General features: G+C 40.0%; 2 protein-coding genes and 1 pseudogene across 2 annotated transcripts; all 3 read left to right on the top strand.

Moving 5' to 3' along the window:
• Positions 1–4044: 4044 nt before the first annotated feature.
• Positions 4045–16135, top strand: PHAX (phosphorylated adaptor for RNA export). Its single transcript, XM_070793238.1, has 5 exons — positions 4045–4197; positions 5872–6485; positions 8333–8453; positions 9712–9795; positions 14889–16135. The coding sequence occupies exons 1-5, from the start codon at positions 4102–4104 to the stop codon at positions 15156–15158; spliced, it is 1185 nt and encodes a 394-aa protein (XP_070649339.1). The 5' UTR covers positions 4045–4101; the 3' UTR covers positions 15159–16135.
• A 1172-nt stretch (positions 16136–17307) lies between these two features.
• On the top strand, positions 17308–22976 carry SPMIP10 (sperm microtubule inner protein 10). The gene is made up of 3 exons (XM_070793241.1): positions 17308–17473; positions 18021–18126; positions 22720–22976. Exons 1-3 carry the CDS (start codon positions 17388–17390, stop codon positions 22927–22929), a joined length of 402 nt encoding a protein of 133 aa, XP_070649342.1. The 5' UTR covers positions 17308–17387; the 3' UTR covers positions 22930–22976.
• A 2068-nt stretch (positions 22977–25044) lies between these two features.
• Positions 25045–25492, top strand: LOC109560976 (large ribosomal subunit protein uL24-like; annotated as a pseudogene).
• Positions 25493–52402: the final 26910 nt, after the last annotated feature.

The following is a 52402-nucleotide window of genomic DNA, read 5'->3' as shown; positions in this document are numbered from 1 at the left end:
AATATTGGCTCTAAAATACAGTGAGTTAGAGCCAGGCCTCTCAGGCTGGAATGTGCATGTGATCTCTCCTAGCTATCGTGTTAAATGCACATTGTGATTCTGTAGGTCTGGACTGGGGTCTGAGAGTCGGTATTTTAACCAGTTCTGGTGGAAAGGAGAGGATTGTTTCCGCCCCTTTGTTACATTACAAATTAGAGTTTTCTAATTAATGAAAAATGGTAAATTGTGGTAGTTCCCTCCAAATATTCTGAGTGGGTATATTCTTGCTTTTCAAGAAACAAAGACAGTTTTGATCAATCTCCTTTTTTCTCCATTGCTTTTCTCTTCCTGCAATATTCTTGCCATCCCCACCATCCCATCTGCCACCTTTAATTCCACAGTAACTAGGCCTATCCTATTTAAGGGAAATGGCAACATCTCAATCAGCATGATTTGGGCAGGAGTTTAAAATATACACACACTCTCAAATCCTTGCATAAATAAGGTGATTCCAAACCTACTTTCCCAAAATATTACTTCTCCGTACTTGCCTTGTGGCCTTCCACATGGCAACCAGACAGTTGAGAGTCACACATTTCTTTCCAAAGCCTGTGTTTTCCTCTCATGGTGCCTTTGCCCTACTGTTCCCTCCACCTGTAAAACCTTTCCTTCCATCTCTGCATTCAAGCTTTATCTGTTCGACCCTTAGAACATAAATGATTTCAACAAATCATGTTGAAATAGGCAGGTATCAAGCATCTACCAGAAACTGTGGTAAGTGCTGGCGATATCTGAATAGTGTTTCCACTTGAAAATGTTATACTTTTCCCCCATTAAGGCAAGGACCGCCTCTGACTCATCCTTGCATGACTCCACAACTCCCAGCATCCCACCAGGCTCACATTCATTTACATCATTGGGAAAAAAATGAACCTATGAACACACCTCAACAGTAATAAGCAAGGATACCCTGTTCAGCATTGGTAATCCATATCAACAACCCAACTACTTCTGTCCATCCACTCCTAGGACTGATGCACTAATTTCCTTCATTTCAATTCTCAGGCATTTTAAAGAATTTAAGTCTCCTCGCTTTCTGGCTGCCAGTAAGATTCTTTGTACATCTATCCCGACATCACATCCTTCCATTCTCTTCCCCTCCATTTGATTCAAAAAATGAAAAGTGCATTTACAGATGCACTAAATTTTAGAAGCAACACATGATGCTCTCAAGGAATGTTAACTTTCATCTCTTCACTAAGTTGAAAAGAGAGGTTCATGGTGGTCTCCCTCTAAACAAGTTTTGGGACGACAGACACTAGCAACTGCCTATATGGAAAATAGGCATTACATCTCTCTTCCACCTTCTTTTTTCAAAACTTATTTAGCCTGTCAATAGGAGGTCAGGAAAAATCACCAACAATGAATTTTGATGGGGCAAAGCGGGAAAATATAGAAGTAAATGAATCCTATGAAGGCACATTTCACATTTGAAAAAGAATTAAATGGATTGTACATGAAAGCATATATAAAAACCGCAAAGCCCTACAGAAATTCAAATGTCAGGATACCTTGAACTAATTTTGTATTAAAAGTGGAGGAGTTAGTAGATGGCAAATTCTACTTTCCAAATGACTTATCAAAGGCCTCAGAGAGTGGTTAAAGCAAAGACTCTGGAGTCACAGCATAAGTACAAATGACCAGTGCTTGGGAAGTCCTCTGTGAATACTAGCTGTCTTTATTCTTCAAAGATAGTTGGCCAGAAGGCAAAGTGATACGAACATGCATGCTTGCCCCAAGGCAGCAGTAAATTGGAGAAATCACCACCACCCAGAATATAATTTTAGCATCTGATTTTTCAGAGCATGAGTGAGTGACACTAACTATTGCTCTGGGCATACTCAGATTAATCAAGCTCACCAAAATATCAAAATATGATTTGCAACTAACATGCTGGCTTATTATTTAATGGGGAAAATTATCCTCAGAAAGGACCAACCATTCACATCCTCTAAATACTGTGTTCTCTCCCAGGATACATTCTACCTATCTAGTGGTTTAATGAGCCCAGTGTCAGAAGAAGAGTTATTGATTAATAATATTTGATTCCAGCATTCAATGGTATCAGGCTACTACAGTCTCTCAAATGTCCAAATTAACCTATAGATTCAATGCAATCCCAATCAAAATACCAGAATTGGCAAGCATATTTTAAAGTTTAAATGGAAAGGCAAATGATCTAGAATAGTCAAAACAGTTTTAAGGGAAAAAAAGAACAAATCTACATTACCTGACTTTAACAATTATTTTAACAATTTTACAATTGTTACAAAGCTACAATAATCAAGAAAATGTCACACTGGTATAAAGACAGAAGTAAAGATCAATGGATCAGAATAGGGTACTCAAAAATAGACTTTCACATGTATAGTCAATTTTTAATGAAGGTGTCAAAGAAATCAAAAGAGAAAGAATAGTCTTTTCAACAAAGAGTGCTATATTATTTGGATATTCAGGTGCAAAAAAAAAGAACCTTGATTTCTACTTCATGCTATATACAAGAATTAAGTTAATATGAACCATAGACTTACAAGTAAGAACTAAAACATCTAGTGGAAAACATTGGAGAAAATCTTTAGTGTGCGGGGCTGTTCTATGCATTATATGATATTTAGCTGCATCCCATACCACACAGTATAATGTTAATAACAGCATGAAAACGTACTCCTACCTCACACTACACACAAGAACCCATTCAGGGGACCTGTAATTCTATGCAAAAGAAGTAAAATATCCGTTGTCTAAGAGAAGACCTTAGACAACCTAATAGACTTGTCTGTTAGGAGACCTGGAGTCAAGACAGAGGTCTGCAATAGCTTAGCTATGTAATCTCCCTTCGGTTACAAAAATAAAATGGCCCAAGTGACTTCTAAGTTCCTTTATAGGTACTAAATTCATATTTCAAAAATATAAATTTATTTTTTCCCATACAGTCTATACTAAGGAAATAATAAAACAAGTTTGTAAAAAGACATGTTCATTGCAAAACTGGCTACACTTTAAATGTACACCATCAGAAACTAAATAAATGATGCTACCTCCATGCAATGGAAAAACTGGGAAGTCATTAAAAAGGAGCTAGACCTTTATATTTTGGTATAGAAAAGCGTCCTGGATAAACAGCTATATTGTTTCTTTTTGAAAGGAGAGTACAGAATAGTAAAAAGGTACAAACAATAAGATCCCCTTTATGCCGAAAAAAATTCAATTAGTATTTCTTCACCATGTTTACATACAAGAAATCACTGGACTGGGCACAGGTAGAAAAAAGTGAATTAAACAGACATTTTGGTGGGGAATTCAGACAAAAAAAAAATAAAACAAAATAGGCATATGACTATTGAAGCCATGAAGGAATAAAAAGGGTGCGAGAGTGACTGTAAAGAAAGGACCCTGTTTTAGTGAGAGTGCTTGCAGACCTCTGTGGGAAGGGCGCATTTAATCAGAATTCTGAATCATGGGAGAGCATAATCTCTGGAAGAATGGGGTGTGGGGTACTGGAGGGTCTGCAGGCCGAGGGAACAGTAACTGCAGCGCCCTTGGGCCGGGAAAGGACCACGGATGCCTGAGGAACAACGTGAGAGGCGCCAGCGTGGCTGGAGAGCAGGAGAGGGACCCCAGCCTGAAGCACACACCTCCAACTCTGTCGGCTGTGCTGAGGTCTGAGCCGGGCGGCGACCTCACCTTCCGTCTGGAAGGCTCCCCAGGAAGCTACTTGCAGAGTGGATCACAGAGGAGCAAGACTGGAAGCAGAAAAGCCTGCCTGGAGCATCCAGGCGAGGACTGTGAGACCGAGGGAGGAATCCCTCACGGCTGCCATGCGTGCATATCTTTAGGTTTGAAGAGAGCAGGTCAGAAGAAAAGGCGCCAGGGTGTTGAGGCAGCTCAAGTGAGCAGTTTGCAATGATGATGCAACATCAGCGAGTCTTGACTCAGGCGTCCGGGCCAGGCCCCGGCGGCTGCCTGGGCGAGAGCGGCCCCCTCGCGGGGGCGCCCGAGCACCCACCGTCCGCCGCCCCGCCGGAAGTGCTCTCCCGGCCCGCCGCGCCGCGCCGGGGGAAGATGGCGCAGGAGGCCGGCGACATGGACGATGGGCAGGTTTCCGACTCGGATTCCGACATGACGGTGGCACCCAGCGACAGGCCGCTGCCGGTGCCGGTGAGTGCGGAGGGCAGGCGGGTGACTCGGAGCCGGCAGCGCGGGGCCCAGGCGTCCTCCTGTCGGGCGCGCGGAGCCCGGCAGGCGGCGGGGAGGACAGCGGGCCCTACGAACCTGGCCTGGCATTTAGCTGCGAGGCGGGGTGCGCGAGGCGTGCGGCTCCCAGAGGCGGGCGTGCGGTTGTCTCTTTCCCGCCTCGCGTGCTCCTCTCCTTGTTTTCTAAACCTACGGAATTCCCCACTGGGCGTCGCTGGGTTCTCCTCGAAGGGCAAATTTTCCCGAACATGTAGAACGTGGGGACGTCGGCCCACAACCAGCCTGTGGCGCTCATTTGCGCCCCGAGGAGAAAGGGAGTGAGGATCGGGAATGAAGTTCATCTCTTGCTCAGGGGCCTGTTCTTCCATATTCCCATGGAACCTAGCTTCGTCGTGCCATAATGTGCCACTGGGTTTTATGTTAGCTCCCCAGGTTTCTAAACAGGCGTTTGTCTTGGCCGCCCTACTAAGTAGCAAGCTGTTTTGAGAAGGCTTTAGTGCCAGGCTGCCCGCGTTGGAATTCCAGAGCCGCCACTTTGTGATCGGTGACAAGGTATTCAGCCTAGCGCCCCATCTTTAGAGTGGGAATAACAGTACCACAGTGACAGAGTGACTGTAAGGATTCGGTGGAGCCCAAATGATGGCTGACAAGTGTTAGTGCAGTTATTGTTTACAGGTACGAAGACTTATCTTCTAGCTTTAAAATACCCCTCCCCCATTTCTAGCACGGATTAGGAGCTCAACAGATACTTTGATGTTTAGTTGAAAAAGCAAAGGTGATTCCTTTTGCATAGAAGCATCTTGGGAAATCGGTACCAATATATTTTGTTTTTCAATCTTTTTCAGTTTTCCGTAAATTGACTCTTGACTTAGTAAACTTAATGCCATGGACTCTGCAGTTTTACAAGTAATTTGTCAGTGATGTTTACACATAGGATTTTACTCTCTAGTCTAAAAGGAACATAGTCCCAAAACCTTATAAAGGCAGTTGATACATCCACATGCATGACAGGCGCCTTTGGAAAAGAGGAAAACAAGTTCTAACTGCCTGTAACAGTTGTTCAACATGTGATTTTCAAACGTTCTGACAACTGAAAAGATTGAAAATCTTCTGAAGGTGAGAATTAAGAGCTTTGGCAATTTTTTGGAAAGCTGTTTTAGCACTAAGTGCTGCATTAGCTATATAGAAATAAGAATTTGTGGCTTTAAAAATGGAAATTCCAGGGAGTTCCCTGGTGGTCAAGTGGTTAGTATGGCCACATTCACCGTGGGGGGCCCAGATTCAATTCCTGGTTAGGAAGTAATCTTCGGAAGATCTCTGAAACCAATTCAGTCCCTTACATGGATTTTTCTCTCTCTCTCCTTTTTTTTGGGGGGGGGGGGCGGGGGGCGCTTGCAGGATCCTCGAGTGACGCAGGCTAACACTCTCAGGGATCCTGCAAGTGGCCAAAAAAAAAAAAGGAAGTTCCATGTAAACCTTTAGAAATTCAGGCACTGAATTGGTTTCAGAGATCTTCAAAGATCACTGCTGCTTTAAAATGGTTCAGCTGAATCCCTAAATAATTTTTTTTTACATAGCACAGGGTGTGTGGGGGTAATGTCTTTTGTGGAATTGATTGTAATTTTCCTTCATGTGCAGAAAGCACTAGGTGGGGACTGTGGGCTGCGGCCCTTCCAGAGTACTGCAACAGCGTGTGCCCCGGCATCCCATTATCGGACTGTAAAAAGTGTGGATTCAAGTGAAGAGAGCTTTTCAGATTCAGATGATGATAGCTCCGTCTGGAAACGCAAGCGACAGAAATGTTTTAACACCCCTCCCAAACCAGAGCCTTTTCAGTTTGACCAGAGCAGCCAGAAACCACCTATAGCTGGAAGGAAGAAGGTTAACAACATATGGAGTGCTGTGCTGCAAGAACAGAACCAAGATGCAGTGGCCACTGAACTTGGTATCTTGGGAATGGAGGGCACTATTGACAGAAGCCGACAGTCTGAGACCTACAATTATTTACTTGCCAAGAAACTTAAAAGAGAATCTCAAGAACATACAAAAGAATTAGACAAAGAGCTAGAAGAATATATGCATGGTGGCAAAAAAACGGGACCAAAGGAGGAGGAGAATGGGCAAGGCCATCCCAAAAGGAAACGACCTGTCAAAGACAGAGTAGGAGACAGACTAGAAATGAACTATAAAGGCCGCTACGAGATCACAGAGGACGATTCTCAAGAGAGGGTGGCTGATGAAATTTCTTTCAGGTGAGCATTTAAATATTTCTACAAGTGAACACTTGACCAATTATCTTCCATTTATAAGATACACTATAGAGTCCAGATACGTTGATGGTGGTGTTCCTTTCTGAGATTTTTAAATCCAAGGGAAGAACTGGGCTTATGTGGTTATATGAATATGAATATGGTTGGCTGTTCTTACATTTGGGCAGACCTGATAGAATACTTTTGTAGATTTTTGTGAACTTTTGAGCAACTGTTTCTATTGAGGCCTATAGAACTCTTCAGATAAAAACAGATCCTTTTAAATCATGTGGGTTTCTTGGAGTGTTTTTTTGTTTTTACAACTTTTATTGAGGCTTATTATACATGTAATAAAATTTGTCCTCTTTAAGTGTTGACTTTTTTTTGGTAAATTTATTGGTTGTACAACCATAAAGCACTTTTAAAACATTTCCATCAGCCAGTAAGATCCCTCATGCCATATGCCCATTTAAAGTTAGTTCCTATTCCCATTCCCAGGTAACTGCTAATCATTCCATTGCTGTCAAATTGCATTTTTTGAAAATTTCATGTAAGTAGAATCACAATATGTAGTCTCTTGTGCCTGGCTATTTTCACGTAGTGCAGTGTTTTTGCTATTCATCCATGTCGTAGCAGTCATCAACAGCTTATATATTTACACACACACACATTTGTATTGGCTATTACACTTTTTGGCAATTATGAATAATTCTGTTATGAACTTCCATGTACACATCTTTGGACACATGTTTTAATTTATTTTGGATAGGAGTAGAGTTATTTGATGTATGGTGAATTTACATTTCATGTATTTTTAACATGAAATTTTTAAAGTTGAAATTTTGTTTACATTTTATTAGCTCTAAATCACTAGTGAACAGTGTCACAAGTTTGAAAACATCTTTGGTTCAAAGGTAATATAACTAGTAGGAAAACAAGTATTTACTTTCCAGGCAAGCCTGTCAATAGTAGTACTGGATTTTTTAAGTACTGAGGTTTGGAATTTGAGTGCTGGAAAGAAACCTAGAGATTTTGTAAACCAGTACTTTCACTTTACAAATAGGAAATTGAGGCCTAGTAGTTGTGTGGTTTGCTCAAAGTCGCTAATGTGTCAGACCTGGAACTGAAGTCTAATCCCTTTATTCCTAGTCTAGTGCTCTTTCCACAATAGAGAGAAAAAAGAAGCCAGAGCTTGGTAGGGAACTGAAAAGACTTCTGTAATATTAATCCTCCTTCATCTCTGCAGAGTATGGTCTCATGTTAGGTTTGCTGCTTACTTAGGCTTCCTGTATTTTTACCTGTCAGTGGTAAAAATAATTATATCTGCTTTGTAAGATTGTTGAGAGAATTAACTGAAATATAGTGCATATATAGTTCTTAGGATTGTGCTTATCTCATAATAAGCCTTTGGTAAATATTAGCCATATCTTCTGTTCTGAGACAGGGAGCCCATGAGGGAAAAGTCCAATCCATTTTAAAGCTCCTAGACATCTCCAGTTAGGAGAGCTAAATTTTAGAAATCGTGATACATGTTTGTTTTTAGACTTGCATTCGTCATGCTGTGTGTGCGTATTTCTTTTGAAATTTGCTGTAATCCCATAAGGCAAAGTGAAGAGGCCAGTATGTAACTTGAGATGGAATCTTGACATTAGTGTCTGCTTGGATGACCCAAGATAAGAATGTTTCCATGTCAGTGATTCCAAGGTTAAATATTGAAGATTTCGGAAAGCAAATGTTACTAGAATGGGATGTTAATTCTGTCTGGGAACTAAATTGGAGACTAAGGTAGATTTCCTCAACTTTATGCAACAAATAAAGAGGTTGATATTACTTCATTTGTTCCTTATCAGGTTGCAGGAACCAAAGAAAGATTTGATAGCCCGAGTAGTGAGAATAATTGGGAACAAAAAGGCAATTGAACTTCTGATGGAAACTGCTGAAGTTGAACAAAACGGTGGCCTTTTTATAATGGTAAGGCTAATAAAATGCCCTTGTCTCTGATTGTTGGTTCTCTTATTTATGGATTATAACCAGTGTGTTTCAGACTTTTAAAAACCTTCATTAATAATGAAAATTGAATTTAAACATTCAGTATGGTCAGTTTTTACAATTAGTACTTTTCTTATTAAAAATATATCTAAATTGTAGCTTGTTAGTGTGTAGTCCACAACAAATCTCTAACAGGCTTCATTAAGGGTAGGGGCTGAATTAAGAAAAAAGTCAGGGCAAAAGGACCTGGAAGCTCAAATTTAGTGAGTATGGGTTTTGGAGTTTGGGGTTTCTTGTTTTGAATTTTGGATGTGCACCATACTAGATGTGACATTTGGCTAAATTATTTGACTTTGGAGACCTGTCTCAGCTATAAAATGGGATTAATCCTCTAATGTAAGGATTAAATAAGATAATGCGTATATAATGCTGATCATAGTGCCCAGAATTCAGTAGTGGTGAAGAGAAGTGTTATTTTTGGTTAATTTAATTCATACATTCTTGGAACCTGGATTTCATGGGTGGTAGGGGTGAATAGGAAACAAAATGTCTATAAAGAGGCTTCTGGGGTTGAGGAAGGGAAAAAAACAAATAATGGTTAAAAAGTACTTTATTGTCCCAGAATGACTGATGGAGCAGTTCTCTTGCTGGGGCCAGATCACAAGCAGTAACAGTTTATGCCGCAGAGTGAGTGGTCTTGCAGATCTCATTTAATTGAGCTTTCGCCACAGGGTGAGCATGAAAGTGGAATGGTTTCCTTCTTATTTGTTCCTCATGAATTTGAGTAATAACATCACAAGAGACTCCATCAATGTTATACTGTGGAAATGGAGAGAAAAGTAACCAATTAGAAGTGATAGCACTGGGTGAGGAAGCAGCCCATGAACATAGATTATAGAAGTTAACAACAGACTGTAATGATCATGAGTGTAGTGGTGCCCCCTGTCTGTGTTGTGGTTTAAGGCGCTGTTTTAGACACAGGAAGCTTATGTTATAATAGGGGGTGGGAAGGAAGCGGTCTAAAGAATAAATGTAGTATCTTCCAAGTATGCTAGAAAGTGATACCTGCTATGAGAAAAGAAAAAGAGCAAATGGGAAGTCTGGAGAGGCGAGAAGGACACTGCAGTTTAACGGAATGGCATAGTAAATCTTAATAGCTCCTTAGGAATGTCTCTGAAAGTTGCTCTGACCATTCATGGTAAGAGTCTACACAGGATAATTTTTCTGTTCCTTTTTGTAGAATGGTAGTCGAAGAAGAACACCAGGTGGAGTTTTCCTGAATCTCCTGAAAAACACTCCTAGTATCAGTGAGGAACAAATTAAGGTAAAAATGATATGTCCTTGACTTTTAAGATCAATCATGATTTGACTGCCACTCAGCCTCTAGCTTCATTTTCTATTGATCTCTGTTACCTGCTCTGCCTTACGTTGACTGATTTTTTTAGTTGCTCTTTTTAAGTAAAACTTGAACCTCTTATAAAGCTCTGCCTCCTCTTTTTCTCCCCTTTCAGAGCCAAGGTCATGATTTCCTTTTATGGAAATTTTTCCTGGTGTCTTAGCATGTAATTATTTTTTTCTACTCTCCTATAACTTGGCTTTCAGAATCTTAAGGCTTCCCTGGTGGCCTAGACAGTAAAGAATCTGCCCTGCAATGCGGGAAACTTGGGTTCAATCCCTGGGTCGGGAAGATCCCCTGGAGAAGGGAATGGCAGTATTCTTGCCTGGAGAATCCCGTGGACAGAGGAGCCTGGCGGGCTGTAGTCCATGCAGTCACAAAGAGTCAGACATGACTGAGCAACTAACACACACATAACTTGGCTTTCGGGATCTTAGTTCCTTGACCAGGGATCTAGGCCCTCTGCACTGGAAGCATGGAGTCCTAACCACTGGACCACCAGGGAATTCCCTCTATAACTTTTTATTAATGAAAAATTTCAAATGTGCAGAATAGATGAAAAAAATAACAGCATGTATACCAATATATCCTTTACCTAGTTTTAGAGGTAGTTAATATTTTGACTTTTTTTTTTCTTCTGTACCATTGAGAAATAAGAAGCAAACATTATGACATTCAGCCCTAATTCAACAAGAATCTCACAATCAGATCAGATCAGTCGTTCAGTCGTGTCTGACTCTTTGTGACCCCGTGAATCGCAGCACGCCAGGCCTCCCTGTCCATCACCAACTCCTGGAGTTCACTCAGACGCACGTCCATCGAGTCAGTGATGCCATCCAGCCATCTCATCCTCTGTCGTCCCCTTCTCCTCCTGCCCCCAATCCCTCCCAGCATCAGAGTCTTTTCCAATGAGTCAACTCTTCGCATGAGGTGGCCAAAGTACTGGAGTTTCAGTTTCAGCATCAGTCCTTCCAAAGAAATCCCAGGGCTGATCTCCTTTAGAATGGACTGGTTGGATCTCCTTGCAGTCCAAGGGACTCTCAAGAGTCTTCTCCAACACCACAGTTCAAAAGCATCAATTCTTTGGCGCTTAGCCTTCTTCACAGTCCAACTCTCACATCCATACATGACCACAGGAAAAACCATAGCCTTGACTAGACGAACCTTTGTTGGCAAAGTAATGTCTCTGCTTTTGAATATGCTGTCTAGGTTGGTCATAACTTTCCTTCCAAGGAGTAAGCGTCTTTTAATTTCATGGCTGTAGTCACCATCTGTAGTGATTTTGGAGCCCAGAAAAATAAAGTCTGACACTGTTTCCCCATCTATTTCCCATGAAGTGATGGGACTGGATGCCATGATCTTTGTTTTCTGAATGTTGAGCTTTAAGCCAACTTTTTCACTCTCCACTTTCACCTTCATCAAGAGGCTTTTGAGTTCCTCTTCACTTTCTGCCGTAATGGTGGTGTCATCTGCATATCTGAGGTTATTGATATTTCTTCCGGCAATCTTGATTCCAGCTTGTGTTTCTTCCAGTCCAGCGTTTCTCATGATATACTCTGCATATAAGTTAAATAAACAGGATGACAATATACAGCCTTGACGTACTCCTTTTCCTATTTGGAACCAGTCTGTTGTTCCATGTCCAGTTCTAACTGTTGCTTCCTGACCTGCATACACATTTCTCAAGAGGCAGATCAGGTTGTCTGGTATTCCCATCTCTTTCAGAATTTTCCACAGTTTATTGTGATCCACACAGTCAAAGGCTTTGGCATAGTCAATAAAGCAGAAATAGATGTTTTTCTGGAACTCTCTTGCTTTTTCCATGATCCAGCGGATGTTGGCAATTTGATCTCTGGTTCCTCTGCCTTTTCTAAAACCAGCTTGAACATCAGGAAGTTCACGGTTCACATATTGCTGAAGCCTGGCTTGGAGAATTTTAAGCATTACTTTACTAGCGTGTGAGATGAGTGCAATTGTGCAGTAGTTTGAGCATTCTTTGGCATTGCCTTTCTTTGGGATTGGAATGAAAACTGACCTTTTCCAGTCCTGTGGCCACTGCTGAGTTTTCCAAATTTGCTGGCATATTGAGTGCAGCACTTTCACAGCATCATCTTTCAGGATTTGAAATAGCTCAACTGGAATTCTATCACCTCCACTAGCTTTGTTCGTAGTGATGCTTTCTAAGGCCCACTTGACTTCACATTCCAGGATGTCTGGCTCTAGATCAGTGATCACACCATCGTGATTATCTGGGTCGTGAAGATCTTTTTTGTACAGTTCTTCTGTGTATTCTTGGCATCTCTTCCTAATATCTTCTGCTTCTGTTAGGTCCATACCATTTCTGTCCTTTATCGAGCCCATCTTTGCAGGAAATGTTCCTTTGGTATCTCTGATTTTACAGTATCCTCCATAACCACACCTAAGAGAAATAAAAATGATAATTTCATAGCATCATCCCATTATCTATGTAGAACTTATTCTGGTTTAATGAATTGTCCCAAGAATGTATTTTCTAGCTTTTTTCCCCCCAAACCAGGATCCTATCTAACAGATTTCCACATCCTTTTTGTTATATATCTCTTTTGATCTTTTTAATCCTACATTTTCCTCTATGATGTAGGCCTTTTGATGAGTCCAGGATTGCTCTTACAGAGTGTACCACATTCTGGTGATTGTCTGCTCGTGCATATTTGTTTTGTTTGTTTCTCTATCTCCTGTATTTCTGATAAACAGGAAGCTGGGCACTTTAGTATTCTTAATCATTTTTGTATTACTAGAACGTCATATGGAAAAAACTAAACAGTGTGGGTTTTTCATAGCTCAGAATTTGGTATCTTTTAATTTGTTAATTAAAGAACATGACTTGGCGTTTAGCACATCTAATCAAAATAAAATACTGGCTTCTTACATAGGAAGGAGGTGGTACTTGTGCAACACAGCTACAGTATTTGAGAAATTTTGTATTCTCTTTATTATACCAGTGGGTGATAAAGGTCATAGAAATGTGCTTTAACTGTTTTAATGTAAGGCTAATAGTGACACAAAATTAAAAGCCTTTTCTCTTTAGCTGATGCTCCATGTGGGCATATTTTGCATCTGCTCAGTTTTTTTTCCCCTCACTATTCACTTTTGGTCATTTTTTAAAAAATATGTTATTGAAATTCCTACAAGAAATGTTCCCATTGTTGCACATTTGGAATCTGTATTCTTTAAGTGCTTTTTTCCCTCATTGGACGGTTATTTTGATAACATGAATTTGTAACGAAGTGGATTTCCTTGGGAACACAACTTTTGAGTGATAGAACAGAGCTTATATTAATACCTTAATGTTCTCCCTCCTCCCCTAATATTACCCCTGGCCAGAAGTGTGTACTTAGAAGGAACATTCTTCTCAAGTTTTGTTTGATAGCAAAATGTCACTCTTCTGAAAGATAAAGTATGATGTGATGAAAAGGATTGTCTAAGATTCAAAGTCTAGGTTTTAATCTTAATTTTGCCATTTAGCACTTGTACACTGTGAGAAGATTGCTTACTGTCTCCCCCAGCCTTGATTTTTTCATCTATAAAGTGAGGATTTTAATATGCGCCCTGCCTGTTTAATATTACTATAAAAGAGTTAAATAAAATGATATCTAAAAAAGCTTTTTCTTGGTAACTAAATCTGGACAGAGAGTTTCCAGAAGGAGAGAAGAAAAGAACATTTATTTACCGTGAGCCTGGCACTAAGGCCAATATTTACAGGACTTACTCTTGACAGCCTGCAATTGGGTGTCACCCTGCTCTGCAGATGAAGGCAGGAAAAGGACAGGTCTGGGATCACACAGGACTCTGCGTTCAGACCCATGTTGTTTCCACTGAATCACCGGTCTTTGAAATTCAGTTCTTCTAACTTGCCGTGGAGAAGGGAATTTAATCTTTGTAGATTTTTATCGTAAACTGTCAGAAACATTGCATTATAATAAACACTGGAAACATTTTTAATAGTATCCAATAATAGAGAAATGTTGACTTAAAACAACTATTGTGTAGCCTCTATTTTTGTGAAGCAATTCTAAGAAAATTAGAAAATAAAATAATAGCTGAAAGGCAGAGTACAGATTTTTAAAGAAAAAGTTAAAACACCAAAATGTTACCAGTGCTTTGGTCTATTGTGAGGGGTTAGAAATGTTTTGGCTTTTAAGATTTTTTTCTGTTTTTTCCAAATTTTCTGTTGTATATGGATTGACTACCTTTGTTACTAGAAAGAAAAATCTGAAGGTAGATATAATTTTATTGCAGGTAATTTCATATTTCATTCAAATAATGGTGTTATAATTTTTCTTTTAGTCACTTTTATCATCACTCTTTAGTCACTCTTATTAACAATCACAGTCTGTAGAATTTGGAAGCCAGAACTGAACTGAGTGGGCTTGTTTTCAACTTTTTCTCATTTGATTTTATTTTAGTTTGTGGCCTTATAATTTTTTTTCTAGAGAATACAAAGTTTGTGAAGATAAAAAGAGTAAGAATAGTTAGAGGTTAATTTGCTATATTTTTTTAAAGTCCATCTGCAGCGATCTCCCTCTTAAAGTAGTATGCACTAGGTTCTTAACTTGTGGATGGGAGAAGAAAAACTTCTCTCAAATTATCTATTGTCTGCATTTGTTGTAATACATTAACAATGTGATAAAAAGACATTTCTTTAGGCCATTCCCTGGTTTGTTTTATTTAAGTATATAACCCATGGGAATGACATTTCCTCTTTAATAAGGTTTGCTGTATTTGGAGGGAAAGGGGAGACTTCATAATTTAATTTAGTATTGCCAGGCATTGTACTAGTTAGAATTGTTTTTATCAAGATGTTTGGATGTGTTTTCATATAAAATGAAAATACTGCTACTATGCTCCACTTAAAGGTAAGTAGACACTTGAAAAAATTGTGAATTTTCACACTGTTGTGAAGGCAACATAACAGGGTTTAAGGATATGGTAGTTTTAATAAATAGTAGTTCTTGTTTACTAAAGTTGTTCCTTTATTGTAGGACATTTTCTACCTTGAAAATCAAAAGGAATATGAAAATAAAAAAGCTGCTAGAAAGAGAAGAATTCAAGTGATGGGGAAAAAGATGAAACAAGCCATTAAAAACCTAAATTTTCAAGAAGATGATGATACATCACGAGAGACGTTTGCAAGTGACACTAATGAGGCCCTGGCCTCTCTCGATGAATCACAGGAAGGACATGGAGAAACAAAGTTGGATGCAGAGGAAGCCATTGAGGTTGATCATTCTCACGATTTGGACATGTTTTAGTACATTTTGAGGAATAGACCTTTCTAAGATAACATTGTAATAAACCATTTCTACTGAGATTATTTTACTTTGCACTGATAAACACAAAAATCTGGAGAGAACTGTTACCTTGTTTTAAATAAAATTGAATATGTGGGAGATGAATGTGATAAGAACATTTAAAACTTTCTCATGTCTGACAAAATATTTAAAAGTATATAGTGGAAGATTTAATTTCTTAATCTATTGCATGTGCTAATTATTACTAGTTGATAATCAATTTTGTCCAGATCATTATAACATGCCGTTCAAAAGTTTTTCTGATTTGTCTTTGCAATGAACTACGATTGGTTTCAAAACATTCCATTAAAAGATCCTATTAAGACATAAATTGTTAAGCTATTACAAATGCATTCAAGTTTAGTTTTTCTGTGTTTTAAGAACTCTTAGGCTTTTAATGATAGAAACTAAAAATAGGTTTATACTAGTGGCTCTTCCCACTTATGTGTTTGTTCCGAAGTAAATAAACATCAGAAGCTTTTCAAAGAAGTATCAGTTCGTAACTTTAGCTTTGTTTTTGACTTATTAGTTACTTTGATCATATTTAAATGCTGAATATAATCCATACGTGCATAATTACAGTGACATTTAAGAAATTCCCAGTGGTGGCCTGCCTAAGACAGTTTTACCTTATGTTAAGGAAGTTAGGTATTAAAAATGTTTCTTCTGCATGATGTTTAAAATTATTCATTTTTATTTAAGAAAATAAAGGTAGTTTACTTAAGGTGTCCCAAGAGTTGACTACAGTTTACAGAGTAAGCAAAAATATGTAGGAAGCAGTTATTATCTATTCTTTGCAATAATGTACTTGAAGTCTTTCAGTAATTTTTGAAACACATAATCATTGAATTTGGATCTAAGCAGGGAAGGAAGAGGAAAATGGTTATTGGTTACATTTTATTCATAAAGAATGCAGAAATAAAATTGGAATTCTGGAAGTCAATGAGTTTTGAGTGATTTTATTTTTTAATCTCAAATTTTCTTTCATAAAATTGCCATAACCAAGGAAAGAAGCATTTTAAATAGGTAAGTATTTAAATATTGTCCCTAAAGGTTTTTTTTAACCTTTATTTATTTATTTGAAGAATTTTTTTTCTAATTGAAGTATAGTTGACTTACAGTATTAAATTAGTTTCGGGTATACAGGATAGTGGTTCAGTATTTTTATATATTGTAAAATGATCACCGCAGTTCCTGATATTACTTTGTGTGAGGTGATTTTAAAGGTCTGATATATTAGGTAAGATAACACTCAGAAATCTAAATGTCATGTATCCTTGTAAATATTACCAAGTTTTCTAGTGAAAGTTACAGTTTTTGAAGGATATTAATGTCTCAGGCTACTTCATCTTTAGTGGCTGGCTCATTTCTCCCCCACCCTGCTTCCTAGCTTGTTTTCCTTATTATCTTAACATTTGCAAACTACACAGATATCTGGATTGTATTACATCCTAATGGTATAGAAACCAGTGCTTCAGTTTTTAAGGTTTAAAGTTTTATTTATTAACATTACTCTTCTCTAAACCTTTTTGATTATCCAGATCTAGGAATGTTACAAACTCTTGCTAGAAATGCATTCCCTTAATACTGTCACCATACCAGCGTACATTACAGTCATTCTTCCTGCTCAGCCAAACATTGTTCTGCTTGCTGGCTAGTAGGATTAACAGTAATAGCCCTCTGTGTCTCTGGCTTAGTTATTTAGGTGCTCATCCTCACTCATAACCTTTATTAGAATGAGTTTTTTTTACCTAAAATACTCTGTGACTCAACTCAAAACCTAGAAGATAAAATGGGTTAGATTGGTTTGGGTTAAGGCAAGTTTGATTTACACTCACAGGTATCTAAATAAAATCAGCTATGTGCAATATATAAAGAGGAAAATACGAAGTGATTATTTGTGAGTAATAATTGCTTAGTCCACTATATTTCCTAGTATCTTTGTCAAAGTTGTAGTAAGTCTGCAAACATACTTATTTTTTAAGTGCTCATGATAAGGATGATGATATACTCAAGGAGTATTTAAAAAACACTGAAAATGGCTCTAAGCCCCACATTCTTAACTGCTGAAGCAATTGCTCTGGGTTGCTATGAAGTTAGCAAAACATTGTTACATCTGAGGCAGCACTGTCGTCATAATTAGTAGGCTAGTGAAGTTCTAGATGAGAATTCCTGTCACTACTGGCAGTGATGGCTTCAGGCAAAGACACTTGTCCGATCCTACCTAAACTCACCAACAACTGTTCTGATGAGAATTCAGATAAGCTTGCTAATAAGTGAGGACTTAACGGTTTGGGGTTTTCCCGTGGTTTTGTTTGTTTTCAGTCTGGGAGTTACATTCATGGGGACGCCAATTCTGTGCTTCCCCTTGGTATCTATATAGAAAACTGTTCCAGAACAAAACTGTGTGTGCTAGAGAAAGCAAGACTGTCCTGAGTGTAGAGCATGTACTAAATTCAGAAGCTAAATTAGTGATTTTTGTGACTGGCCAGAGATTCCTTTAGCCAGAGCATAGGCCTGAGCTAAATCATGGTGTGCTGTTTTTTCCCCTTAAAATAAGGCCAAAATGAACATGAGCAAATTGTAAAGGACAGCATGCAGTTAGAGTAATGATATCCAGAGTGGACTCTTGATGACACTTGGGGATTTAATGGGTCGGTTATCTACTATTAATAGGTGAGTCTCAAGGCAGTGACAGCTCTGTCCTGCAGACGCAGGGGTCCAAACCTCACAGACACAACTGCTTCCATTCCCTCAAATGATGCTAAAGCAATTGTATTTAGTTCACAAGATACCCTTTCTTCTTGCTTTCTTAATCTTCAGGTGTGAGATTCATTTGCCACGATTTTCCTTAAAGCAAGGGATGATCCCAAGACATTATGTAATGCCTTGGAAACAGAACATGAAATTCAGGAATGTGAATCTGAAGGTATTTTCCTATAAATATTCATAATTTTTAGAAAAACTATAGTATGTAATATATCTGTGAATAAGCATACAGCTCTACAGTGTTTTGAAATTTATTTTTCATTTGTTCAGCTTTATTGAGGAACAATAGACAAATATGATTGTGTATATTTAAAGTATACAACATAGGACTTCCCTGGTAGTCTAGTGGTTAAGACTCGTGCTTCCACCGCAAGAGGCACAGGTTTGATCCCTGGTTGGGGAAGTTCCTCATGCCGTGTGGTGTGGCTAAAAAAACTGGAAAATTGTGAATCACTATGTTGTACAGCAGAAACTTACGTAATATTGTACATCAACTATACCTCAACAACAACAACAAAATTTGAGGGCAACTCGGGGAAATATTTATAGCATATACAGCAAAGGGCTGCTGCTGCTGCTGCCAAGTCGCTTCGTGTCCAACTCTGTGTGACCCCATAGATGGCAGCCCACAGGCTCCCCCGTCCCTGGGATTCTCCAGGCAAGAACACTGGAGTGGGTTGCCATTTCCTTCTCCAATGCATGAAAGTGAAAAGTGAAAGTGAAGTCGCTCAGTCGTGTCCGACTCTTTTCGACCCCATGGACTGCAGCCCACCAGGCTCCTCCGTCCATGAGATTCTCCAGGCAACAGTACTGGAGTGGGGTGCCATTGCAAAGCGCTAGTTTATTTTAAAAAATCTAAAAATAGGAGCTTCCCTCTAGTGGTTAGGAATCTGCCTGCCTGTGAATGGGACACAGGTTGGATCACCGGTCCAAGATGATTCCATATGCCATGGGGCAGCTCAGCCCCCGCACCTAGAGCTGGTACCTGCAACAAGAGAAGCCACCACAGTAAGTCCACACACTGCAACTGGAGAAAGTCCACATGAGCAAGGAAGACCCAGTGCTGCCCAAAATAAATAAAATTGTTAAGTGTACAGCCTGATGCTTCTAGTGAGGTGATGGAATTCCAGTTGAGCTATTCTAAATCCTGAAAGATGATGCTATGAAAGTGTTGCACTCAATATGCCAGCAAATTTGGAAAACTCAGCAGTGGCCACAGGACTGGAAAAGGTCAGTTTTCATTCCAATCCCAAAGAAAGGCAATGCCAAAGAATGCTCAAACTACTGCACAATTGCACTCATCTCACACGCTAGTAAAGTAATGCTCAAAATTCTCCAAGCCAGGCTTCAGCAATATGTAAACCGTGAACTTCCTGATGTTCAAGCTGGTTTTAGAAAAGGCAGAGGAACCAGAGATCAAATTGCCAACATCCGCTGGATCATGGAAAAAGCAAGAGAGTTCCAGAAAAACATCTATTTCTACTTTATTGACTATGCCAAAGCCTTTGACTGTGTGGATCACAATAAACTGTGGAAAATTCTGAAAGAGATGGGAATACCAGACCACCTGATCTGCCTCTTGAGAAATGTGTATGCAGGTCAGGAAGCAACAGTTAGAACTGGACATGGAACAACAGACTGGTTCCAAATAGGAAAAGGAATACATCAAGGCTGTATATTGTCACCCTGCTTATTTAACCTATATGCAGAGTACATCATGAGAAACGCTGGACTGGAAGAAACACAAGCTGGAATCCAGATTGCCGGGAGAAATATCAATAACCTCAGATATGCAGATGACACCACCATTATGGCAGAAAGTGAAGAGGAACTAAAAAGCCTCTTGATGAAAGTGAAAGTGGAGAGTGAAAAAGTTGGCTTAAAGCTCAACATTCAGAAAACAAAGATCATGGCATCCAGTCCCACTACTTCATGGGAAATAGATGGGGAAACAGTGGAAACAGTGTCAGACTTTATTTTTCTGGGCTCCAAAATCACTACAGATGGTGACTACAGCCATGAAATTAAAAGACGCTTACTCCTTGGAAGGAAAGTTATGACCAACCTAGATAGCATATTGAAAAGCAGAGATATTACTTTGCCAACAAAGGTTCGTCTAGTCAAGGCTATGGTTTTTCCTGTGGTCATGTATGGATGTGAGAGTTGGACTGTGAAGAAGGCTGAGCACCAAAGAATTGATGCTTTTGAACTGTGGTGTTGGAGAAGACTCTTGAGAGTCCCTTGGACTGCAAGGAGATCCAAGCAGTCCACTCTGAAGGAGATCAGCCCTGGGATTTCTTTGGAAAGAATGATGCTAAAGCTGAAACTCCAGTACATTGGCCACCTCATGCGAAGAGTTGACTCATTGGAAAAGACTCTGATGCTGGGAGGGATTGGGGGCAGGAGGAGAAGGGGACGACAGAGGATGAGATGGCTGGATGGCATCACTGACTCGATGGACATGAGTCTGGGTGAACTCCGGGAGGTGGTGATGGACAGGGAGGCCTGGCGTGCTGTGATTCATGGAGTCCCAAAGAGTCGGACACGACTGAGTGACTGATATGATCTGATTACCAAGATCAAGAGAATTAACACATTCATCATCTCCCCTAGCTAACTTTTTTCCTTGTAGTAAGAATGCCTCAGATGTACTCTCAGCAGCTCTCAAGTACACAGTACCATTTTATTAACTATAGTCACTATGTTGAACATTAGACCCTTAGAACTTACTCTTCCTAAAACTGAAAGTTTTACCCTTTGTCTCATTTCTTCCTCTTCCCAGGCCTTGACAACCACCATTCTAACAAAAGTTGTTTGGTGCACCTGCCACATAAACTTGTAAACAAAAGTTAAATAGCAATATCTTACTCAAATACCCCAATTATAAACTTAAAATAGATAAACCAAAAGATATCAGAAATATATGTTTACACTTGTTCTACATAATGCCAACTCACAGTTGTTAAGTTCATCAGTCGTAGGCACCATTAATTTCAAGGCTGTAGTACAGAGTGTGTATTTTTTTATTGAAGTATATTTCATTTTCAATGTGTTAAATTCTGCTGTACAACAAAGTGATTCAGTTATTTATATATATATACACATATATATATACACACACACACACATATATATATATATATACCCACATTCTTTTTTATATTCTTTTCCATTAATGGTTTATTATAGGAGATTGAATATATTTCTCTGTGCCATACTGTAGGACCTTGTTTATCCATTCTATATATTCTAATAGTTTGCATCTGATAATCAAAAACTCCTAATCCAACTCTCCCCTACCTCTCTTCCCCCTTGGCAACCACAAGTCTGTTCTTTGCAGAGAGTGTTTTTACAGCTGTACTGCATACTCAGGTTGAAAGCTATGTGAACAGTTTGGCTAGATTTATAGATAAGACTCCTTGTTCACTCAGTGCTTCTATTCAGTACTCAGCAATTTCAAAACATTTTCCAAATTCAGATTGACCATTCACTTGTGAAAAGGTAAGTTGTTTCTTTAAAAGAGAATATAATATTCTGTAATAATCAGACAACAAGAAGTTTCAAGTTACGATTCCTAGGAAGAAATGTGTGTATGTAACTAATTTCCACATTTCTAATCAATAAGCAATTAATGTTGAATAAGAATATACTTTACCAAAACAGATGATATTATAAAATGTGAATATTATATATGAAACATTTCTATTATTCTTGACCTTACTCTTTAGAACTATAATTTAGCATAAATTTTTCATTGTTATTTCACTTCTGCAATTTAGTTGACAGTGTTCCTAACAGTTTTAAAGTGTAATTAACAACTGGTGTATGGAGCATCTATCTTACAGAGTAAAAGTGAAAACTAAACGAGAATTATAATGAAGTGAATGTGCACTGAGTAAATGGTAGCTTTGCTTTACTTCCATTGTATGATTTTTCCTATAGGAGATGAAATAGCTATTTAACAACATAAAAACAAGAGCACAGCATAGGAGAGAGGGGGCTGCACCCCAAGACCAGGCCAGACTTTATTCAGCAATATCAGAGAATCAGAAATAGATGTACAATTCAGATAATAACCTCTTACTACAGATAATAAGTAACTGTTACCTATCCAACCGCAGTTGCAGCAGCCTCCGCATACTCTGCAGCTTATTTTACTTTGTGTTGTTGTTTCGTTTCTCAGTGGTGTACGACTCTTTGCAATCCCATGGACAGTAGCCCACCAGGCTCCTCTGTGCATGGGATTTCCCAGGCAAGAATACCTGAGTGAGTTGCCATTTCCTTCTCAGGGATCTTCCTGACATAGGGATGGAACCCAAGTCTCCTGCACTGGCAGGCGGATTCTTTACCATTGAGCCACCAGGGAAGCCCTAAAAAGAGCTTTGAAAGTCAGCAAAAGATTTTTCATTCATATATAATGTTTTATTCAACACTCAAAGAATTGTTTAATAATTCCCATTTTATATTTGAGAAAACTGAGTCCCACAGTGCATAAATGACTTGTACAAGGACACATAAGTGGTGAAGCTAAAGGTCAGTGACCTGACTCCAAGTTTAGAGTCTGCAGCCCACACCACTGGCTCTTCCTGTTGGTTGGAAGACACCGGTTAGCACTGCTTTTTTTAAAAAAAGGGTTATTGCTCTGCCCACTAGAGATTCCTTCTTGACAGTAACAGAAAAACTACTGGGCAACTTCCATCTTAATAAAGTAATTTTTGGTGTGATATACAGCAGATTTTTTTCTTCCTCCTAGCACGCAGAAGCATGTGGGATCCATGCTGGCCCTTTGGAAGACTCTCTGTTTTTGGATCACAGTGAAAGGCTTTGCCATGGGGAAGATCGTAAAGTTGTCTTGAAGAAAGGCCCACCAGAAATAAAAATTGCAGATATGCCTCTGCATTCCCCTCTCTCCAGGTACCAAAGCACTGTGATTTCCCATGGCTTCAGGAGGCGACTGATCTGATCGAAGAATAAAATAATCAAGTAGTTCAGTCTCTCCCTCTCTCTCTTCCATAAATATTTCACCTACAGGTTTAATTTATTCAAAGGCTATAAGGCAACTGCATATTTTTTTACATTATTATAGCCTAGAAAGAAAATAGTCTCTGAGAACACCTGAGATGAAGTAGAGGAGCAAGGAAAACTGTTTCACTGAAATTAATTTCAGAGAAAGTGGTTAAGAAACAGCAGACTGATCCAGAACCACCATCTATCTTCACCACACTCCTCTACCTTTTTTTCCTCCTCATTCCATCCTTAATATTCATCTCTTCCAAAACTCAATGTCAGGTAAACCAAACTGAGATAGACTTGGAGGATGTGGGATTATTTTTGCTACTTTTCTGATCGCCCCAACACCTTTCTCTCTGCCTCCCTCACCAACACACATACCCCTAAGGCTAAAAGAGACTGGTAACTAACCAATATGGTTATTAGAAGTGTTTGGTAGACAACTTTATGATGCATCATATAATTTTAGCTGAGATATACTTTCCATATTGGTTCAGTGTATTCAAGTATCAATATCCTACAGCAAAGAATTGATTCACATAACTTAAGAAATAAGAATGACTATGTGTAAAAATGATGCACTGCTGTGGAAGACAGTATAGTGGTTTCTCAAATAATTACACACAGAATTACCTTATGATCCAGCAATTTCAGTTCTAGGCATATGCCCCAAAGAATTAAAAGCAGTGACTTCAACAAATATTTGTACACCAATGTTCACAGCAGCATTATTTATTATAGCCCAAAGGTAGAAACAAATGTCCATCAACATTTGCTGGGGAGGAAAAAATTTTCCTCTGTTCTTCTAGGTTCTTCTGATGGGTTTAAGAATTGAATTGACATGAGACAGATTAACAGGAGAAAATCAAACAAACGTTAAATAACATGTATTCATGGGAGAGACCCGGGAAAACTGAGTAACTCACCAAAATGACTGAAACCCTCACTTTATATATCATCTTCAGCTAAAGACAGAAGAGGACTGGAGAATAGTGGTCTGGGCTTCAAAGAGGAGGAAGGTAATTGACATGGAGACAGAAAAGCAAACGTTCTGTAAATGTTTGTTGGGCCATGCAGAAACAATACGACATAGAGTGGATAGAGATCTCGAGCGTTTCCCCCACCATACCTTGCTCATGTTTTTGCAGACATCTCTGGCGAAAGCTCTATTCTTATAATAAACCTTCTATCTAAATTCCTTTAGGCACTTTAGGGTACCTGGCTCAGTGACAGTCTCCTCACCCAACAGTATCAATTATTCTGTTCTACTTAATTTTCTCTAATTTTGTGTGACCCTCTAAATTACATCCTAGTAAGTGATTCTCTTTCAGATTATTCCTCATCTAATTTCACTCTCTTAAATGTAAACTGTAATTTGTGCCTATGGCTTCCTTCTTTAAAAATTCCAGGGACTTCCCTGGTGGCCCAGTGGCTAAGACTCTGAGCTCCTAATGAAGAGGGCCCCCTGGTTCAATCCCTGGTCAAGGAACTAGATCCCACATGCTGCAACTAAGAGCCCACATGCCTCAATAAAAAACGTGGCTCAGCCAAATAAAAAAATATGCTTTAAAAGATTCCCTATTCCACTGTGGTTTAATTTAAAACTCTGAATTTCTCCCCAAGAGAGCAGATTATCATGCTGCATCTTGGCCCAGGTGGGTTCATCCCCATGAGTGGTAAATCTCTGAGATTTCCAGGGTCAGAAATGCCAGAGGATATATTTTACACATATTGAAAATATTGAGATCATATTTAACCATTGCTAATTAGCTTCCAGCAGGCTAAGGGGCCGCCAGGAGCAGGTGAATAGGTGTGTCCCACACAGGGGTGTCTGGCAGAGAAGGTGAGCAGTGGCTGGAATGGAGCCAGCACTACACTCCCCGAGCTCTGTGCACTTCAGTGCACAACTGGGGCCCTGGCAATACAGGGGCCAGTTCCAAAGTCTTCACTACGACTTCTCTGGCTTTTCACGTGATTTACCACTAGAAGCCTGCCTGTCAGAAAGCGTCTTTCTTCTTTTAAGAATGTGCCCAAAACAATGACCACTGCTGAAGCACCAGCAGCCAAAATGAAGTTCAATTCTTTTGTGGCTTCTCATCAAAGCAAGAACCAGAAAAGTCACATCAGTGCACTTCCCCACGTTCACAGGAAGAGTATGTCTTCCCCTCTTTCCAAAAGAGCTGAGACAGAAGAGCAGTATTCGATCCGTGCTTATCTGAAAGGATGAAAAAGTTCAGATTTTGCGAGGGCCCTGCAAAGAGCAGCAAACTGGCAACACAGCCCGAGCTTATGGGAAGAAGTATGTCACCGACACTGAGTGCAGCAAGAGGAAGCTAATGGCACAGCTGTCCACGTAGGCATTCATCCCGGCAAGGTGCTTGTCACTAGACAAAAGCCCGACAAAGACCGAAAACGATCCCAAATCTCGCCAAGTAGGAAAAGCAAGGGATAGACATAAGGAAGAAACAGTTGAGAAAATGCAAGAATCATTAGCAACTTTCATTAAAAACTGTTAAAATGGGACTGCCCTGGTAGTCCAGCGATGAGGAATCTGCACCTCCACTGTAGGGGGTGCCGGTTTGATCCCTGGTTGCACGTGCTGCCCAAAAACAGAAAAACTGTTAAAATGAAAAAAAAGGAGAATGTGGCAAAATATGTGGGATAGAAGGCTGGATTAAAAAGTCAGGATGTATCAACTTGTGTGGATAAGAAGAATGCCTATGACCAGATAACAGTGCTGGAAGCCAGAACATCAGAATGTTTACAATATGAGTTCTGAAAGGTGGAGTTATGTTTCTTATTTACATCCTCATATCTTTATAAGTTATCTGCAGCAAACACTGCTGTATTTTACCTTTGCAGACACTGCTCCCCACATGTGGAAGGCTCTCCTTTCTATTCTGCTGCCAAGAGTTTCATATTCAACACAACTGCCAACTCTTCTATGAAACCTATTTCATATTCTTTTTTCTCCAATATCAATTCTCTCCACCTTAACCTTTTCCAAGTTGGTTCTCTGCCTAAGCCTTCTGCTTCTTGACCAGAAGAGGTCTCTCCTGTGTTGCTCAAAAATAAAAAAATAAAAAAAGCTTTTTTTTTTTAATGTTTTGTTGGTTTGCGCTTTTTAAATAAAGGAAATCTTTGTCATTGCCTATTAGAGATATTGTGATACTATAGAAATCAGAGGTAGAAATTCTTCAATGCTTCTGTAACTAACAAATTTACAGATAGAGCATTTTATTCACAAAAGGGAGCTTAAACCCTTTGGGTCTACCCCTCAGTGCTTTGCACTGAAATTACACCTGATATGTAAAAATTTGAAAACTGAAAAAAAAAGAAACTAAGGGATAACACATTTAGACAGAAAACCATGTCTTTTTTTAGGGACAAATTAAAAACCATCGGTAAAGTGCTTCTTTGGAATTCAAGGAAGGCCTCAGAGGCTACATTTTTTTCTACAGACAAGAGGCAGGCAGAGGACATGTTGTGAGGAGTCTGTTCCAGGAAGGCCCATAGAGTTCTGCTCAGTTACAGATACAGAGCAAAATCAGCAAAGCAAAAAAGCACATAGGGTGAAGTCCAAGGGACAATGAGCACTAATTTCCAAAAGTTCTCTTTCAGTGAAGTCACACAAGATATATTTACTTACCCCTAGCAATGAGCTGTGACAACTCTGTTCTTTCTTTGATCAGGAAAATTAACTTGTGCATTCTTTGGTCTTTTCTGGGGATTTAAGAGAATATCTTGCAAGTATAGCAAGGTTCATTTTCTTCCAGGTATTAGGAGACAAAGGTCATGGGGGTTCTCAAGCAATCACAGGTGCATTTTATCCTAAGTGATGACTAGATGATCAGGCCTCAGCTGGTGCTACCCTCCAGAGAAGAGTTAAGCTTTAGAGTGTCAGAGAAATCAGAGCAGGCTCCAGCAGGATGCTGGATTTGAGCAATGGGTCAGATGTGAGCCAGTGAGAACTAGAAAGGACTTTCCACACATGGGAAAAGCAGAAACAGAGGCAATGAGGAAAAATCACTATGTTTACAGAATATGTGAGGATATCCTAGGCAGAGAAAAGTTTCCTGCTGGGAAATAAAGGTAATCTTAGGAAAAAGGATCCAGCTTATTGAGGACTTTAAATTCCAAACCAGTAGTTGAAATAGATTACTATTAATGATCATGACAGAGTTTGAGAAAAACTAACCTGGCAATAGTTCAAAGGATGAATTGAAGATTAAGAGATAAATAAACCGGTTTGAACATAAATCCAGGTAAGAAGCCCCAGTTAGGATCAAAGCTATGCAGATGGGGAATAGGGACCTCTATCGAGATGGTTTATATTGGAGTGAATGAAGCACACAAGCAAGGCTTGAACACGTGGTCAACCTATCCTGGAAATGAGTTTAGCTGCACTTGGTAAGTTACCTTTATAAATCAGGTCAGTAAGACACTATTGGAACTTTTTTTTTTCCATGCACAGCTTGTGGGATAATTCCTCAACCAGGGATCAAATCCCAGCCCTTGTGAGTGAAAGGACTGAGTCCTAACCACTGGACCACCAGGGAAGTCCCTATTAGAGCCATTTTAACCTCCAAGAAAAGCTATAAAACACTTTTACTAGAAAGACAGGTGGTAACGCAGAAAGGAAATCAGTGTGTGGTGTAGGAGTACCAGGAGGTGCAGTTGTTTTTTATTTTTTATGGTGAAGTGTTTTAAGAAAACCATTTAGTGTGACTAATCTGCTTTCCCTTTCAAAGGTAGTTCATTTAAGTATAGCCTGATTAGAAGGAATAAATAAGCCACGCAAAGTCAAGATTGGATCTGCTGTGTTGACTTATAAAAATTCATGAAAGCGATGATATTTAAGAGCTCATACATTCATATCTAAGATCTGATACATTTGAAATGAGCTATGAGCTGATGTGGGGGTGTGTATTTTTAATAAAAGCAGGAATGACATTTCTTTAAAAAAAATTTCATTGAAGTATTAGCTGATTTACAATGTGTTAATTTCTGCTGTATAGCAAAATAATTCAGCTACATATATATATGTATATATATATCCCCATATATGTACATTCCTTTTCATATTCTTTTCCATTATGGTTTATCACAGAATATTGAATATAGGCCCCTGTGCTGTACAGTAGCACCTTGTTTATCCATTCTCTACACAACAGTTTGCACTGCTAACCCCAAGCTCCTAATCCATCCCTCCCCCAGGCCCCCTCCTCCTCTGGCAACCAGAAGTCTGCTCCTTATGTCTGTGACTCTGTTTCGTAAATAAGTTCATTGGTGTCATTTTTAGATTCCTCATATAAGTGATAGCCTATGGTATTTGACTTTCTTTTTCTGACTTTGCTTAGTGCGATAATCTCTAGGTCCATCCATATCGCTGCAAATAGCATTATTTATTTTTTATGGCTGAGTAGTAAGGAATAATGTTTCTAATCACACCGCTCAGATTTTCTCAGTACAAAAACAAATAACATTATTAACACGCCTTAAAGATGTAAAGTGTCTTGAGGAAGCGGTAGTCAGAATAAAGCCCAGCTGCTGCCCGTGTCGTGCTGCTCTGTCAGATTCACAAGCTCAGTCTCTCCAGCCTCGCCTCCGTCACCCCATCCCACTGGCAATGGCCTTTCTGCGCTGCAAACATGCCAAGTTAGTTCTCATCTCAGAAATACCTGGAATGATCTTCCCAAGATTTTCCGTGGCTGCCTCCTTCTCATCACTCAGCTTTAAACCTGTATCATCTTCTCAGGGAGGGACAGAAGATGCTGTTGGAGGCCCTGCCTGTATGCCCCTTCACAGGGTGTGCATCCATCCCCCAGGTGCTGGGGGTGTTGGTTGCTTCTGGCTCAGGCCTTCGTCCTTTCGTGTGGAATTGCCCTTGGCTTTCAGGAGCCTCCTCACCTGGCACTGGTCCAGGAGATAATGGCAGTAACTTACACCTCCCCACCCAGGGGAAGGCCTTGGACAAAGGCTGAGTGATGAAAGGATTAGCAGCCTTCACCTCTGATGGCTCAGATGGCAAAAATTTCGCCTGCGATGAAGGAAACCCCAGTTCGCTCCCTGGGTTGGGAAGATCCCCTGGATGAAGGGAATGGCAACCCACTCCAGTATTCTTACCTGGAGAATCCCATGGACAGAGGACCAGGCTCCTCTGTCCTCTGTCCGCAGGGTCACAAAGAGATGGACACAACTGAGCGACTAACACATGACATGACGCCTCTGAGTGGAGCAATTCATGATTCAGGGCTTCCCATGGGATCAAGCTGAGACTAACTTCTCCTAAAGCCATATCTTTACTGAACTTCATCCCCTGCTGTCTCCTACTTTTTCCATTCCCTAAAAGGTTTCTCCTTAAGATCTTTTAAGTAAGGAGTCCCACCTCAGATTCCGTTCACAGAGAAAATGATTCAAGACAGCTAGTGAGAGGAATGGTCCTAGGAAGCCAACTGGATGTAGGTTTGGCGTTGGAGTGCTTATCCACTAGATGGCAATGAGAACCCCGTCATCGGTAGTGAGTGAACTGTCGTTACTGCTTGGCTTGCTGTCGTGGTGCCATTGCTAAGGTTTTCACCTGCAGAGAACCAGGACAAAATAAAGGAAGAAGGAGCTGTATTGAATTCTGCAATGGCTCTGGGTATTTAATATGCATGAGGAAAACAGGGGGAAGCTTGGTACACAGGAATGCTTGCTTGTACTGTCTTTGCCACTTCTTGGGAGTCTGTAGTTATTTCAAAATCAAAAGTTGTAAATGAAAACAGATAGCTATTTAGTGGGTGATGAGGAAGTTTACTGGGCTTCCCAGATGGCTCAGTGGTAAAGAATCCGCTTGCCAATGCAGGAGACGGGTTTGATCCCTGGGTCAGAAAGATAGATCCCCTAAAGGAGGAAATGGCAACCCATTCTACTATCCTTGCCTGGAAAATCCTTTGGGCAGAGGAGCAGGGTGGGCTACAGTCCATGAGGTTGCAAAGAGTTGGACTTGACTGAGCAACTGAGCTTGCAACATGAGGAAGTCTACCAGTTTAGGTGGGACTTAGAATGCAAAAGGGCTCTGTAGTGGATCTAGGTTATGGTATAAGAAACACTGCCTTTTGGGCCACATGACCCCCAAAATTCTAGGGTATTTGATGTATCTGTGGTAGATAAAGATGCTGTGTGAAATACTTGAGAACCCTAAATGTGAGAATTGCAGTGCAGATCTCTAGGGTCCTTGGGCAAGGCTGTGTTACCTGTAGCAGAGAACTATACACCATTCACAAAACAGCGTCTGACACATTACCGCGACCTGGAAGTACCTATCTGATTATGAGACATCAAATCACTATGAAACAAGAGCTTCCCACCACAAGCTGAGTTTGGTCAGACCTACCAAATCGTAAGATGGGGTACACCAGCAGCATCCATCAGAAGATGGAAACAGTGCATCTGAAACTAGGCTCGAGCAGTTCCCCAAAGCATAACAAACCTGTGCAAACAAGTAGATCAGAACAACTACTACTTTTAAACTGAGGACAGCCTGCAACGTCAAAGTTGTAATTTGTTCCAACAATTCTCCTCTTATAAGTACCAGAAATTGCACCAACCAGAATGCCGGAGGACCTGCAACCAGATGGAATGACAATAACATGAGAAACAACTGGCTCTGAGTGGTACGAAGGGTAGATTGTAGCAGATGCTATTGGTGCCTTCCAGGTGGCTCAGGGGTAAAGAATCCGCCTGCCAATTCAGGAGACACAAGAGACGTGGGTTTGATCCCTGGGAGGGGAAGATCCCCTGGAGGAAATGGCAACCCACTCCAATATTCTTGCCTGTGAAATTCCATGGACAGAGGAGCTGGGAGGGCTACAGTCCATGGGGTGGCAAAGAGTTACATAACTAAGCAACTGAGCATGCATGAAATCCCCTTTACAAACTGGAGTACCAGTGTTGGGTGCTAATTACACCTGCACTTTTCCCCAGGAGGTTGCATTTGGCTGATTGGAGCTGCCCAAGTCAGAGATGAAGCCTCCTTCCACAGTCTACAGAGGCAGCTGTCCAGCCATGGACTACACTTGCCAGCCTCTCTTGCAACTCGATAGGGCCATGTGAATATTTCTCCCTGAGAACAATTGAGATGTGTTCTCTCAAGACCAAGATTAAGAATCTTTCTCCATTTGTTTTTTCCCTATGCTCCTCCTGCATGTAAAGGGTGAAAACCCTGGGAAGAGGAGGCCACAGATAAAAGGAGGCTGAGTTCCTGAGTCACCATGTGGAAGCTGCCGCCAGTCAGGATTGTTAAATGACTGGGGTCACAGTCGCAACAGCTGCATTACTCTAATATCCTCTCTCTGTGAACTCTAATGGGATTCCTGACATACTGGGAAGTGGGGCTGAATGCTTCTGAAAGCTCCTTCTGATACACATTCTCTGGCACATTTCTTCTGAAATTTATAAACTATTGTACTTGAAAGTTATGTTGTCAAATAGGATCATTTAATTATCCTGTAGTAAATATTGCAGAGCTTAAAACCACTGCGTCAGAAGAACTGGTTTCTAGCTCTGGCTCTTCTACAAGCCTGTTATAGAGTCTGGAAAATATAACTTTACTTCTCTGAGCCTCAGTTTCATCAACTGTAAAATACAAATAAAATGCAGTGTGAACGAGGAGAGACAATATGACCTCTAAATTCCTTTCAAATAAAATCTCTTCGAGGAATGTACAGCAACAGCTCTTTACAGGCAGAGAGAAGTGGGAGCACAGAACTTTAGTGCATTAATGAATATTGCACTAAACTTAACCTATAATAAACTCTTTAATCACAGAGTATCTTTTATTATTGGACTTAAAAAATTGGAGATGAGTCATTAGGCTCTTCGCTTTTGACTCTAGATATAGTCAAATTGTCTTGACCAACTCAGATACTCCATTCAGTTGAGGCAGTAATTGGGGATGATTTGTTTCAGGAGTAGGAAATGGGGCCAGGTGAGTCCAGTGGGAAATGACTGGCATTGCCAAGAAACACTCCAGGGCACCAGGCCATGACCGTCAGTGACACACAAGCCCGCACTGACCATGAATCCCACAGTAAACCACAGGCTGATTGAAGTTCTGTTTTCCTTTACAAACAAATAGGCATGGCGGTGTTCCAATAAAACTTTGTTTACTGGTTTCAGTTATCATTTTTAAAAAATTAACCAACCTAAGGAAGTCATTTAGAAGGCACAAAATTATTACAGAAAAAATCCTGCAAGCTATTAGATAAATCTGTTTCCCTGGTAAACATGAAGCCTTCTGACACTCTGCATCTCTAAATCACATCATATCATTTTGTTTGTGTTGGACAGGGCATTTAACTACTCTCCTGGTGTTTGTGTAAGGAACTTGGGCTGGCCGTAGATAAGGGAGGGATTGGGCTGCCTTGTGTCTTATCCATTGTAGAAGATGCATGTTTTCATTGGGTTGATTTTCCTTTAGATGAGCAATTCTCAGAGGTTAGAAGAGTTGTTGGGTTCAATCTAGGCTGTTGGATTATATCTTCCTGAATGGCCACACATGCAAATGTTTGTCAAATTCTAAGGTTAAGATGCAGCTCCAACAATGATATCTGGTAAAGTATCTTGAGGGATGGAAAAAGGAGATAATTTCCTCAGCCTCTTTACCAAGCATCAGTTCAGTCCAACTTCCCACAGACCTGTCTCCTAGTGTTGGGCTGTGTATTCCTTGTGCTCCTAAAAGTAATATAAAGAGAAAGCACTGACTTTCTCTGCTGAGGTCCTGTGGACAAATCTGGTGTCTCCTTGCATACAAATACATCACACCAGGAAAGGACATACTGAAAAATCCATAGGTATCTGGGACATGCTTTAAGGATTACCCAAACTTAAAATCTTAGCTCTGTCTGCCCCCACCCTGGACTGCCTTTTACTTTCTATAGCCAATCACTTGCCAATTTATGTTTATTCAACATACACAGGGGTTTTCATTTCTTTCTAGGGCTACTCTCACTTCAGAGCCTCTCACTGACACTATAGTATTAGATTCTACACTGCCTTTCGAGACCCAATGCATCTTAGACATGCTAGTAGGCTAAGCGTTTGAAACCTGGTTCCCATCATGTTAATTTCTGCTCGTCCTTCTCAGTGGTTTCCTGTTGCATATATAATTATGTGTAACCTCCTCCTGGCAGCTCTTAAAATTAAGCTCAAATTTGCATTTTCCAGTATTAATCACCTACTTCACACATCCAACTCTAATATAACTACCTGGAAAAGCTGAAACTTTCTTATGTATGTGCTGTTTTTCATATTATGCCTCAATTCTCCTTTGAAACTTTTCCCATATAAGTTGGCTCTGGTTTAGTTTTCCTTCACTACTCCAAGTGCAGAACCATTTACATAGCTGGTTTTCAGTACATTTTTGTGGATCTGAGTTTGAAGGTGAAGTCCTTCAGGTACACTCCAAGATCTATTCTTTCATGGTTATGTGTCAGGCATTGTTCTAGGACTTGGGATAAAAAATCTGAACACACCAACAGGACTAGAAGTATGCCCTCACGAAGCTCAAATGGGGGGAGCTTGGGTAGGAGATGAGATATTAAACAAGTAAGCAAGCAACATACTTAGAATGTCGTAGGAGATGTGAGCTATAAAGAAAAGCAAAGTGGCGAGGGGAAGGGTGAGTACCAGAAGTGGCTGGGATAGGGGGAGAAATTTTAAATAATAGTGATCACAGAGGGTCCTTCTGAGAAAGTGATATTTGAACAAAATCCTTATTGGGGAGGAACTTGCGGCCACTGAGGAAAAAAGCCTTCTAAATAAAGGCATGAGATATGCGGAGGCCCTGAGGCAGGAACTTTTGGTGTCCCATTAATAAGTAGCAAAGAAAGCAGAGTGACCCAGGCAACAGATGAGAGGGGAAGGTCTCAGTGGACCATCAGCTGTTGTAAAGACATTGACATTTACCCTAAGTCAAATGCAGAGACTTGGCGGGGCACTGAGCAGAGAAGCTCCATGATCTGTATTATATCTTAAAAAGACCTCTGGCTCCTTGAGAGTGAACTGATAGGCCAGGTGGTAAAAGCAGAGAAACCACTTAGGAGCATCTATGATAAGCTAAGATGGTGACCTGGACTAGGGTGGTGGTGAAGGGTTTGAAAGGAGGTCAGATTGTAGAAATATTTTTAAAATAGAGCTGATAAGAGTTGCTGATGGTTTGAATGTGGCATGTGAGAGAAAAAGAGAACCAACAATGAGACTTTCTGCCTGGTCCACTGGTTAAGAATCTGCCTTCCAGTGCAGGGGACATGGGTTCAGTCCCTGGTCAGGGAACGAAGATTCTACATGCCACAGGGAAACTAAGCCTGAGCACCCCAACTAGAGAAGCCTGCCCACCGCAGCAAAAGAGGCCCACAGGCAGCAACTAGACAAAGCCCAAACACTGAAATGAAGAGCCTGTGTGCTACAAGAAAGACCAGTGAGGCCAAAATTTTTTTTTTTTTTTTTTTTTTTTATACATGTGTTCCCCATCCTGAACCCTCCTCCCTCCTCCCTCCCCATACCATCCCTCTGGGTCGACCCAGTGCACCAGCCCCAAGCATCCAGCATCGTGCATTGAACCTGGACTGGCATCTCATTTCATACATGACATTTCACATGTTTCAATGCCATTCTCCCAAATCTTCCCACCCTCTCCCTCTCCCACAGAGTCCATAAACCTGTTCTATACATCAGTGTCTCTTTTGCTGTCTCGTATACAGGGTTATCGTTACCATCTTTCTAAATTCCATATATATGCGTTAGTATACTGTATTGGTGTTTGTCCTTCTGGCTTACTTCACTCTGTATAATAGGCTCCAGTTTCATCCACCTCATTAGAACTGATTCAAATGTATTCTTCTTAATGGCTGAGTAATAGTCCATTGTGTATATGTACCACAGCTTTCTTATCCATTCATCTGCTGATGGACATCTAGGTTGCTTCCATGTCCTGGCTATTATAAACAGTGCTGCGATGAACATTGGGGTACACGTGTCTCTTTCCCTTCTGGTTTCCTCAGAGTGTATGCCCAGCAGTGGGATTGCTGGATCATAAGGCAGTTCTATTTCCAGTTTTTTAAGGAATCTCCACACTGTTCTCCATAGTGGCTGTACTAGTTTGCATTCCCACCAACAGTGTAAGAGGGTTCCCTTTTCTCCACACCCTCTCCAGCATTTATTACTTGTAGACTTTTGGATCGCAGCCATTCTGACTGGTGTGAAATGGTATCTCATAGTGGTTTTTATTTGATTAAATAAAATTTTTAAATTGAAAAAGAGAGAGAGAGAACCAAGGATAAGTCCAAGGTTATCCTTGAGTAAGTAGAAGTAAGTTGGCCTCATTAAGATGGGATAAACTATTAGAGGAACACATTTTAGAGTTTGGATGGCAGGATGATCAAGATTTTTATTAGGTTATCAGTGATAATTTAAGGTAATTCTGATCTCATCCTAAGTTTTAATTAGAATGTTCCTTTCTAGCAGACCATGAATTTTATCTCAAAGCCTTTTTCTTTTAGTACTCTTATAACACAAATCTGAAACACTGTAGACAACTAAAAATTAAATGATGATTTAAAAGTTAGCACAGCAAAAACTACCAAAAGCAAAGACTAAATACAAATGACAAACCATGAAACAGTATCTGTAGCTCATATTATAATCCTAGCTTTCTTAATATATAAAAAACTCTTATAAGTAAATAAGAAATAACAATAAAAACCCAGAAGGAAAAATGGACAATGGATGTGAACAGACAATTCATGGAAAAAGAAAACCCCACTATGAATGCCTCTTAAACATAAGACACTCAATGTCACTCATTTAAAGCTATAATTAGATAGCTTCTTCCCTATCAAATTGATAAAGATCAAAAAGCTTAATAACTCAGGATATTGGTTAGAGTATAAGGAAATAAGCGTTCTCATATATCAACATCTATAGAGGACAATTTAGCAACATCTGTCAATATTTTAAATGTATACATTCCAACAAAGTAATTTAACTTCTGGCGAGGTATGCTAGAGATGTAGTAACATATTTCAGAGAAGATACACACACAAGGTTAGGTTTTATACCATGGTATGTAATTTTAAAGATTCAGAACAATGTTCAGTTCAGTTCAGTCTCTCAGTCATGTCTAACTCTTTGCAACTCCATGAACTGCAGCTCGCCAGGCTTCCCTATTCATCATCAACTCCCAGAGCTTACTCAAACTCATGTCTATCAAGTCAGTGATGCCATCCAACCATCTCATCCTCTGTTGTCCCCTTTTTCTCCTGCCTTTAATCTTTCCCAGTATCAGGGTCTTTTCAAATGAGTCAGTTCCTCACATAAGGTGGCCAGAGTATTGGAGTTTCAGCTTAAGCATCACTCCTTCCAATGAATATTCAGGACTGATTTCCTTTAAGATGGACTGGTTTGATCTCCTTGATGTCCAAGGGACTCTCAAGAGTCTTCTTCAACACCACAGTTCAAAAGCATCAATTCTTTGGCTCTCAGCTTTCTTTATAGTGCAACTCTCACAACCATACATGACTACTGGAAAAACCATAGCTTTGAATAGATGGACCTTTGTTGACAAAGTAATGTCTCTGGTTTTGAATATGCTGTCTAGGTTGGTCATAACTTTTTTTCCAAGGAGCAAGTGTCTTTTAATTTCACGACTGCAATCACCATCTGTGGTGATTTTGGAGCCCCAAGAAATAAAGTCTCTCACTGTTTCCACTGTTTCCCCATCTATTTGCCAGGAAATGATAGGACTGGAGGCCATGATCATAGTTTTTTGAATGTTGAGTTTTAGGCCAACTTTTTCACTCTCCTCTTTCACTTTCATCAAGAGGCTCTTTAGTTCTTCTTCACTTTCTGCCATAAGGGTGGTGTCATCTGAATATCTGAGGTTATTGAGATTTCTCCTGGCAATCTTGATTTCAGCTTGAGCTTCCTCCAGCCCAACGTTTCTTATGATGTACTCTGCATATAAGTTAAATAAGCAGGGTGACAATACACAGCCTTGATGTACTCCTTTTCCTATTTGGAACCAGTCTGTTGTTCCATGTCCAGTTCTAACTGTTGCTTCCTGACCTGCATACAGATTTCTCAGGAGGCAGGTCAGGTGGTCTGGTATTCCCATCTCTTTCAGAATTTTCCACAGTTTATTGTGATCCACACAGTCAAAGGCTTCGGCATAGTCAATAAAGCAGAAGTGGATGTTTTTCTGGCACTCTCTTGCTTTTTCGATGATCTAACGGATGTTGACAATTTGATCTCTGGTTCCTCTGCCTTTTCTAAATCCAGCTTGAACATCTGGAAGTTCACAGTTCACATACTGTTGAAGCCTGGCTTGGAGAATTTTGAGCATTACTTTACTAGCATGTGAGATGAGTGAATTGTGTGGTCGTTTGAGCATTCTTCCAGTGCAGACAGCTCAATATTGTGATAGTTACAGTGCACCTAACCCAGACGGGGTGGTGGAGGAGGGGTGGGGAAGGCTTTCTGAAAGCCTAAAATAAAATTGTAAGAATGAAAAATGGGTTAGCTAGGTAATGGCAAAATGTTCCAGGTAGGCAGAAGAAGCAAATTTCTGCTTCTACTTGAACTTCCATGGAGGGAAACTGAGAGAAGGGACAGCATGTTTAGGTAGAGATTAATGGTTAAATAAATTGTGGTGTATCTATTGTAAACATCCATTAAAAATAATAAGGCAGATGTACAAAACATATTATTAAGGGCTAACTATATAATTAATTAATTAATTATCTCAGCATTCAGACAACTAAGATCATGGCATCCAGTCCCATCACTTCATGGCAAATAGATGGGGAAACAATGGAAATAGTGACAGACTTTATTTTGGGGGGCTCCAAAATCACTGCAGGTGATGATTGCAGCCATGAAATTAAAAGACTCTTGCTCCTTGGAAGAAAAGTTATGACCAACCTAGACAGCATATTAAAAAGCAGAGACATTACTTTACCAACAAAGGTTCATCTATTCAAAACTATGGCTTTTCTAGTAGTCATGTATGGATGTGAGAGTTGGACTATAAAGAAAGCTGAACGCCAAAGAATTGATGCTTTTGAACTGTAGTGTTGGAGAAGGCTTTTGAGAGTCCCTTGGACATCAAGGAGATCCCACCAGTCCATCCTAAAGTAAATCAGTCCTGAATATTCATCAGTCCTGATGCTTAAATGAAACTCCAATACTTTGGCCACCTGATGTGAAGAACTCACTCATTTGAAAAGACCCTGATGCTGGGAAAGATTGAAGGCAGAAGAAGGGGACAACAGAGGATGAGATAGTTAGATGGCCTCACTGACTTGATGGACATGAATCTGAGTAAGCTCTGGGAGTTGGTGATAGACAGGGAGGCCTGGTGTGTTGCAGTCCATGGGGTCAAAAAGAGTCGGACACGACTGAGCAACTGAACTGAATTGAACTGATATAATTAAAAGAAAAGGCAAAATGAAGAATGATTTGTGTAGTCACCTACCATAGGTTTTAAAAAGTACAAGAGAGACAGAATGTACACGTGTATATTTATAACTGCCTGGAGTTTCTCTGCACGTATTTTGGCAAAGTAATAAATTTGATGGCCTCTGGAAAGCAACTTGGGGGAGCACTCATTTTAAATAGATGACTCTGACATTAGACCCCCTGGACTACCATCTCATCCAAGAGGATTCTTACGTTCCTTTAAGGCACCCGTTTTCCTTCAGGTGGCAGAGGAGGAAAGAGAAATAAGCAAAGTAATCATGACTTGAGAAAGAAATTTACAACTCCATTTTAAATGGAAAGTGCCATATTTTATCTCCTTGTCTAATTCTAGATAGAAAACTTGGCTACATCTAATTTGAAAGCATTACATTTTAAAATAGGTTTGGCATCCTTATCTTTTCTTCTGTTTCTTTCTTTTATTATGAAATTAACATATTCACAGAATTCGCTGGTGGACCTGTGGCTAAGACTCCAAGTTCCCAATGCGGGTGACCTGACTTCAGATCCTGGCAGGGAACTAGATCCCACATGTCACAACTAAGACCCAGTAAGCCAAATAAGTAAATGTTTTAAAAAATAAAATAATATAAAATATTCATATATTATTTAAATTCATTGGGGAAAAAAATGAAATTGAATGAGACTTAGAGAGGAACTTCGCTGGTGGTCCCATGGTTAAGAATCTGCCTTCTGATGCAAGGGCTGGTTGGGGAACTAAGATCCCATGTGCTGCAGGGCAACTTGTCTGTTCAGGCTGCTGTAACAGAATGTCATTCACGGAGTGAATTAGAAACATGAAAATTTTATTTCCCACAGTTCTGGAGGCTAAGAAGTCCAACAGCAAGGCACCAGCAGATTTGGTGTCTAGTGAGAGCCTGTTTCCTATTTCATGTTAGAAGTATTTTATCTGTGTCCTCACGTTGAGAAAGGGGTGTGGAGCTCACTGGGAATCTGTTTTAGACACTAAGGTCACTCTCGAGGACTCCACCCTCAAGACATAATCACCTCCCCAAGCCTACCCCTTCCCTTCCCCACACTGGCCAAATACCTTCCATATTGGTTAATTTACATTTAATGCACCAATTTAGGTGGGGTGGGGGCGGTGAGTTCAATTCAGTCACTCAGTCATGTCCGACTCTTTGCGACCTCATGGACTGCAGCACGCCAGGCCTCCCTGTCCATTACCAACTCCTGGAGCTTACTCAAACTCATGTCCATTGAGTCGGTGATGCCTTCCAACCATCTCATCCTCTGTTGTCCCCTTCTTCTTCTGCCTTCAATCTTTCCCAGCATCAAGGTCTTTTCCAATGAATCAGTTCTTCACATCAGGTGGCCAAAGTATTGGAGTTTCAGCTTAAGCATCACTCCTTCCAATGAATATTCAGGACTGATTTCCTTTAGGATGGACTGGATAGATCTCCTTGCAGTCCAAGGGACTCTCAAGAGTCTTCTCCAACACCACAGTTCAAAAGCATCAATTCGTCGGTGCCCAACTTTCCTCAGAGTCCAACTCTCACATCCATACATGACCACTGGAAAAACCATAACTTTGACTAGACAGACTTTGTTGGCAAAGTAATGTCTCTGCTTTTGAATATGCTATCTAGGTTGGTCATAACTTTTCTTCCAAGGAGTAAGCGTCTTTTAATTTCATGGCTGCAGTCACCATCTGCAGTGATTTTGGAGCCCCCGAAAATAAAGTCTCTCACTGTTTCCACTGTTTCCCCATCTATTTGCCATGAAGTAATGGGATCAGATGCCATTGGTTGAGGGGAAGGGGGAACGCAAACATTCAGTCTATAGACCTTACTTAAAAAAATATTCTAACTGAAGTTTTAAAAGGTTTTTATTTCTTTTTTTTTTTTAGTTTCCCAACAAGGGATCAAACTGTGCCCTTTTCAGTGGACATGCAGAGTCCTAACCACTGGACTAATGGGGAATTCCCTAAAAAGGTTTTTAAATAGATGTTTAATATGCTCTCTTGACACAAAGTCTGTTGGAAAAAATTAGCTTTAAACTTAATATTTAATTGTAAAGTTTTTGTTTTTTACCTCCATATAAATTTTGATGTCAGCTATTTTATTTGCCCAACGTCTAAAAACTTCTATTTTCCCAGGTAATGCTTGGCATAGTTTGTGGTATTAATCTTTCCAATACATTATTTTCTTTGCACTTCTTATTATGGAGTGGTATTTCTTTTCATTTAGTAAGACATGTTTAAACAAGCAGCTTTGGTCAACATTCTGCTACTAATGCATTATTTTTTTTTAAGTAACTCTATTTATGTTTATAAAAGTAAACCATACTCACTGAAAAAAATCAGGGAAAGAGAAAAAAAAAAGACCAGAGAAACAAAAAGTACAAAATAAAGATTACATAAAATTCCAGCTTCCAGAGACAATCACTGACAATATTTGGTGGTCTAATCCTCCAAATTTTATTCTACATATAACATCAGTTTGTCATCACAGTCATAGACAGATATCTGAAAATCAGATGTAGCAAACTAAAATGTGGCCAATTTGCTTTAATGTTTGGAGTAAAATGAACCATGATGGTGACAGACTTTGCGAAAACACAGGGCTTTATACTAAAAGCGCATCTTGTGAATCTAGGAACTTAGTGTCAGAATATTTTTTTCCATAATTTACTAAGGCTAAAAAGTTGATGCTACTAATCTCTCTAGATTTTGATCTCAAGGTCATATTCTTCCTCACGGACAAATAAGCCAGAGTTTCCCAGTTTGTTGGCAAGACTATAACTTTGCAAATTATAGGGCCTGAAGAACATCAGTTTTACACAGATGCTGCAGTAAAAGAAGCATCTGATGAGACTTTCTGAATTAACCAGGTCTGTTCTTGTATGTCTCATTGTTGTTTAGCCTACAGCATTAATTAACCTTTTCATATATTTACTCTGAAATGTTCATCCAGTTATTCTCTGAACAGATGGTCCCCAGAAGTTACCTCATTCAGAATAGGGTAAATAAGCGTGAAAATTATGATACGAATTATGGTCCCATTTTCCATGGAAAATGCCACAAAATCCTGCAGACAGGGTGGATTTAAAACAGTGTCTTCAGGTATGCTGTGCTTAGACCAGACACTGAAAGAGGCCCATACTTGTGTAAAACAGGTTACAAGAAGAATAGGAGCAGTTGTTCCTGTATTTCCAGTTAGTAAGGAAAGAACTTTCAGGGCTCATTGGCTATCCAACACCCCAGGATTGTCAGTGATAAATCCCTAGTGAATATGTCAGATTTTTCTAGGGCCTGATTTTTCTTTTTTTTTTAATATAAAATTTTTTATTTTAATTGGAGGCTAATTACTTTACAATATTGTAGTGGTTTTGCCATACATCAGCATGAATCCGCCACGGGTGTACACATGTTCCCCATTCTGAACACCCTTCCCACCTCCCTCCCCGTACCATCCCTCTGGGTCATCCCAGTGCACCAGCCCCGAGCATCCTGTATCCTGCATCGAATCTGGACTGGTGATTCATTTCATATATGATATTGTACATGTTCCAATGCCATTCTCCCAAATCATCCCATCCTCACCATAGGGCCTGATATTTCTGCATGAAGCTTTTTGATTACAAGATAGTTGTGAAGTCCTCACTGCTTTGGCATATTAAATGTCTGGTTTTAAGTCAGACATTTGGAAATTGCTTGAAATCTTCAAGATGCAAAGTTTAGTCCAGCCTAGTGGATGATCTGTATAAAGTGATAGCTAACAGCTAGCTCACCAATCATACCCTTCTGATGTGATGCATGATTATAATTCTTAAAAAAATTGATAAGTAAATAAACTGGAAAGGGAGCTACTAGAACTGATTAAATAATTTCCCTTTATAAAGACATTTTAAAAATTCAATAGGCATCCCAATGTGTCACCTGTAGTAGTGGTGAAATTATGTAATGGCTTGAAAAATCTGTAGATTTGAAAGACTGATAGGCCTGGTGGGGTATGAGTATTAACATCATTTACTTATTCATTTGTAGGAATAACACCCCTCCTCATTTCCTCCATTAACGTAGTATATTGTCTTGGCATATGAACCTTAAGTTTCTTTTTCTAATGTACAAATATAGATCACATTTGTTCCCTGCTATTTCGTTTTTCTGTTTTTCGTCTGATCCTCGTACCCCTCTTAAACCCCTCTTGTTGATTACAAGTAGCTGCAAGGATCTGACTGTTTCATGCATTTCAGTGCTTCACCACTGCTGAAGGTATGGTCGAAGGGCCTCACCTGGGAGCTTGCTGGAACGGCAGAATCCCAGTTCCCTCCAAATCCACTACATTAGGATCTGCGTTTTTTACAAGATCCCCGGGGCATTCAAAGGTACGACTAAAGTTTGAGAAGCACTGTGATAGTGTAACCGTGCCCTATGGTTCACTTGTTGAAATAGTGAAAAATTACATAATATTTTATTATAAATTATGTTATGGGCTGAATTGTATCCCCTTAAAATTCACATTGATTTTGAAGCCGTGACCCCTTCAGACTGTGACTTTATTTGGAGACAGGGCCTTTACAGAGGTGATTAAGTTAAAATGAGGCCCTTGGCATGAGACTTAATTCAATCTGAGTGGGATCAAAACAATATGATACTGGCCTAAAAACAGACATATTGATCACTGAAACAGAAAGGAGGCCAAGAAGTAAACCCACACATATATGGTAAATTATGACAAAAGAGCCAAGAATATACAAAAGGGAAAAGATATTCTCTTTAATAAATGGTGTTAGGAAAACTGGACAGCTACATGCAAAAGATGAACCTATACCCATATCTTTTGCCATAAATGAAAATCAACTCAAAATGGATTGAAGACTTGAAACTATAAAACTTCTAGAAGCAAACATAGGGGGTGAGTTTCTTGACACCAGTGTATATTGCTTCTACTGGTTTAGAAAATATACTGCAATTTATTTTTCTCATTGGTAATCCCTAAAATACATTATTTGACAAAGCAAAAACTTGACAATTTTGTTTTCTTCCTGAACAATTCACAAATTTCAGTGTGCTTTAACTTTGAGAGTGCCACTCTCATCTTTACTTCCTTTGGTTGCCTAGTATTTTAGTATATCGCTCTACGGGATATACTATTCTATATCTATATGGGATATACACGACTGCAGTGACTTAGCAGCAGCAGCAGCTTGATCTAAGAATTACATAAGAGAATTTGTTTTCTTTACACATTTGTATAGAAGGGTCGTTATTTTGCGATCATGTTAGCTAGCCTAGTTTCACTGTATTTTGAATAGAGAATGTGGCCTCTATTATTACCAAAGTTCGTTCAGTGTTCTGTGGACCAATATATGGTCAATTTTCTATGGATACTTGAAAATGAAGTATATTATTTATCTTCAGGAAACACAGTATACCTACTGTATATTATTGCATCCAGTCACAGTTTCTTTCTTTTATATTTTAAAATCACTGCTTGAGATTCATCTTTCAATTTTAGCATCTCATAGATGCTTTTGGCCAGGTGGCAATCATAAGGCATTGCTGGCACAGGCATATATGTGGTCCCTGCTGTTTACCTCATTGACATTTCAGCTGAGATATGTTTATATTGCTGACTCTGTACATGTGGAGTTTAGTTACCATTTTAAGTGGTAGAAAAAGATTACAGTGTATTTTGGTGTTGAAACTAAAATTTATTGGGTACACAGAGAGGCTTGGAAAGATGTAAATTTTATATTAGTAAAGCAAATATTATTGAATGGCAAACTATACATTTTTTTGCAAGAAACAACCAAAGACTGTACAGAACCTTGAAACAATAAAGGAGAATAACTATGAGTAGATGAATCTGTGTGGTACTTTATTCCTGAGATATGTGCCAGAAGATACCTATTGCCTATCAACTGAAGCAACCAAATCTAGGAGAAATCACAAGCTCTCTCAAAGTAGGTGAAATAAATTTCATAACTAGCAGAGGATACTGAGTCTTCTTCAAGCATTTTGCAAGCCATAAGACATGTGTCATAGTTTAATTGATCAGATCAGATCAGATCAGATCAGTCGTCTTTGTGACCCCATGAATCGCAGCACGCCAGGCCTCCCTGTCCATCACCAACTCCCGGAGTTCACTCAGACGCACGTCCATCGAGTCAGTGATGCATCCAGCCATCTCATCCTCTATTGTCCCCTTCTCCTCCTGCCCCCAATCCCTCCCAGCATCACAGTCTTTTCCAATGAGTCAACTCTTCGCATGAGGTGGCCAAAGTACTGGAGTTTCAGCTTTAGCATCATTCCTTCCAAAGAAATCCCAGGGCTGATCTCCTTCAGAATGGACTGGTTGGATCTCCTTGCAGTCCAAGGGACTCTCAAGAGTCTTCTCCAACACCACAGTTCAAAAGCATCAATTCTTCGGCACTCAGCTTTCTCCACAGTCCAACTCTCACATCCATACATGACCACAGGAAAAGCCATAGCCTTGACTAGACGAACCTTTGTTGACAAAGTAATGTCTCTGCTTTTGAATATGCTATCTAGATTGGTCATAACTTTTTTTTTTTTTGAGGATAAAAAGGAGCTATTTATTTGTTAATGAAAAGAAAAATAGGTGAAAGATATGAACAGATATTTTACCAAGAAGACATATAAATAAACCATGTGGAAAAAGAAAGATCAACATTATGATTCTTTGCTGCTGCTGCTGCTAAGTCGCTTCAGTTGTGTCTGACTCTATGCGACCCCAGAGACGGCAGCCCACCAGGCTCCCCGGTCCCTGGGATTCTCCAGGCAAGAACACTGGAGGGGGTTGCCATTTCCTTCTCCAAAGCATGCAAATGAAAAGTGAAAGCGAATTTGTTCAGTAGTGTCCGACTCTTCCTGACCCCATGGACTGCAGCCTACCAGGCTCCTCTTTCCATGGGATCTTCCAGGCAAGAGTACTGGAGTGGGATGCCATTGCCATCTCCGGGTAATAACTTTCCTTCCAAGGAGTAAGCATCTTTTAATTTCATGGCTGCAGTCACCATCTGCAGTGATTTTGGAGCCCAGAAAAATAAAGTCTGACACTGTTTCCACTGTTTCCCCATCTCTTTCCCATGAAGTGATGGGACCGGATGCCATGATCTTCATTTTCTGAATGTTGAGCTTTAAGCCAACTTTTTCACTCTCCTCTTTCACCTTCATCAAGAGGCTTTTTAGTTCCTCTTCACTTTCTGCCATAAGGGTGGTGTCATCTTCATATCTGAGGTGATTGATATTTCTCCCGGAAATCTTGATTCCAGCTTGTGTTTCTTCCAATCCAGCATTTCTCATGATGTACTCTGCATATAAGTTAAATAAGCAGGGTAACAATATACAGCCTTGACGTACTCCTTTTTCTATTTGGAACCAGTCTGTTGTTCCATGTCCAGTTCTAACTCTTGCTTCCTGACCTGCGTACAGATTTCTCAAGAGGCAGATCAGGTGGTCTGGTATTCCCATCTCTTTCAGGATTTTCCACAGTTTGTTGTGATCCACACAGTCAAAGGCTTTGGCATAGTCAATAAAGTAGAAATAGATGTTTTTCTGGAACTCTCTTGCTTTTTCCATGATCCAGCGGATGTTGGCAATTTGATCTCTGGTTCCTCTGCCTTTTCTAAAACCAGCTTGAACATCTGGAAGTTCACGGTTCATGTATTGCTGAAGCCTGGCTTGGAGAATTTTGAGCATTACTTTACTAGCATGTGAGATGAGTGCAATTGTGCGGTAGTTTGAGCATTCTTTGGCATTGCCTTTCTTTGGGATTGGAATGAAAACTGACCTTTTCCAGTCCTGTGGCCACTGCTGAGTTTTCCAAATTTGCTGGCATATTGAGTGTAGCACTTTCACAGCATCATCTTTCAGGATTTGGAATAGCTCAACTGGAATTCCATCACCTCCACTAGGTTTGTTCGTAGTGATGCTTTCTAAGGCCCACTTGACTTCACGTCAACCCCACGTCCAAGGAGCCGTGGCTGCGCGGGTGCAGGAGGGCCTAGAGGAGCTATCCCACATTGAAGGTCAGGAAGGGCAGCGGTGAGGAGATACCCCTTGTCCAAGGTAAGGAGCAGTGGCTGTGCTTTGCTGGAGCAGCCATGAAGAGATACCCCACACCCAAGGTAAGAGAAACCCAAGTAAGACGGTAGGTGTTGCAAGAGGGTATCAGAGGGCAGACACACTGAAACCATACTTACAGAAAACTGGTCAATCTAATCACACTAGGACCACAGCCTTGTCTAACTTAATGAAACTAAGCCATGCCTGTGGGGCAACCCAAGATGGGCAGGTCATGGTGGAGAGGTCTGACAGAATGTGGTCCACTGGAGAAGGGAATGGCAAACCACTTCGGTATTCTTGCCTTGAGAACCCCATGAACAGTATGAAAAGGCAAAATGATAGGATACTGAAAGAGGAACTCCCCAGGTCAGTAGGTGCCCAATATGCTACTGGAGATCAGTGGAGAAATAACTCCAGAAAGAATGAAGGGATGGAGCCAAAGCAAAAAGAATACCCAGCTGTGGATGTGACTGGTGATAGAAGCAAGGTCCGATGCTGTAAAGAGCAGTATTGCATAGGAACCTGGAAAATCAGATCCATGAATCAAGGCAAATTGGAAGTGGTCAAACAAGAGATGGCAAGAGTTTAACTGATAGCACTTATTGTCTTGTGATTATACAGTGGAAGTGAGAAATAGATTTAAGGGACTAGATCTGATAGACAGAGTGCCTGATGAACTATGGATGGAGGTTCGTGACATTGTACAGGAGACAGGGATCAAGACCATCCCCATGGAAAAGAAATGCAAAAAAAGCAAAATGTCTTCCTGGGGAGGCCTTACAAATAGCGGTGAAATGAAGAGAAGTGAAAAGCAAAGGAGAAAAGGAAAGATATAAGCATCTGAATGCAGAGTTCCAAAGAATAGCAAGGAGAGATAAGAAAGCGTTCCTCAGTGATTAGTGCAAAGAAATAGAGGAAAACAACAGAATGGGAAAGACTAGAGATCTCTTCAAGAAAATTAGAGATACCAAGGGAACATTTCATGCAAAGATAGGCTCAATAAGGACAGAAATGGTATGGATCTAATAGAAGCAGAAGTTATTAAGAAGAGGCGGTAAGAATACACAGAAGAACTGTACAAAAAGATCTTCATGACCCAGATAATCACGATGGTGTGATCACTCACCTAGAGCCAGACATCCTAGAATGTGAAGTCAAGTGGGCCTTAGAAAGTATCACTACGAACAAAGCTAGTGGAGGTGATGGAATTCCAGTGGAGCTATTCCAAATCCTGAAAGATGATGCTGTGAAAGTGTTGCACTCAATATGCCAGCAAATTTGGAAAACTCAGCAGTGGCCACAGGACTGGAAAAGGTCAGTTTTCATTCCAATCCCAAAGAAAGGCAATGCCAAAGAATGCTCAAACTACCGCACAATTGCACTCATCTCACACTCTAGTAAAGTAATGCTCAAAATTCTCCAAGCCAGGCTTCAGCAATATATGAACCGTGAACTTCCAGATGTTCAAGCTGGTTTTAGAAAAGGCAGAGGAACCAGAAATCAAATTGCCAACATCCACTGGATCATGGAAAAAGCAAGAGAGTTCCAGAAAAATATCTATTTCTGCTTTATTGACTATGCCAAAGCCTTTGACTGTGTGGATCACAACAAACTGTGGAAAATTCTGAAAGAGTTGGGAATACCAGACCACCTGACCTGCCTCTTGAGAAACCTATACGCAGGTCAGGAAGCAACAGTTAGAACTGGACATGGAACAACAGACTGGTTCCAAATAGGAAAAGGAGTTCGTCAAGGCTGTATATTGTCACCCTGCTTCTTTAACTTATATGCAGAGTACATCATGAGAAATGCTGGGTTGGAAGAAACACAAGCTGGAATCAAGATTTCCGGGAGAAATATCAATAACCTCAGATATACAGACGGTACCACCCTTATGGCAGAAAGTGAAGAGGAACTAAAAAGCCTCTTGATGAAAGAGGAGAGTGAAAAAGTTGGCTTAAAGCTCAACATTCAGAAAACAAGATCATGGCATCTGGTCCCATCACTTCATAGGAAATAGATGGGGAAACAGTGGAAACAGTGTCAGACTTTATTTTGGGGGCTCCAAAATCACTGCAGATGGTGACCGCAGCCATGAAATTAAAAGACGCTTGCTTCTTGGAAGAAAAGTTATGACCAACCTAGACAGCATTTCAAAAGCAGAGACATTACTTTGCCAACAAAGGTCCGTCTAGTCAAGGCTATGGTTTTTCCTGTGGTCATGTATGGATGTGAGAGCTGGACTGTGAAGAAAGCTGAGAGTGAAAGAATTGATGCTTTTGAACTGTGGTGTTGGAGAAGACTCTTGAGAGTCCCTTAGAGTGCAAGGAGATCCAACCAGTCCATTCTAAAGGAGATCAGTCCTGGGTGTTCTTTGGAAGGACTGATGCTAAAGCTAAAACTCCAGTACTTTGGCCACCTCATGTGAAGAGTTGACTAATTGGAAAAGACTCTGATGCTGGGAGGGATTGGGGGCAGGAGGAGAAGGGGACGACAGAGGATGAGATGGCTGGATGGCATCACTGACTCCATGGACATGAGTTTGAGTGAACTCCTGGAGTTGGTGATGGACAGGGAGGCCTGGCGTGCTGCGATTCATGGGGTCTCAAAGAGTCAGACACAACTGAATGACTGAACTGAACTGATTGATATTCTTGTGCTATATTTTTAAAATGACATGTTTTACAGTTGATGGCATCTTACATTCAAATGAAATGGGATCTATTGACCAGCTTTAGCTTATCATGCTACTTATGTTGTCTATATTCTCACACTCCTTAAACATTTCTTTGATCTACCTTAAATGCAAATGACATGTCTCCTAAACAAGCACGTCTACTTCCCTTTGTTATCTCCTGTAATGTCTGCTCCTTGAATGTTGCTACCAAGCTCTAAGGGCATGTATACCACAAGTGTTATATTATCATTATCATTTAAATCTTATAATTTAATATTACAAGTAGTCCTACTTGGTCTCATTTTATGGCTTTTTGGTATGAATATCTGTTGCTGATATTAAGATCACAAATCCTGCTTTTTTTTAAATTTGCATTGCCTAGTTTACTTTTGCCCATCCTCTTATTTTCAACCTTTGTGAACCACTTTGTTCTAGGTGTGTTTCTTTTACATACCAAAAAGTTCGGATTCTTGCCTTGTGTTCTAATCTGAAAGTCAGTATATTTCTAAAAGGTAAATAAGCACATTTAAAAAATGTGACTGACATATTTCTTTTTTGTTATTTTTTATAATTTTTAAATTCCCTCATGATATAACTTATTTTCTTTGCTCTTTTGCTAATCTGATATTTGGAGAAGTTTATGGTTTTTGTGACTTTAATTTTAAATTGTTACTCAAGAAAATATATTCTTTTGCAAATAATATATCTGATAAATGAAATGTAACCAGAATATTTAAATGACTCTTACAAATCAATAATAAAAAGACAAAAACTCAGTTTTAAAATGGACAGAGTATTTGAACAGACATTTCCCCAAAGAAGATAAACATATCAAAAGATGCTCAGCATCATTAGTATTAGGGAAGTACAAGTTCAGATTCACAGAAATACTACTTTATATTCCCTAGGTTATGGACTGAATGCCTGTACTCTAGCAAAATTCAGACATTTTAAATTCTAACTCCTATGTGGTTAAATTTGGATACAGAGTCTTTGGATGTAGAACCAGGGATAGGAGGAATGGTGGATACAGGTGTATATTTGACTGCAAGGGGCCATGCTGCACCCTCTAATGCCTGTGTTGTTCAAGGCTCAATTGTAGTATTCAGAGAAAATTAAGGAAATGGGGGGAAAAGGTAATTATTAAAGCTAGGGGGTAGTAAAACAGAGGTAGGGCAGGGAGGAATGCTGTACAGGAAAGCGAGAACATTCAGTCATTATATACCACCTGGCTCAGCCGTGAATAGTGTTTACATAGACATAATAATGAAATTCTGATTATTTATATAAGCAATCTTACAGTATAACTGTGGAGACAAGGGGAATGAGAAATGTGTTTGTGTGTGTGTGAGAGACAGAGAGATACAGAGTTAGAATTCATGTCAGTCTCCCCATAGTGTGAAATCAGTACATAATGCCTACAATTAGCCATTCAAGAAGTGATATTATAAGCACATTATTTACAGATATGGAGGTAAGTATCTAAAAAATGCACAAAAATAGTTAAAAATCATTGCTATGGGAAACAGAAGTGGGATATTAGGGGAGTGTGACATGTTGGAGAGTGGGGAATAGCTGGGATTTTTAAAGTAATAAACATTATAAATATATTTAACTCTACATATGTATATATAATTTTTGATAAAAAATAAAATAAGAATATGGTCAACTGTGTTGAATGTCACCAAAAAAAAAAAAAAACACCCCACCAGATTCACTAACAGGAATTAAAAATAGATAGTGAGGGACTTTCCCAGAGGTCTAGCAGTTAAGACTTCTCCTTCCAATGCAGTCAGGTAGCTAAGATTCCACGTGCCTCAGGGTCAGAAAACCAAACCATAAAACAGAAGCAGTATTGTAACAAATTCAATAAAGACTTTAAAAATGGTCCACATCAAGAAAGTCTTCTAAAAAAAAGTTATGTTAATAACACTTGGCAACATTAATTTTTCCAACAATTGTATATGTTTAACTATCATCTTTTTTACATGCTTTCCCTCATTTTATTTATGTATAGAACCTAGAGGAACTACCCATATGAATATTTTTAGTTCGTTATAAATTACAAGTTGTCCATTGCCATAGTCTGTAAAGTCATGTTTGTAGAAAACTTCAAAGGATAAGTAACGTGTAATCTCCATTCCTTCCCACCCAACCAGTTCTCACTGAAATTCTTCACCTGTACCTTGGCCTCTCCCGGCAGCTAGGTACCAGTCATTCTTGTTTTAGGGGATGAGTTTCACTATGAGCATGTTAAAGTTATGAAGACTGAAAAATTAGAGACACATTTACAGTTCCCTGCACCCCTCTCCCCATTCGCGCCTTCTGACTTCTGACCAAATTAAGATTCCATTGGAGGAAAGGAGAGACAGAGGGGACAGACCGCACAGGAAGAAGTGGGTGGAGAATGGCATCGGTGTTCAGCCTGAACAAGGAGGCCCAGTGTCAGCGGCAGGTCAGCTCCCAGAGGCCATCCAGTCGCTAGGCAAGTAAGGACGGGTCACTGCTCTGCGGCGCTTCCATGTTAATTACCCTCATCTTTTCACTCTCCTTCCCTCTCTGACACCCAGAGAGATCAGTAGTCTATTAGGAATGACCAGCCTCTTTCCCAGCAGAGGCTTTGCCACCTCCCACCCTACGGGCTCCATGTGCTCAGCTGGCCTTTCTGTGGCCATCATTGACAGCCCTTGTCTGAGCAAGACTGGACCAGACACAAGCAAAGAGGCATCTAACACTGAGGAGGGTGTTGGGGAAACATACTCTCCATTGCGATCCCAAGTGAGGTTGGGCCATCTGGGGGAGGCAGAGCTTAAGGATACAGAAGGATGGAGGGGGTTTGCAATTACTGCTCCGTTCATGCTTCATAGACCACCACCTAACTCTGCAAACTCCACCTCCAGAGATTCGACCCAGGACCCCGGTCTCTGCTAAGGTGGGGAGGAAGGGCCAGTCCTGAATGTACCTTGTCCATCTGCGTGCCAGTGAGTAAAACAGTTGTCTTTTGCAGTGTGACTTATTTAACATCAATAGTTTTGTTCTGTTAGTAATTGTTCAGGTTTTCAAATGAAACCCTTTGCCTTTCTCTACTTTTAGCAAAATGAAATATTTCAAGTAGATAAACACCAAAGCTGGCCCGAGATATTCTGTAACCTTCCCTTTACACCATTACATGTTGGA

This window comes from Bos indicus, chromosome 7, assembly GCF_029378745.1.
Source record: "Bos indicus isolate NIAB-ARS_2022 breed Sahiwal x Tharparkar chromosome 7, NIAB-ARS_B.indTharparkar_mat_pri_1.0, whole genome shotgun sequence".
Lineage (NCBI taxonomy): Eukaryota > Metazoa > Chordata > Mammalia > Artiodactyla > Bovidae > Bos > Bos indicus.
Note: the sequence above shows the minus strand (reverse complement) of the source record. Positions and strands in the feature narration are given on the sequence as shown.

Coding starts and splice junctions, on each gene's coding strand:
- PHAX (XM_070793238.1), top strand. CDS start 4,102: ATGGCGCAGGAGGCCGGCGACATGGACGATGGGCAGGTTTCCGACTCG. Junction 6,486..8,332: donor GCTGATGAAATTTCTTTCAG/GTGAGCATTTAA, acceptor GTTCCTTATCAG/GTTGCAGGAACCAAAGAAAG. Junction 9,796..14,888: donor TCAGTGAGGAACAAATTAAG/GTAAAAATGATA, acceptor CCTTTATTGTAG/GACATTTTCTACCTTGAAAA.
- SPMIP10 (XM_070793241.1), top strand. CDS start 17,388: ATGGCTTCAGGCAAAGACACTTGTCCGATCCTACCTAAACTCACCAAC. Junction 17,474..18,020: donor TCAGATAAGCTTGCTAATAA/GTGAGGACTTAA, acceptor CTTAATCTTCAG/GTGTGAGATTCATTTGCCAC. Junction 18,127..22,719: donor TCAGGAATGTGAATCTGAAG/GTATTTTCCTAT, acceptor TCTTCCTCCTAG/CACGCAGAAGCATGTGGGAT.